The sequence below is a fragment of the Biomphalaria glabrata genome, chromosome 13, assembly GCF_947242115.1.
Source record: "Biomphalaria glabrata chromosome 13, xgBioGlab47.1, whole genome shotgun sequence".
Classification (NCBI taxonomy): Eukaryota; Metazoa; Mollusca; class Gastropoda; family Planorbidae; genus Biomphalaria; species Biomphalaria glabrata.
Window position 1 is genome coordinate 33,731,482 of NC_074723.1, and position 72,089 is coordinate 33,803,570.

The 72,089-nt window shown below is 36.7% G+C and overlaps 2 protein-coding genes, 1 long non-coding RNA gene and 1 pseudogene across 3 annotated transcripts in view; 2 read left to right on the forward strand and 2 right to left on the reverse strand.

Annotated features, from left to right (window-relative positions):
- The first annotated feature begins 14,534 nt into the window (after nt 1–14,534).
- On the forward strand, nt 14,535–22,623 carry LOC106057374 (ficolin-2-like). Its single transcript, XM_056007892.1, is given in 5 exon segments — nt 14,535–14,714; nt 16,163–16,242; nt 17,679–17,736; nt 21,567–21,719; nt 21,722–22,623. Coding segments are annotated over 4 exon segments (729 nt in total). The 5' UTR covers nt 14,535–14,714; nt 16,163–16,221; the 3' UTR covers nt 22,219–22,623.
- Nucleotides 22,624–27,967: 5,344 nt separating this feature from the next.
- On the forward strand, nt 27,968–36,454 carry LOC106057351 (ficolin-1-like; annotated as a pseudogene).
- Nucleotides 36,455–40,497: 4,043 nt separating this feature from the next.
- LOC106057352 (uncharacterized) lies at nt 40,498–53,500 on the reverse strand. The gene is made up of 3 exons (XR_008774298.1): nt 53,347–53,500; nt 52,591–52,737; nt 40,498–41,121 (listed from the first exon to the last, which is right to left on the reverse strand). It is a non-coding gene; the product is annotated as an uncharacterized LOC106057352 (long non-coding RNA).
- A 7,706-nt stretch (nt 53,501–61,206) lies between these two features.
- LOC106057353 (uncharacterized) overlaps nt 61,207–72,089 on the reverse strand; it is a 30,457-nt gene continuing 19,574 nt past the window's right edge. Inside the window, exons 7-10 of the mRNA XM_013214517.2 lie at nt 68,667–68,849; nt 64,342–64,488; nt 63,762–63,766; nt 61,207–61,269 (exon numbers count right to left, since the gene is read on the reverse strand). Coding sequence (XP_013069971.2) covers nt 61,207–61,269; nt 63,762–63,766; nt 64,342–64,488; nt 68,667–68,849 — 398 coding nt within the window. The remainder of the gene's footprint in view (nt 61,270–63,761; nt 63,767–64,341; nt 64,489–68,666; nt 68,850–72,089) is intronic.

A 72,089-nucleotide genomic window follows, 5' to 3' on the forward strand; every position in this document is an offset into this window, starting at 1 on the left:
AACCCCCAACAGATGATTTTGACCATAAAACTTCTCTTTTCGATATAACATCTAAGCGAAATAGTCACCTAATTACAAGATCGTAGTCAAGAGAAGTTACACATGTCTACCAGTGGCTGGGCTCCATTAATAAAGTGCAATGAAATTGAAAAACATTAAATGTGGCTCTAAAAAGATGGCTTAGAAGTATTTTAGGAGTCAGTTATAGAGATCGGGTCTAAGTCGATGAAATTCTATGCCGAAATGGGAGTCGACCCCTTAGTAAGGTTGTGACAGAGCGTCGCATGAGGTTTGCGGGACATATTCTCCGACAAAATGAATAACGCATAATTAGAGTTGCGATGACATCCTAGTAAAACTTGGCGCCACACTTTCATGGAGGTCCTCAGAGCAGGTTAAAAGAGGCTTCAGACATTGTCAGTGACAGATTTTTGTGGAAACAGCTTGCCAGCAAATGCGCTGAACGGCACAGGAGGGTCTAAGTCAGTAAGAATAGCACATCAGGTTTTTGAAAAAAAACTTTTTAATATCAAAATAATGCACTGTAGGTACCTCAGAATATGCATTTAATTGGCTTTCAATACCAGAAATAGTGCTTCGCGGCGGCGCGCTGGGGGAGCTCTCAGCACTCCCCTAGACCCTTTGCTGGCGAGGGCGAGGAATCTACGTTTTTTCCACTAACTCCAGGATAAACCTATTATAGGGCACAATAAACGTCTTCCTAAAGAATGAAAGGTCAGAATGTAATATAGATTAATTATGTACACACACACACATCCATCCATACAAACATATATATAAATATATAATTTTTATTTTTTTTCGGGGGGGGGGAGACAAAATCCCCCCTAAACCCCCCCCCCAATAAAAATCCTGGCTACGCCCATGATATATATATATATATATATATATATATATATATATATATATATATATATATATATATATATTGTTATAACCTTGCCACGCACACCGCCATCCAAGAGAGTAAAGAAAATACGCCATATTAGTGACAAAACCTTTTGAAAGAAAACTAATTTCATTGTTTAATTATATTGACTTAATATATAAAAGAAAGCCTTACAGTAAAGTTTAAAATCGCAGAAAAAAAAAGATCTAAAGCACTACAAATAGATCTAGAAAACAAAGAAACAAATATGCTGGAATGTTAAGGAACACTTAACCTCTGTAACTAGTGTACGGGTATAATTTTATCTACATGTTTGACTGACCATGCCAATGTGTTATCTTTTTTGTCTGACCGCTCAACACTATTGCATATTGGGTCAACGCTATCCAACACAATACACACTACACCAGGACTACATGTGTAGGCCCACTACGTCTATCTGACCAGGTTGTTAAAATCAGTCGAACACACAGTCTATTTATGTTTTTTTTTTTTTTTATAGCGAGGGTGTGGATGAGTTTGTTTTTTTTTTTCTTCTTTTATAGTTGGTTCTCCTAATGCTGTTCCATGCAACTGTAGATCTAAACTTAGATATTAATAATAGTCCTACAGACTACAATTAAATCTATGCTTCGGCACCACCGAAGGTTCAAACTATAAATAGGTATAACTGATATTCCCGCTGTTAATAAAATATCGTGTACCTCAAATATATTAATCCAAAACAATAAGTATTGACTTACAATGATTCAGATTACAACTATCAACAAATAGTTACTATCAGTATGAAGCCCTTGAAACCAGAACCGGTCCTTGGACTTTAAATTACAAGCCTGATGATTAGTTGTTGGCAGTGGCGTAGCAAGGTACCCGTGGGCCCGGTTTCAAGAATATGTTAATGGGCCATGATCACAGCTGACAGAATCATTTAAGACAATGTTTAAGTACTGTTGAACATCGAGAACATAATGCGCAGGCGGTTGCTTTTATTGAAACAATACCTGAAGGCTACTGTACTGTCCGTTCATATTTTTAAATAAAAAACATCATTGCCCTGGCATACTAAATAATTTTTTAAAAGATGGTGATATTTAATTACTTAAGAGTATTAGTTCAGTCAGTCCTGCAGACGTCTGTTTCTCACAAATATGATAACCTACAAATGAATCTCTAATTGCAATTTCTTTGGGCATTTCGTTATCAAAGATCACAAAACATTTTCAGAAAAAAAAAAGCAAATTAATACATTTTTTAATTCTGTTTGAGTGCTGCCGACCATGATAGAAAAAAAAATGGCACAGATTTTGATAAAATTGCATTGCTCAACAAGTCTATATTATCTCGTTTTGAATCTGTGGGTCGAGGTTAAAGGCTTGTGTTTTTGTTTTATTAAGAATTTATGTACTGCTAAGACTTTTTCGTTGTTACTTGTGTCACCTAAACGATATTCTTTGCGATGACCACTATATGAAAGTTTGTTTGCATTCTAAAGTTAAAACTAACATTCACTATGCGATTAATTACTTTCAGCCAGTAATTATCCACTTCTTCAATGTGTTCTTTGTTTGCATCAGTCTCAGTCTTTCAAGGTGTCTGTATGTTTGGCAAGCTTGTTGCTGAAGTTAAGTCATTAAGTCATTAGAATCTTTCTTCTTTCTTTGTTTTTCGTAATAATTCGGTTGGAAAACAAACAACATTGGTGCTGTGTCAGAGTATAAACTCGTGACCGTCTGAACGACTTTCCAGTGCACATACCAGACCACAAAGCAGCCATTCAAGTAAAAGACACTATTCCACGATAAATGTAATTATCGCTCTATAGTAAACATTTTTGTGTAAAACCCAGTCCCCACTTCAGTCACGATAAGTAGCTCAATACTCAGGTGCACCTCCAGGAACAGTCTTAGGTCCACTACTATTTTTAATTTATTAAATGATTTACCAAATTACATTAGTTCAGGAACAAAAGTCAGATTATTTGCATACGATTGAATACCCACCCAGTAAAATGTCAGTTGTTAAGAGTAACTAAAAAAAAAAAAACAATTATCATATTCATGGTAAACCAGTAACACAGACTAAAAATGCAAAATACCTAGGTGTTAAAATAAATGAAAAAAATGTCATGGAATCCACATATTGGTAAAACTATTAAAAAATCAAACAAAGCAATAGGGTTTATTAAAATATTTCTATAATTAAATAAGAACATAAAACTAAAATGTTATTTAACCTTGGTTAGCCCAATAATAGAATATGCATCCTCTGTTTGGGACCCCTCAACTCAAGAAAACATTAAAAAACTGTAACAGACACAAAATAGAGCAGTAAGATTAAAAACAAACGAATATTCGGTCATTAGTCATGGGACCAGGTTATATGAAACCCCATGCGCTATGCAGTGCAGTATTTAGAGTTGAAAAAGATATGGGGCCCCTGATATTGCATGTAACTACTAAATATTTTTTGAAGGCCTTAAGCTAGAGTTTATGTTGCATAGAGGTAAATCCGGTCCTAGGCACCATGGTTGTTACGCCATCGAGTGTGGGCCCCTAAATGGTCGTGGGCCCGGGTTCATTGAAACCCTTCGCGCCATGGATGCTACGCCACTGGTTGTTGATCTGAAATTCATAAATACATTTATCCACCCATTATACAAGCCAGATTGCACTTAACTTTTGAGAGATTTACATTAGTAACTATTAAAATATATACTGTTATAACCCTGCCATGCACACCGCCATCCAAGATAGTGCAGAAGGTTTGCACTATTAGGTTCTCACTATTAGTGACAAGACTAGGAAGGGTGTTGACATTAGAGAGAGAGAACGATTTCCGCCCAAAGTCTAGAATCGAAATGAAAATGCTGTGCTCAAGGCAGATGTCCTATGTGTTTGTCATGTCTCCATGTAAATAAACACATATGTTACCTTGATTTGCCCCCCTTCAGATATTTCATTGTTATCAGAAGTGGGATTATAAGCGATTCAACTAGAGGAGGTAGGACTCGATAACAATGACATCTTTGAAACAACTAGACCAACTCTTAGTTAAAGAGCTAAGACAGGAACTTCGTTACAGACGTCTAAAGCTTGGTGGTAGCAAGTGAACGATTGCAGCTCGTATCCGACAAGCCCTGATCGATGAAGATGAAGATCCGGTGACCTAACTATCCGAAATTGAGCCGGAGATTGTTGAGCTCATTGGCCAGATACAAGAAGATATTGATGCAATGCGTGAACAAATGAACAGGATGGGGAGGGAAGTAAGGTTGATGAAAGTGTATTTCACATGGAAGGACAAACAGATCAATTTGATAAAATGGTGTCTCAAGCGAAAGAAGGAGTTAGTGAAGGAGCAGTTGCCTGTAGACTCGTTAGTGAAGGAGACGTTGCCTGTAGACTCGTTGGTGAAGGAGACGTTGCCTGTAGACTCGTTGGTGAAGGAGCAGTTGCCTGTAGACTCGTTGGTGAAGGAGCAGTTGCCTGTAGACTCGTTGGTGAAGGAGCAGTTGCCTGTAGACTCGTTAGTGAAGGAGCAGTTGCCTGTAGACTCGTTGGTGAAGGAGCAGTTGCCTGTAGACTCGTTGGTGAAGGAGCAGTTGCCTGTAGACTCGTTAGTGAAGGAGACGTTGCCTGTAGACTCGTTGGTGAAGGAGCAGTTGCCTGTAGACTCGTTGGTGAAGGAGCCGTTGCCTGTAGACTCGTTGGTGAAGGAGCCGTTGCCTGTAGACTCGTTGGTGAAGGAGACGTTGCCCGTAGACTCGTTGGTGAAGGAGACGTTGCCTGTAGACTCGTTGGTGAAGGAGCCGTTGCCTGTAGACTCGTTAGTGAAGGAGCAGTTGCCTGTAGACTCGTTAGTGAAGGAGCAGTTGCCTGTAGACTCGTTGGTGAAGGAGCAGTTGCCTGTAGACTCGTTGGTGAAGGAGCAGTTGCCTGTAGACTCGTTGGTGAAGGAGCCGTTGCCTGTAGACTCGTTGGTGAAGGAGCCGTTGCCTGTAGACTCGTTGGTGAAGGAGCCGTTGCCTGTAGACTTGTTGGTGAAGGAGCAGTTGCCTGTAGACTCGTTGGTGAAGGAGCCGTTGCCTGTAGACTCGTTGGTGAAGGAGCAGTTGCCTGTAGACTCGTTAGTGAAGGAGCAGTTGCCTGACTCGTTGGTGAAGGAGCCGTTGCCTATAGACTCGTTGGTGAAGGAGCAGTTGCCTGTAGACTCGTTAGTTAAGGAGCAGTTGCCTGACTCGTTGGTGAAGGAGCCGTTGCCTGTAGACTCGTTAGTGAAGGAGCAGTTGCCTGTAGACTCGTTGGTGAAGGAGCCGTTGCCTGTAGACTCGTTAGTGAAGGAGCAGTTGCCTGTAGACTCGTTGGTGAAGGAGCAGTTGCCTGTAGACTCGTTGGTGAAGGAGCCGTTGCCTGTAGACTCGTTGGTGAAGGAGCAGTTGCCTGTAGACTCGTTAGTGAAGGAGCAGTTGCCTTTAGACTCGTTGGTGAAGGAGCAGTTGCCTGTAGACTCGTTAGTGAAGGAGCCGTTGCCTGAAGACTCGTTAGTGAAGGAGCAGTTGCCTGTAGACTCGTTAGTTAAGGAGCAGTTGCCTGTAGACTCGTTGGTGAAGGAGCAGTTGCCTGTAGACTCGTTGGTGAAGGAGCCGTTGCCTGTAGACTCGTTAGTGAAGGAGCAGTTGCCTGTAGACTCGTTAGTGAAGGAGCCGTTGCCTGTAGACTCGTTAGTGAAGGAGCAGTTGCCTGTAGACTCGTTAGTGAAGGAGAAGTTGCCTGTAGACTCGTTGGTGAAGGAACAGTTGCCTGTAGACTCGTTGGTGAAGGAGCAGTTGCCTGTAGACTCGTTGGTGAAGGAGCCGTTGCCTGTAGACTCGTTGGTGAAGGAGCCGTTGCCTGTAGACTCGTTGGTGAAGGAGAAGTTGCCTGTAGACTCGTTGGTGAAGGAGCAGTTGCCTGTAGACTCGTTGGTGAAGGAGCAGTTGCCTGTAGACTCGTTGGTGAAGGAGCAGTTGCCTGTAGACTCGTTGGTGAAGGAGCAGTTGCCTGTAGACTCGTTGGTGAAGGAGCAGTTGCCTGTAGACTCGTTGGTGAAGGAGCCGTTGCCTGTAGACTCGTTGGTGAAGGAGAAGTTGCCTGTAGACTCGTTGGTGAAGGAGAAGTTGCCTGTAGACTCGTTGGTGAAGGAGAAGTTGCCTGTAGACTCGTTGGTGAAGGAGAAGTTGCCTGTAGACTCGTTGGTGAAGGAGTTGTTGCCTGTAGACTCGTTGGTGAAGGAGAAGTTGCATGGTCAGCACTGTGGCTGCACAAACAGTGGGGACGGAGACGCTGGGGATTGGAGCGCCGTCTGTGTTGGTGTTGTGGGCAAGACTCGTGGTAGTGACTTTCAAAACGAGAAATGTGACGATTGCTGCGACGATCTTAACGGATGTACCAAATTGTAAGGAAATAAATAAAATTAGGAAACTGATGTCTGTTATGTGCTCGTAGCGTTGTTCTTGAAGTACCTGTTACCAGTACCTCAATGAGCCGAACAGATCAAGACAACAGTGGGTCTGCGTTCAAGCCAGTTGCTATAGACCTTAAATACCTCTGGCTATCTGCCGGTGCATACTAGGGAAATTCAAGGCTCGACAATTGCATCCAGAAGTTAAACATGAACTGTACGTGCGGCGCATCACACAGAGAAAACTACCAACAAAGTATGTGTACCTGCACTGCGGACTGCGGTAAACTATGTTATTGAATTATTGAGAAAGAGAGAGAGAAAGAAAGAGAGAGAAGTGAGATGAGAGAATATAAAAGAACATTGGTATAGATCATGGGCGTAGCCAGGATCTTTTTCGGGGGGGGGGGGGTTTGGCTACAAAATCTTTATTACATTCTGACCCTTCATTCTTTCGGAAGGCGATTAATGTGCCCTAGAATAGGTTCTTCCATGAGTTAGTGGAAAAATTGTAGATTCCCCGCCAATACTAGCAATGGGGTCTGGGGGAGCGCCAGGAGCTCCCCAGAGCGGGGCGAAGCCCCGCCGCCAAGCACTATTTCTGGTATTGAAAGCCAACAAAATGCATATTCTGAGGTATCTACAGTGCATTTTCCTGCTATTAAAAATTTCTATTTTAAAAACCTAATGTGCTATTCTTACTGACTTAGACCCTCAAGCGCCGTTCGGCGCATTTGCCGTCAAGCTGTTTCCATAAAAATCTGTCACTGGTAATGTCTGAAGCCTCTTCCCACCTGCCATGAGGACCTCCATGAATGAGTGGCGTCAAGTTATACTAGGATATCATTGCAACTCTTCTTATGCGTAATTCATTTTGTCGGAGAACATGTCCCGCAAACCTCATGCGTCGCTCTCTCACAATCTTACTAAAGGATCGACTACCAGTTCGGCATAGGATTTCCTTGATTTAGACCCGATCTCTATAACTGACTCCTAAAATCTGTCTTAGCCATCTTTGTTGAGCCACATTTAGTGTTTTTCAATTTCGGCAGATGACTATTCACTGCAGTTTATTAATGGAGCCCTGTCACTGGTAAAAATGTGTAACCTCTCTTGAATACGCTCTTGGAATTAAGTGACTGTAGTTTGCTTTAGATTTTATATCGAAAAGAGAAGTTTTATCGTCAAAATAATCTGTTGGGGGTTTTCCACCTCAAAACCATCTGGAGGGGTTTTTAACTTTTAAAAAAAGCCATCTGTAGAAGAGGGGTTTAAACTCAAAACCCCCGATTGGATTGGCTACGCTCAAATGATTTGAGTGTTTAATTTGCTTTTTTTTTTTTATATTGAAGAGGTATTTTTAACATCAAACCCCTCTGAATGGGGGTTTAAACCCCTTTTGGCAACACTCATAGCATTTTGAGTGCGTAATTTGCTTTTTTTCTTACACTGAAGATATATTTTTTAGCCTCAAACCCCCTTGGCGGGGGGTTTAAACTCAAAACTCCTTTGGCTACGCTCATAGATTTAAGAGTGAGTAATTTGCTTTTATTTATATTGAAGAGGTACTTTTTAGCTTCAAACTCCACTGGAAGGGAGTCTAAACTCAAAACCCCTTTGATTACACACATAACATTTTGAGTGTATAATTTGCTTTGTCTTTAATATTAAAAAGGTATTTTTTACCTTCGAACCCCGCTGAAGTGGGATTTAAACTCAAAACTGAGTCAAAACCCATTTAGCTACGCTCATAACATTTTGAGTGCGTAATTATTTTTTTTTTATGTAGAAGAGGGAGTTTATCGTAAATTGTAGAGGGGGTTTTAAAATCAAAATCTTTCTTAACTGTGCTCTTGGAATTAAGGGATTTTCGTTTACATTTTTTTTTGTTTTGTTGTATAGAAGAGGGGGAGTTAACTGCAAAAACCCCAGGTAGGGGTTTAAAACTCAAAACCCCTCTGGTAGGGGTTTTAAACTCGAACCCCCCCCCCTGGAAGGGGTTTTTAAAGCTCGAGCCCCCCTGGTAGGGGTTTTAAACTCAAAACCCCCTGGTAGGGGGTTTTAGACTCAAAACCCCTTTGGTTGTGCTGGGGCAAGTGATGGTTTAGTATTAAAATCTCACCTAAAATAAACAAAATCAAAGCAAAAAATCAATCACTAAATTCCGATTCCCCCCCCCATGGGGGGGGATTTCATTTCGGGGGGGGGGGGGGGGGGTTTTGAACCCCAAACCCCCCCCCCCTGGCTACGCCCATGGTATAGATTACTAAAATTGTATGCACTTCTTTGTGTTTGACTAAATAATAATGAAACTAAACTTACACTTTACAAATTCCTTTTGTTGTTTATTTGAGTGGCGAGCTCCTTTTGATACGAATTACTGAATAAGTCTCTCAGAACAACGGAAAGATTACTGCACTCTGGCTGGCAACGGGTGATTCTGGAAGGCTGAAGAGAAGGTATCTCAAACTTGTTCAAAACGGATCCTATTATAGTTGTGTATGTGTTTGTGGAGTAAGAGAATGTGTGTGAGCACAAAGCGTGTGTTTTAGAGAGCCATAAATGTGCGTGAAGACAGTAAGACTTCTTTTAATTTAACAGTTAATTAATTGCTTTTTGATCATTGAACTTTTATTTCTCATAAGGCAGACACCCAGCTTTTATCAATTTCCACCTGAGTTTCATGTGGGTAATAACAAAAGAGTCAGGAAGTACTTCTAATTGGTTCGATTTAAAAATTAAAAAATAAAAAACTTTCACTCAAATTCACAGGCGTCCAATTGTGGTCAGCTATTTGTTGTCGATTCACGTCTAAAGGTGTAAGAATCTATTATATTATGGAAGTGGGAACTTGAGTAATATTTGAAATAATGGATAGAATCACACACGTTTAATCGAAGCATATTCGCCGCCTAGATGACCAGTAATTAAGACTAAAAAGGGCTGAAACAAACGCTAATAACGCAATGCTAAGCACATCCATTTTGGTGAATTTAGACAAACAGGCACAGTCAATAAACAATTTGGATGTTTATAAATAAAAAAAAAATATTTATTTACGTATAATGAAAAAAGAAAGAGAGGAACCAAATTTACAGTGGGATTTGAAAACATATAGAACAAGAAAAAAAAATACAGTGGCAATGTTAAGAATGGCTTTAAAGTTTAGTCATCATTGGAGGCTGGCTGTCTAATTTTAGGGTGACGGTGAACTTAGCGTCAGCTGGGACTCGTTGAGCTGGGACTCGTTGAACTGTGACTCGTTGAGCTGGGACTCGATGAACTGTGACTAGTTGAGCTGTAATAAACTGTTGGACAAGCCCGGCTGTGATAGACTGTTGGACAAACCCGGCTGTGATAAACTGTTGGACAAGCCCGGCTGTGATAGACTGTTGGACAAGCCCGACTGTCATAAACTGTTGGACAAGCCCGGCTGTGATAGACTGTTGGACAAGCCCGGCTGTGATAAACTGTTGGACAAGCCCGGTTGTGATAGACTGTTGGACAAGCCCGGCTGTGATAGACTGTTGGACAAGCCCGGCTGTGATAGACTGTTGGACAAGCCCGGCTGTGATAAACTGTTGGACAAGCCCGGCTGTGATAGACTGTTGGACAAGCCCGGCTGTGATAAACTGTTGGACAAGCCCGGTTGTGATAGACTGTTGGACAAGCCCGGCTGTGATAGACTGTTGGACAAGCCCGGCTGTGATAAACTGTTGGACAAGCCCGGCTGTGATAGACTGTTGGACAAGCCCGGCTGTGATAGACTGTTGGACAAGCCCGGCAGTGATAAATTGTTGGAGAAGTCCGTCATAGAAGGCGAGTAAATTTTAACGACACAGTAACGATGAAGAATTCCTTCTGGGGAAGACAAATTTAAAATTAATCCTTTTAAATAATTTGAAAATGCATTTTTACTTTGAAGTATGAACATGGTGACAGATGGTTGACAAAATTAAATATTAAATAAGAGGGAAGTTATAATAGGATAATATTTTATATTGGAGAAATAAATCAATTTAAAGGAAATAACAAAATATTTTTTTTATATAAATTAAATTTTAAAATTGACAAGAGAAGTAATCGAATAAAACAAATCCCAGTTGCTTAGGTAAAGAATATACTTAACTACGTCCCTTGTTTAAGTTGTTCTTTGGCGGATACGGAGCTATCAAAATAATGTAGACACTATTTGGTCAAAGTGACTTGTACAAGTAAAGAGTGGACAATGTTTTGTTTGAAATAAGTATTCTACGTTTTGGATGTTCCTCCAGAGTTGAAGGCAATTTACTTCCAAGCCCAAACCTCCCGCAGGACGACGGGAGATGGTGGATCCAGAGGGTGGGGCGGACAAATTTTAGAGGAGAAATCACAAATTTTTAATTCGAATTCTTTACTTATGTTAATAAGCTTATATAACTTCTATAAGTGACAGGTTTTTTGTAAAAAAAAATGTAATTTCAAAAAAATAATACAAAAGAAAAAGTGCACGGTGATGGTGGGGCGATAACATCTATTCCCCCTACCAATTTCCTCACCCCCCACCAGGGCCGGTTCTAGCAATTGCGGGGCCCCTATGCGAAACTGATTGTGCGGGGCCTAGTCTGGGTGGGAATAAGGGTAATAAGTGAAAATTAAGATTTTGTATTAGAAAAAAATTCGACTTTGAATTTTATTTATTCTTTACTAAGAACAAAATTGCGATTAAATTTACTTTAATTTACGAACCTTGCAACCTATGGCGTATTTATATGCCAGTGACTATAAAAGTAAATAAAATAAGTAACTACCGATTAAGGTGGGATTCACGCTGGCCCCACTACTAATTTATATGAAAGCTGACAATGTCTTTTTTCTTTTATCGTGCGTAGAATTGACGTTTTCCGCAAAGAATGAAACCCACAAATGTCAATTTTGACTATTTTTCAGGAGATTTTTATTAGTTTTCATGAGATTTAAATGAATTCAGGAGATTTCCATGACTTTTTCGTATATATTCTACAATTTAATACTTAAACATAGAATTAGCGCGGGGCCTATGAAAGCGCGGGGCCCACTGCGACCGCATAGGTTGCAGTGACCTAAGACCGGCCCTGCCCCCACTCTAAACAGATACCAGAGGAGGATCTAAGTCAGTAACCATAGCACATAAGGTTTTTTAAATGAAACTTTTAATAGCAAGATAATGCAATGTAGATACTTCAAAATATGCATTAGAGCTCGCACCGCTCCGCCAGACCCCCTTGCGGTCAATGGCTGGAAGTCTTCATTTTTTTTTTTACTAACTCCTCGAAGAAGCTCTTGAAGGGTACAATAAACGTCTTCCAAGAGAATGAATGGTCAGAATATAATAAAGATTAATTATGTACACACTGTTGTGGCCTGTTGTATTGTAAATGTAGATACGTAGACTACTTGATGCAGAACTTCAACTTAGTATTAAATTACACTCACACTCTGGATTGCTGTTCCAGACCACAAACATATATTTAAATCCAATAGATAACTGAATAACGATTCTCTAACATTAAAATACATTTAATCCATACAGAAGGGGCACACTCCAGATGTCAAAAGTTCTAATAATTACAATGTCTTGCTAGCCATAAGAGTGAGTCATCTCCAACTGTCATATTATCCCATAATTCCCCACTTCCATCGAAAATAAAGTTCTATTTACAGTCGTGTAACTCAAATGAAATTCCCGATAAAACTACTCTCATTTTAAATCTATAAAATATTTCCTCCCCATCCCCTTATCAAAAAAAAAAATAATTGTCAGTCAATTTTTTTTTTCATTCCAGACTTTCCTACTGTCTGAGTCTTTACAATTTACATGGCCAAGGGGCAGACAATACAAACATATATCTTGTTCTGTGTGATGTCCCGATTACATACGTTTTCAGAGTAATACTTCATTAAAAGTCCATTGATATTACACTAAAATTTCATCATTATACTCACATTGTTAATAATCAAAAGTTCATAATTCAATAGAAAGTTCAACTCCAATACTGCATCCAAAAGAAAGTTCAGAATCAATACTGCATCCAATAGAAAGTTCAGAATCAATACTGCATCCAATAGAAAGTTCAGAATCAATACTGCATCCAATAGAAAGTTCAGAATCAATACTGCATCCAATAGATAGTTCAGAATCAATACTGCATCCAATAGAAAGTTCAGAATCAATACTGCATCCAATAGAAAGTTCAGAATCAATACTGCATCCAATAGATAGTTCAGAATCAATACTGCATCCAATAGAAAGTTCAGAATCAATACTGCATCCAATAGATAGTTCAGAATCAATACTGCATCCAATAGAAAGTTCAACTCCAATACTGCATCCAACAGAAAGTTCAGAATCAATACTGCATCCAATAGAAAGTTCAGAATCAATACTGCATCCAATAGAAAGTTCAGAATCAATACTGCATCCAATAGAAAGTATAACTTCAATACTGCATCCAATAGAAAGTTCAGAATCAATACTGCATCCAATAGAAAGTTCAGAATCAATACTGCATCCAATAGAAAGTATAACTTCAATACTGCATCCAATAGAAAGTTCAGAATCAATACTGCATCCAATAGAAAATTCAGCACCATCATAGTAGGGCAAATGATAAATGATTATCACTGCGTCTGGGTTATCATGCCGTCTTCAACACACAACACAATATACCTGTTGCTACAATTATGTACAAAGTAAACTGTTAAATATTTACATTTTAAATCAATAAGTATATCCTCTCTCCACTAGCCTTTTTCAAAATGACCTAACTTTTAACCGATGAGTGATGATGATGATAAAAAACATATTTTACTGAAGATGAACATACTTACTTTAGAAAATGATGTTTGATTTATCTCCCCTGATTCATAAAATAAACATTTACTGGGTTATCTCCCTTTGTATCAAAATAACAATACTTCTTATTCATGCCTTAAACTAGTACATGTATATATACATCAGGCATGTCAAACTCGTTAAGGTGTATGGGCCGCATGAAAAACTTACTATGGCCTGAGGGGCCGCAGCCAAAAATCAGTTGCAAATCAGCTTACTCGTTTTATGTAAATTAGAAACAATACAATAGAATACATTAATTAATGGCATACTTGTCCCTTAGCTAGCTAAATTTGTAGTACAATTTACTAATTAAAAAATTACTATGATTGCGCATTTTTTTTTGTCCTGATGCTTGACATTTTTCTGGGATACAAGTTTATCTCTCATTTGTAAAACTCTGAACCATAATCTTCAAATACAAAAACAAAATTTAATAAAATAGTCAGAAAGACACAAAGATAAAGGCATATTCCTCATGACATATGCTAGGACAAATTTGTACAAATACTCCTTCTTCCCTAGAGCTATTAGAGCATGGAATGGGTTGCCTGAGCTAGCCAGAAAAACCAGTGACTTGACAGAATTTAAGTCCTTGGTTAATATGCATGACTATATGCATGACGCGTAGGACGTGATCATCTTCTTTTTTTGACGTAACGTCTGTATTATATAAGTCAAGATAAGATAACTCTTTATCTCCGCACTTATTTTTTTCACAATCTAACAGAATTGTTTCATTTTTCACAATTCTGCATTCTACCTTATTATGAATAAACTTAAATAACATCTTGTTTGTAATCAGAAAACGTTTCTTTTTATAAAACACAAATTATAGTCTATAAAGCCAAAAATACATTTAATTTAATAGGGTCCAATTAATAATAATAATAATAATAATAATTTTATTTATAAAGCGCTGTTAACAAACAAAATGTAGGCTCAAGGCGCTGTGGAAACATTACAAACACACAAATACGAAAGCTGGAATGATAATTAATCTAAACAAGTTTTAAACAAGTAGGTCTTAATGTTCTTCTTAAAAGTGGTGTAGCATGTTGTCTTTCTGAGATCAATGGGGAGTGAGTTCCAAACCTTTGGTCCGTGCACTGAAGAAGCCCGCAGACCGTAGCCTTTGAGGGAGAAACGTGGTACTACTAAAAGCGTTGAGTCCATTGAGCGCAGGGCTCTCTGAGCTAATTAACGATGTAATCGTTAATTAGGAGAGAAAGAGTTAATATGATCACCGAGACACAAATGCTATTTAAGAAATGAATTAAAGGCGAATAGAAAAAATCACCGCACACCATCTTGACACAATCACTTGACCTAGTTTAGCATGTCTGTGTTCAATGTGTTTAAATGAATCCTTTAGTCGTATTTCTATCTGGATTTCTCGCCTGTACGTACAGTTTTGTACTTTTCTATGTTATTCTTGACGAAAATAGAAGAGATGGCAAACCTATGTCTGTTTCAAATTTGTTCTTATAGTTCTCTCATCAAATGAGTCAGGTAAAAAAAAATATGACTTTCAATAGTATTTTTAAACAACAATTAAATGTTGAGAAGAGTGCTGTTTGGCTAAAGTTTGTTTGTATTATGACTGTTTATAGTAATTGATGGGTAGATTCAAAGACTGGCCACGAAAAGATTAGCAGTTCAAATACCAAAGTAGGCTGCAATTCTGTATAGTATATTTTTACAACAAGCAAAACAAACATAAATAAAAATTATTTTACAACAAGCAAACCACACAAAAAAAAAATATTTTTTAAACTAAGCTTATATTAAGTGTATTAATTAGTTTAAATAAGTAGTGATGGGAACTAAACTAACTTAAAGTAGTTAAACTATTAGTTTACCATAAAACTAGTTTTCAACTAAAATAAAGTAGTTAAACCATTAGTTTACCATAAAACTAGTTTTCAACTAAAATAAAGTAGTTAAACCATTAGTTTACCATAAAACTAGTTTTCAACTAAAATAAAGTAGTTAAACCATTAGTTTACCATAAAACTAGTTTTCAACTAAAATAAAGTAACTAAACCATTAGTTTACCATGACTTTCAAAAGATAGTTAAACTAAACTAAAGAAAGTTAATTAGACTTTAACAAACTTTTTTTTTTGGGGGGAAAAGCGGTGTTGAACTAGGTCTATATAGATATAATCATCCGACTGTATGCCTACGGTTCGTTCTTATTCTTTTAATATTCTAGTAATATTAATCTATAATAAAATCAGTATTAAGGAATATGTTTCTTACATAAACGTTAATGCACAATAAAATAAAATGTCTAATAAATATGTGTGCTTGTATTTTTGCCTTGAATTAAAACCTTTAGAAAATAATGGTACGCTTTAGAAAAAAAAATTATATTAACTTATTATATAACGGAAAATCTTACTTATACTGGTAAAGTTTAAAATCTCATTAAATAACATAGATTTAGAATTTCAAATTTAGATCTAGTATCCAAAGAAATAGAAACGAAATCGTTGGAGTTTTTAAAACATTTGACATGTATAACTATTTTATAGTGTAAAATACATGTTTGACTATATTAGCTAACCATGCATTTGTGCTATTTTCTTGTCTGACCACTAAAAATACAACTAACACTATTGCATAACCGCTAAATGCGAAAATGGGAAAAAAAATGGGTGATCTTGTCATTATGGACTGCACACTCAGTACACTATAAGACCTACACGTGTACGTCTATCTGGCCAGGTTGTTAAAATCAGTCGGACACACTGTCTATTTACATAACATACATACATACATACATACATACACACATACCCCTTACTTTATGCTTTATATTATAAATGTAAAACATGTCTATGAAGTTATAAGTTTTAGACCAAAGCCAAAAAATAATATATTTTGAAACATGTGTGTAATTGGTTTCAAAAAAATGAATCGTCTTTTGTAGTTTATGCTTTACTATTACTTTAGAACCAAGTTCATCTGTCGCTGAGAATAGAAGGGAAAACAATGAATCGGTTCAACCTTTGATGTTGGCATGCTCGTTTCAAGTTAGTGAGAATTTTTAATTTTTTTGTGCGGCTCCAGAGAGGGGAAAATTTGCTATTAATTTTGTGTGATCTGTTTGTCTGTCCGTCCGTTCGTCTCCTTACGATCGCAGAAACTAGAAAGGATATTGAAAATCCGGTATCATAAAATTTTAGTTGTTACAACGTTCTGATGCAATGGCTACTTTTCATTATAATTTTTTTTATATGAAAAGCAAACCGTTTAGTTTTTAAAACTTAATTATGCAAACAGTTTTCTTTTAAAAATACGCCATTTTTACAATTATTTACCATTAGTAGTAAAAAAAGCACAGGAATCAATATTAGCAATGGAATAAATCTGTCGGTATATTTGAATTATCAATTCATTTTTTTTATATTATAAAAAAATAATAATATTTGTATTACTAAATAAAGGCTTTTCTGTTTTACAAGCTACTTACCTTAAATATTTTGTTACTGTATTTTTTAATGTTTTTAGTATTTGTATAAGTCAAATATAATTTAAAACAACAAGCAATGTTTCATATTAAACAGGTAAAGTTCATTGTAATCTTAAGGTATTTTAAAACTATAGTGAAAAATGTATTCTTTGAGGCCTTGAATTAGAGACTGTAACTTTTAAAAGCCATAAATTACATGATCAATCAAAAGCATTAGTTACTTTAGGTTCACATTAAGTTACATTTCTATCTACGGGTTTACCACGTGGACTACTAAATCAAAACAAAGCGTTAGTGTTACTGGTAATTGTAGAATAATTGGTGAAGACATTGATGAATAAGTAGCTTATTATAAGTTATTTCTATCTTCAACATTTCCAACTTCAACATTTAAAGGGTTTACTACAAGTATGTCTATAATTTATTCATGGGTTGAAATGGTCAAAATATATACGAGATTATAATCCTTAACCAGAAAATGAATTTTTCTTACTAGCGGATTCGGAAAAAAAAAGAGAAGGGGGGATTCGCCAAACTCTTAGACCAATCCTACACCTTTCAATATGGAAGAGGGTCTCTTTTTTTATTGCAAAATTATAAATTTTGTTGAGAAAATTATGAAATAAACTAAATATATTGTTAACTATTTTTATTTTTTAACCTTTTTTTAATTTATAAAAAAATGTTTTTTTAACCCGGAGAATGAACAGTAAGAAGGTTTATATTATTACGAGCCAACCCGCGGCGTAGCATACACCACTATTTAGTGAATAGATTACGTTTTCTCATCCCCATCCATTCTTTTATTTTTCTGAGCCGCGCTATCTGTCGCCTCGAAAGTTAAGTTAACTCTAGTCCGACTTGCAGAAATAAAAGAGTTATCTTTCCATGACTTTTTTTCATCGAGGGTTAGAGAATCAGCGTACGTGCATGGTGTCTCGCATGGTTTGGCGACGTAGATAATTATATATAGAGGAATAATATTATATATTACAGGTTTCAAATATTGACTCAAGAGAACAAGAAGAAGCTCAGTTAATGAGAACAAAGCACTGTAAGTGTTATCATTAATTAGAAGCAGAATTATAATCAAATATCTGCGATCTGTGCTTCGAAGTATCTACGTGTCCGTGTGGTTATCGATATTGGTTGTTTATTGAGATTGCAACTTCTCGCTACTTTTAATGACGTGGCACACAATTTACGGTCCACACCCATCTAAGTCTTTTCTTGCCTTGAACTCTAGTAGACATTTATGTGTATGTTTCTGTTGTGTTGTCTTTATATGAGAAAAGAGTCCTTGTAATCACAACCAATTTCCATAAGGATCAATAAATCAGTTGTATGTCTTATGAATATTTCTTCCTAATGCTGATACATTAGTTAATTAAGAAGCAACTATCCAAAGTTAAATTTTCCAGTCTTACAGTATCTCTCGTCTTCAACACCTTAGTTAAACATCTTTAATTGTTTTTTTCCCATTTCATACAAAATATTCATTTTAACCATTTTTGTACTAAAAGAAAAAAAAAATAGTTGTAACAATAACCAAAGACAACGATTTGATGAACTGAAAAAAACAACATTGACAAGAAGTGACTTCTAACAATGCGAATAAAGTAGATCTGTAAGCGTTATAGTAAGTTAACACTTAAAATGTGCACTTTTCAGCCTTGCATCTTCTGAGTCCAAGCCTCACTGTCAAGTGTTGGTTTTCAGAGATATTATCTCAACGTAAACATCCGCGAGCTCTTCTCGTTCTAAAGTAAAGTAACACACTGTCTCGAGGGACAATCTACTTCCTTTGCAACTTCTTGTGTGACTAAAGAGGCCAATCCTCGATACACAGCTGCGGTCTCAGCTTGGGCATATGTGATCACCAGGAGCCGATGCATTTTCACACTTCTTTCTACTTCTGTTGTGTATGTCGTCTGCCATTTGGGACTCTTCTTTCGTGCACGCTCGCCAAGTGGTCGCCCACTTTTACGATATACAGATTTAAGCAAAACGCGACCTGAAGCTCTTCAAAATCGAAACTAGCAGCTGGGAAAAGTGGCAGTGTTTGAATAATACCTTTAAAGTGGCAGTGTTTGAATAATACCTTTAAAGTGGTAGTGTTTGAACAATACCTTTAAAGTGGCAGTGTTTGAATAATACTTTTAACGTGGCAGTGTTTGAATAATACCTTTAAAGTGGCAGTGTTTGAATAATACCTTTAAAGTGGCAGTGTTTGAATAATACCTTTAAAGTGGCAGTGTTTGAATAATACCTTTAAAACTCTATTGCAGAAAGCGAATGCAACCAATGATGAGTGAGTTTCCATGAAAAATAAATACCCAAATTATATTCCTTATACTTCCCGATGGGAGATGAGCACATTTCTCATTCATTACGGACGCGAAGATGACTGTGAATGACTTCAATTACATAACTATTAATACAATACACTGGTCAGTGATGAATTGTTAGTTAGTTAAGTTAGTGTTCCTACAATGAAAATAAAATGAACAACGGCCCGTAAACAACGAACTTTTATCAGAGAACATCCCTTTTTTTTTTGTTTCCACTAACAGTTTATTTATTCACACAACGTTTAAAGGCTACGTTTAGACTAGTACGACAAGTGTAAAGCAAAAATCTATGTATTTATGTACCTATGTATGTACATCCTATGTATGTACCTATGTATGTACCTATGTATGTACCTATGTATGTACCTATGTATGTACCTATGTATGTACCTATGTATGTGCCTATGTATGTACCTATGTATGTACCTATGTATGTACCTATGTATGTGCCTATGTATGTACCTATGTATATGTGTTAGCAGCAAGTTTGCTTTTATCTATATGTCTATTTATCTATCTATCTATTTCGCTTATTCATCTGTCTAACTTACTCAGAGCGCTATGGTCCAATCTCTCTCGTGAACCAGTGAAGGTATTAGGGAAAGGGTTTGAATGCTTCCTTTGGCCGCTCAGTACCACAACTTTGTTTGAGTCAGGTGTCGAACTTGATCCTCCTTGACAGGTAGCCAAGCTAAAGAGGTTTAAACCTCTTGGCCACACGTCCCGCTAAATTGAGGTTTTAAGACTGGCTTCACTTCTTCACACTCCCAGTTGCAATGAACAATAACTTCGAAAAGCGGGTCTGCAAAGCATCCACGCAATCCTGATGCAGTCCCAGCTGCAATGGGCAGGATAATTCTGCAGAATGGAAGACCGCCGCACCCCTAAACGACTCATGTGTGGCCAATTAAGGGAAGAAAAGCGCTAACATGGTGGACAAAGAAAACACTATAGGGACACCCTCAAAGCTTCTTTGAAAGCCTTCAGCATTGACCCAGGCACCTGGGTGACATATGCACATGACAGAGCATCATGGCGTCTGGCTGAGAAAACTGGCGCACAAATTGCAGAGTACAAAAGAACAACGCTGGCTGAAGAAAAACGTCAGAGAAGAAAAGCAAGACCAATGACATCAGCTCCAGCTGGACTAACCTGCTCTGTGTGCAGCAGAACATTCCGGGCTCACATAGGTCTCACCAGCCACTTGACGAGGCACATACTTCAGTGCAAAGCTATCAGTCCGCTCGATGACAAAAGTGTTTATCATGTATTTATGTATTATAATACTCTAACAATATTTTTTTTTACATTGTCTTTCTTCATATTTGTTAAATAAATACCTCGTGAAATAAGCGTCATGTTTATTTTCTCGGGGGGGGGGGCTTAGTGGTAAAGCGCTTAACTTCCGAAACTAATGTCCTGTGTTTAAATCTCGAAGTAGACTTGCATTTCGAATTTCGGAATCTTTAGGGCGCCCCTGAGTCCACTCAGCTCGTTTTGGTACCTGACATTAGTCGGGGATAAGTACTGGCGGTTGGTCGTTGTACTGGCCAAATGACACCCTCTTTAACCGTAGGTCGCAGAAACACAGATGACCTTTACATCATCTGTCCTATAGACCGCAAAGTCTGAATAGGGAACTAATTTCGGATATCTTATTGGCAGCTAATAATAAAATAATTTTTTATAACGGTGAGAACATTGGTTTTACAATTGTACATTACAAATAAGTATACATAACAACAGCAAAGAATTTGTCTTTTTTTTTTTAAAGAAATTAAAGACCAAAATTATTTTGACGATAATGAAACATAATTGATGGCTGCCTGGTCGTGCAGTTTGCGCGCTGGACTGTCGTTCAGATTTATCGATGATGCCATGTTTAAACCCTGCCCGCTACGTTGCATCGTCGTTCTTCGGGAGGCTTAGCTTGGGAATTAAATTATCTTTAACTATGAAGAAACATCCGAAACATGTAAAACATTATACAAACATTTGTACAAACCTATATAACGGTTAACCTCGAGGTTCATCTATGTATACAATGAGCTAAGATTTCGTTTTTCTCATTTATAAACAAATTTTAAAGAAAATCGTTTAGAGCCGTTCTGGAAATAATTTTAAATATATTTATATACATACATACCATAATTACTCTGATTGAAGTAAGGGATATACATTTCTCAAATATTTATATCGGATTTCAACTTTTTTAACTCTTTCTTTCCTAACTGACGATACCAACGTTGATTCCACCAGAATGTGGTAAATAATTACGGAGAGAAAGAGTTAAAATACAAGTGTTTCATTTGTAAGTCACGTAATTTAGGAGTAGCCTACGATTATGAAGTAACGTCTGTATTATATAAGATAAGATAAGATAACATGTAAGACAATGTCATTCATTATCTTGTCTATTCTCGTGTTATATGATTTAATGTTATTGCATTTTATTTAAATAACAATAAAATTTGAAAAAAAAATGTTTGAGCGCCTTTAACCTTTCCAATTTTTTTTTTTTTAAATCACACAGTAAACAGAAAGCTCCAAGTCTCTTGCAAGTGTCTACCAAAACCGACGTCCTGTCGCGATGTCGTCAGTTCAGAAGACCGCGTTGTGGTGACGTTAGCTTCCGGGCTAGAGGTCATGTGTGACACGAAGACAGCTGGTGGTGGGTGGATCATTTTTAGAGAAGATTTGACGGTAGTGTCAATTTCTATAGAGCCTGGAAGGAGTATCGTGACGGCTTTGGAGATTACAACATTGGAGAGTTTTACCTGGGAAATAGAAACATTTTTGATTTAACATCGAAACGACGACATGAACTAAGAGTCGACTTAGAATTTAAAGGATATAAATATTTTGCCCAATATTCTACATTTCAACTATCGAATGAAAATGTCAATTACCGACTTCACGTTTCCTCGTTTTCTGGAAATGCCACCAATGGTTTTCGGGAACAAAACGGTCTGGGCTTTAGCACTTATGATAGAGACAATGATCGTAATAATGCTAGTTGTGCAGTCAAATACCATGGGGCCTGGTGGTATAATAATTGTCACCTATCGAATCTGAATGGTCTTTGGGGAACCAAGGAGTTTGGTAAAGGTCTGGAGTGGTTTAATCTTACCGGCGAATACGACAGTGTTTCTTTCTCTGAAATGAAAATAAGAGAAGTCGTTTGAGAATTGACACATACATACATTTACAGATAGAGAAGATAGATATATAGATAGATAGAGAGATAGAGAGAGAGAGAGAGAGAGAGAGAGAGAGATGAATTGACCGGTATAAATTCCTGATGTGCATAGCTTCTCCTGAGTCTAAATCGGAGCTGACTATACATCGACTAACAAATTAATTTCGGAGAGGCCATAATATTTAAAAAAAAAAATCTGTAGCTGTCTTGCTTTTTAGATTTGTTAGTATTTTACATACCATTTTCTTATAAAATGTTTTTTTTTTTCAAATAAACAAATGTTATAATAGTATATATCTTTAAAATATGATATTTTTAATGTTTGAAAAATTCCGATTATTAGAATTTAGAAATGCGAGCTAATGCTAGAAACTTAAGCATTATGTATATATTTTTTTATGACATATCTGAAAACTTATAATTTTCATTTTTAATATACGATAATTGTAATTTTACAACATTAAAAACTGCTAATTTGATATTCTTATTTTGATGAATATATGTATGTAATGTGTATATATGTTTATATGTATGTTCGTATCTTATACTCTGAAGCGATCAATTATTATCATTATATATTTTTATGACATGACTAGGAATTAGGTATTTGTTTCGGGAACAAGGGGAAAGTTTTACTTAGTTACAAATGACGTGACAGATCTTTAAAAAACAAGAACGCTCTATTCGACGCTATCAACAAGACGCTTTTTATAAGAACAATTAGGACAGAATTTGAAGAAGTATACAGACGGCTAGTCGTAGAGGACATTCGACGGTTCCCTTATGGAGTATTAAAGTGTTTGTTAGCTCAACACCAGCGTCTACTTCCTTTTATCTATTGTTGGCCTTTCGTCGGTGTTGCTGTTCCAGCATTGAGTTCGGCAGGAACTCAAGTTTATTTTATTGCATTAGTTGCATTCAACACCGCGGAAGCGCACAACAACTGGCGGCCCCACCTAAGCTGGCATCATCATTCAGAAGTGTAGAAGCCCTTTGTTAGGAGGAGGCAGAAGTTCAGGTCATCGGCCTAGGCTGCAGCTAGACCCTGATTGTACAACCACGTCGGCGAAGTAAAGCCAGTGAGTCGTGGGGGCATCGTATTGAAGCCTATAGCTCTATATCGAGAAGGCTACAGTTTTGAGGAAGGGAAGAAAACCATGATGTCGAAGCCGTACTGAAGAGATATCGCCTGCCCGGCATATTGAGAACGAACGTTGAAGGTCACCTATGCAAGGCCAAGATCGACCGTTGAGGTCACGCCAAAGAACTATGTCATAGAAATTATCCTAATACCTGCGGCACTCAATTACAATAGTGTTATACTTCTCTACGGATATGTTGAATCTGTGCTACATGCTAGATTGCCAGATAGCGGTTTTTCCATCATTGGACTCTGACTTTGTCGCTGTATCTGCTGTTGGTCCGTTCCAGTTTCACCTTGAACAGACGACCACCTGGAACCACGGTGCCTGCGTCGGAACCAGCAGCCGGAACCAGACGCTACGCCACAAAAGAACCGAAGCCAGACGACAGATCACCGAGAACCAGTACCAAACGCCGTACCACTGAAGAACAGGAGCCTATGAAGACCAGTACGAAAAGACTCTTATAGTTTTCTGTATAATTTCCAGAGGTATATGTATATAAATGAGAACAAAATTATCGACTCATTGGCCACAAGGGAAAAACGTTGAGATCGACCGTTATATCGGTTTGAAAATATTTCGTTATCGAAAAATGTATTATGCCTGGAATGTTTTATGAATGAAAATGTTACATGTGACGTCGGAGGGAAAACATCTGACACCACTTACGTCACTGGCTTACTGCAGTACACTAAAACGTTTCTTTGCAAACATGAACAAATTTGAATACATCAACAGACCTAATTAAACATTTTATTGTAGCCTTTTCAGCAAAAAAAAAATCTACCAACACGGCTCTCTACAATCAAAGTGAAAACAATGTATAAAACACAGAAATATAATGATACTGTTATAAACTTGGTGGTGGCACAGATGGGGGTAGTGGTGTGAGTGTAGTCAGCCGACGCAAATCGCCCCAGGCCAGCGCTAGACGAGCGGTCAACCGTGACGAGCTACGACGGTCAGCCGAGTCGAGTGTCAACAGGACAGTTCGGGAAAGATCGCCGTCGTGAACAAGAGCTCAGGAGCGTCACGAGAGTTGTAGTCATCTGACCACCTAGAAACGTCGAGCGGCGTTCTGTCCGGTTCGAGAAGGCCAGTAGGGACCCTATATAAGAGCGGAGGTGACGCAGTCAAGACGGTCGAGAAAAGGGGCTCATTACAGCAAGGTTCACGAGAGACGGTTCACGGCAGGGGTTCAGAGCCCGGTTCACTACAGTCCGGTCGACTACAGCACAGTTCAGCGGTGTGGTTCTGTAGGGAGCATTACGACGGTTCAGTGCGGAGTACTGTCAAGTACAGTTGAGACGGCTGGCGTCTTGATCTTGGTCTGCGATCGAGTCCGACACAACGAGCCTAGTGTGTGAAGTCAGTCCTGAACTGTTGAACCCAGTGCAAGCCCGGAACGAGACGGAGAGGCCAGTGCAAGAGTTGATACTGCGGAACGGTGTTATCGGAGAGATATTTGTACAGTGTACGTGTTGCCAATTGTACAGTATTGGCTGTTATTTATTCAACTATTAAAGTGTTACGTTGCTTTGGAGCCCTGAGTTGTCAAGTTCTTTAAGTTGGTGGTGTATGGTGCAGTTTGCAGAGAGCCTGGATAGTGAGATTCGTAACAATACATTAGCAAATTCATTTTTTTTCCTCCCATAGTTCCGCAATTCATTCATCTACATATGCATTTCTTAAAGTCTGAGCATTATTAAAGTATAAAATAAAATCGATGAATAATTACGATTTTCAATTTAGTGCTCGTAATTTTTTAGTAGTAACTAGTGAGTATCTTTTTCAAAGTGTAACTATGATTCACAGAGCGCTATGGTCAAACGAATTTTCCAAACGTTGTCGCCTCTTTTGGTTTTACAATAAGCCTCGGAAAAAAATATATATCATGTTCCAGAACTAACCCTTTAAAATCTACTCAGTCCCAAAGATTACAGTGAATGGAGACCCCCCTCCCCCCCTTTAACGCCGTAGATAGATCATGTCACCTTTCTGGGAAGCATAGCTCATTGATTTTAAGGGAGGTTGACCACTGTCTGGTTAGGGCCAGTCCCACGTGGGGCTCGAGCTTCCGGCCACACATGAAAGGAGGAATTCATGCAGAGGTTCGGAAGAACGTGCAACATGCCAAGACGGGTGTGAATGAATGAATCACTTAGTCGACGGGGGCCTCCTGACAGAGAGATCGGTGAAGAGCCAATTTCTCATCCTGTCCACGAGATAAAAGCCTTTCTCGGGTCAAATGGTTCATGAAAGGGGCGTGGTTGCCTGGATACATTTGGACATCTGAATCTGGTTAGAGCCAGTAGTACTTTTTGACTCCTCCAAGCGAGCCTGCATACAAAATTATTTTTTACCAAGTAGTGGTTCTCTCAGTCCCTATATATGGATCTGAGACATGGTACTATACAGTATGCAACTAAGACGCTTTCTCCAAAGCTGTTTGCACTCCATCATGGACAGACAGCGGCAAGACGGCACTAAAAACAGCGATATTCTTGCGAACACCGGTATGAATTTCTTTAAGTCCGACAGTCACGCTGGGCAGGGCACGTAAGCTGTATGGAGGACGAACTTATACCAAGAGCAATCTTTTCATGAGCTGAGAGTTGGTCGGCGTAACAAACATGGCCCATCGAAACGCTTCTTTAGAAAAAAATGCGCTATTTTACTTTGTTACAAAGTGCATGTTATACCTTATAACCTAGAGCCTTCCTTAATATACTAATAGATATATTAAATTTCTAACCATATACATTTGAGAAGTTACACTGCAAAGACCTTCATTCAATGGCCAATGGTTTTACGCAAAAATAGATTCAACGTTAAACGACGCGTCGTGAGCTGCGGTTTTTCTACACTGTAAGGGCACTAAAGAGACTTTCTGTTTTAATCACCATGTACAATGTCATTTAGAACTAAAAGAGAACACCAAAGCAACGGTGACCGGTCATTTCATCCCCGGTCACTTCGTCCCCGGTCACTTCATCCCTGGCTATTTCATCACCGGTCACTTCGTCCCGGTCACTTCATCCCCGGTCACTTCATCCCTGGTCACCTTATCCCTGGTCATTTCATCCCCGGTCACTTCATCCCCGTCACTTCATCCCCGGTCATTTCATACCCTGGTCACTTCATCCCCTGGTCACTTCATCCCCGTCATTTCATCCCCAATTAAATATTGTATATATAAATATGATTATGTAGAATGCTTTTGACATTTTATGACTCTTCCACTTTGTATTCTTAATGAGAAATCTTATATTATAATGTAAATATGGGTGTGTACTTAGCTATAGCGCTTCTATTGGATGTGGGGGTTGTAATATCATAATATTATCCGGATCGAAGGCCAAGGTTTGGTGGAAGTAGTAAAAAATCATTTGAGAGATAGAAGTGCGATTAGAATAATTATGACCGTGCCGCAGATAACTTATCATCAAAGGCCAAGGTGTGGTGCAAGTAGAGGACCGAGGATGAAGTGACCGGGGATGAAATGACCAGGGATGAAATGACCGGCGATGAAATGACCGGCGATGAAATGACCGGGAACCCAAAGCAACACTACGGATTGTTAGTCTGTACCCGATCACTTATTATCGTTGTTCTGAAAATGTGTCATAATGAGGTCGACTCTACGTTAACAAGTAATTCTACCGAGCGAGGCTTGGATAGCTGGTATATATATATATACATAGCGGGATATACATATATGTTTTTAATACCTCGCAATACCATGATGACCACTTTCATCAGCCTTGTGGCTGAGGACTTTGCACTGCATTAATTTTTTTGCCTCCGCATGTGATCGGTAAGACCTAAGTGAGTCCGAGCTGGTTACCTGCACACTGAGCAGGTGATTCCAGTTTGTTCTCTACCTTTTTTTTTCGTTCTAAGACAGGTATTCCGTCCTTTGAATGAAAGTATTGATCCTGGCAGAAACAGTAATTGTGGTGGGTATTTAAAAGAAGCCTTGTGGTAAAGGTCTCGTTGTTTAGCCAGTCTAAATGGTCTGAGGAAGATGAGATGAACAGGGTATTGTTTGGTGGAGAATAACTCAAGCTGGAAATGTAACCTTGGCTTAAATACAAAGAAAAGTTATAAGAAATATATTTAGAAAAAAAGAACAACAACTAACACTCAAAATTATATTTTTTAAAAATTAAATATATATATATATACCTTAAACACCAGCTTAGGCGCCAACTTGCTTTAAATAACATTAAAGAGAGCTCGTCATTTGCATCGAAACTATCAAAATATCGCATTTTTAATATATTATCTAAATTTTTGCGATGTAAACGGAATTGACGAACGGAAGGACAGACAGACTACACACATTTTTTCCCCCTTTTGAGAGGCGCTAAAAAAATAACACTTACTGAGACAAGGATGCAATTTTAGATCAGCAAGAGGCGAATACAACAGGACACAAACGCACATGCCGAGAATTAATAAAATGAAAGCACTTGACAAACTTAACATGTCAATCTGCATAGTTTATCAATAAATAATTTCCCAGAGTAGACTAACTTAACTAATTAGACTTTGTTTCTTGCCTGTGCTAAGAGTTTTAAGCTCTTGTATGCCAAACAAAAAATGACGACTTTACCTCGGTGTTTTAATATATTTCTTGTGATTCTACTGGTGAATTTTGCAGGTAAATAAATTGAACTTTGAAATGAGAAATGTTTTGACGAAGTCCCAGTTTGAGGTTGAGTAGATGTCTTCACGTCTGTGAGATATATCGGTATGGTTAATTCAGTGATAGCCTCTGTAGTGTATGTAGGTAGTTTCAATACCAATAGGGACAGAAAGTAGTGTGTTTTCAAAGGATTTTGTAAAGGCGGTTAATTACTATGGTAATTTTAATACATTATAGAAACATTTTAAAAAGTACGACTAAAATAATGCTTCTTAAAAAATAATTTACAAATCTATACATATTTGCTAATAAAATTATCCGTTTAAAGATGTGTGGTCATGATAGAAACAGCTTAGACCCTTGAGATGAACTCCTATTGAAAAAACAAAACAAAGCAGGAAGAACTACTTCTCCCGTAGTGCTTTGGCAAGACACTGGGGCATGCGGTGTAATGCCTCGTGGCTACCATACAAGTCGAGTGACTCGACATCGTGCTTGTCTCCCTTGCCATCAATGTGGCTTGAATTGTGTTTGGTAAGCGCCTCAATACAGCCCACAAACTTTTTTTCCCAGATACCTTCTACACCAGCGGTTCTCAACCTTTTAAGCTCGGCGACCCCTTTTTACAATCCCTCACTTTGCCTCGACCCCCCACCCCCACCCTCACACACACGTACAGCAATAGAAGAATAGACAAAACAATCCAATATTTTCGATGGTCTTAGGCGACCCCTAGCAAATCGTCAATCGACCCCCCCAAAGGGGTCGCGAGCCACAGGTTGAGAACCCCTGTTCTACCCCATAAAGTCCACAAAGACATTAGACCATAGTGTACTGAACGTCCTGTAGACTGCATGTAGCCCTATGTACAACCTTTCGTCTTTGTTTTTTAAATAAAAATGTTGATGGTTTTTTTTTTTGTGTTATTCTTATTTCAATCTAGCCTAATATGAGGCGCGGCTTTCGTGTTTACCTAATATGTAAAAGACTTTGCTCTTTAATAGAGATACATTTAGGTATTTTCTTTTTTTTTTTATTCCCCATTGTGTGAGGGTAGGGGACATTAAACATACACTACGGCAGTGGTTCTCAACGTATTAGGCTCGGCGACCCCTTTTTACAACCCCCCACTCTGCCGCGACCCTCCCCCTCTCCGTATACACACACAGCAATAGAAGAATGGACAATGATAATTCATTTTTTCGATGGTCTTAGGCGACTCCTGGCAAATCGTCAATCGACCCCCCAAAGGGGTTGCGACCCACAGGTTGAGAACCCCTGCACCACGGCCTTCACCATGATCTAGGGAACATTTATACAATGTCATATCAAGATTGGACAAACGGTTTTGATTAGTATACAGGGCATACATACATACATACATACATACATGCATAAATACATACATACATACATACATACTGTTAGGCACTTAGTTTATAGTATTAGTTATTTAGCGACGCACCATAGAAGACGTATATTGAAAGGGACTAGTGACACTTGGGATATTTTGGGTTAGAGACTGGAAAATCTGTTAGCAATAGAATTCTCTTGGGTAAAGACGTGTTTTATTTGACAGAGACTCTGACTGTGGCCTTTTATTGGATTAAACTTATTATTCATTGTTCATCAGTGTTGACCACATCTTTTCACTTGTTAAAATAGATTTGTGTTATCTTTGTGCTGTTGTTTAACTACATTGAATACACCCGAACAAGAAACCCAAAACGCTTGATGAGTAATGGATTGAAATCTAACAAACATCTACAGTTGACTTCAGTACAGAATGAAACATCCATCACAATACATATATACATACATACATACGCCTTACATTCTACTTTCTATATTGGATATGTATGCCATTGTAAAATTAAAAGGCTTATTTTGTTGTTGTTTTTTTTTTGTTAAGAATATTAGGTTTTAATATCATTCTAGGTTTAAGACCATCCATCGCTAAATATGAAAAAGAAATCAATGAATTGATTCAACCTCTGATGTTGGCATGCTCTTTTCAAGTCAGTTATTTTCAAGTCTTATTTTTTTTTATTTAATTAAGCTTAGTCCTTATCAAAAATTTATCTTACAAGATATTAGGAAAATAACAACAAGACTTAGGATGAATAATATTTGTATTCTTCTTTGTCCTTGAAAGAAAAGAAAATCAATTTAAAAAAAAAAAAAACAAAGATTACAAAGAGAATTTGTGTTATCACACAAACTCAGAGGCGGCCCCCATCAAATTCCCCAATGGACGAGAAAAATATTCAAGCCTTGTCTTGTTTTGATTGTTTAAAGAAATTGTATAAAATTGACGTTATTTTTCACATAAAAGCAAAAGGTGCAACACGTCGTCTTTGATAACATTCTTCAAACTGTTCTTGAATAAGTAGAGTAGTGTTAAATGATCACCTAAGATCAGCATGTAAACCTCCCTATAAAGTGTCGCACCTAGTGCGGTAGCCCAGGGTGTCACCCTGCCCATCAACTTTCTTGAAATATGTTACATTTAACACTAGTGCTAGCTAGTTCTTTTTGTTGAACCAATACAGTGAGCTGAGATTACCTACTTTTATTGATTTTTACGCAGATGTAAAATACCAATGTTTATTACATTTATTCAAATATTATTGCAAATTTTACAATAATATTTAATTAAAATTACAAACGGAATTAACATTATATGAACAGGTTTCTATTGTTATACTTTAAGACAGAAATGGAATAACGTTGTGCTGTATTCATTTACACTTAAACTAACATCTAGATGTGTCTAGGCATATTTGGGCATATATCTAGAGATTTTATAATGATCTTTTTCCATGCCTCTTAATAAAATGTTTAGTAAGTAAGTTCCCCTTTCGGAACCTAGCTGATGTATAAGGCAGATTATGAAAAGTTCATGTGTTTATGTGGCCGACGATTAACTAAGATGTCATGTGACCAGCATAATGACCAACCATTTTTACTTTTGCCCAGCTAAATAAAATCCCAGACGTCACCATGCTTTGAACCCAACACCCCTGGTTCCGAAGTCGAGCGAAAAACACTCAACCACCGCGTCTCAAATCCAATGTTTAAACTACCTAAAATGTATTTATTTAAGAATTTAAAAAAAAGCAAAAGCAAAGAAAAAGTTATCACCAGGCTTTGAACCCAACACCCCTGGTTCCGAAGTCGAGCGACAAACCACTCGACCACCGCGTCTCAAATCCAATGTTTAAACTGCCTTAAATGTATTTATTTAAGAATTTTATAAAAAGCAAAAACAAAGAAAAAGTTATCACCAGGTAGTTTTCTCCAGACCTCTAAACCCAGTTTTGAAATACAGCATTCAGATTTTTTTTCTACATCAAGCTTAACAATTATAACTGGATTTTTAAAAATGCGATTAACTCGGAAAAACTTACAAAGACATCACTGATGACTGCATTAATACGGTTATTTATGTCATTATAAAAACAAATAAGGTTTTCATTTTAAATTAGACGCGCGGTTGCTGAGTATTTAGGCGCCTGGCTTCTAAACCTGGGGTCCTTGTTTTGAATCTTGGTGAAGACTGGGATTTTGCATTTCGGGATTTTTAGAGGGCCCCTGAGTCTAATAGGTACCTGTCATTAGTTGGGGAAAGTAGAGGCGGTTGGTCGTTGTGCTGGCCACATAACACCCTTCTCGTTAACCGTTGTCCAACGAAACAGATGACCTTAACATCATCTGCCCTATAGACCGCATGGTCTGAAAAAGGAACTTTATCTTTTATTTATATTACAATGTTGCAACTATAAACTAGGCTTTCATGTGGATATTTATGTCTAATTACATTACAGACTTCAAACGTTGACCCTGATCTAGGACCTGGAGCTCAATTAACGTCTATAACGCACGGTAACAATTCCATTATTTATTGTACCTAACAAAACATGAATCAATAAATAAAAATACTAAATTAGTCAATTATTATTAGATCTAGTAATTAATTATTCTGTTTGAAATCAAATACGAAAAATATATTGTACACTATTGGTAGATATAGTTTTAAGGACGGAGTTCTACCCCATTTTCTTTTATAATTTTGTTTTTATTTTCTTATTAAATAAATCAACTTTCCCCCCACTTTACTTGATATGGCCCTTGATCGTTCGTGTTGCAGGCGCTCCGGACTGTTGTCTCGATAGTACCTGGTTAGAGCTCTTCTTGTTGCAATGCCCTGCTGAAATTTGAACAGATTGTCACGAGTTATATTAGCTTCTACATTAATTTAAAAAAAAAATGATACATGTAAAAGAAACCATATAACACTCTCCATCAATTACAGCCACTTTTGGGTCATGAGTCTAGTTACCCTTTAGAATGATCTTTTCTCAGGCTTTGTAATGATACTCCTTAACACTTTGCACAATGCAATAGAATTCTCCAAAACATACGCCCTTCCTCTCTGAGAACCCAAACGTTTTTTTTCCTTTACTGACGCTCTCTAACTACTATCAAGTGACTGCCTCACTTCAGGTTATTATTATTATAGCTTTTATATAGTGCTACTTTCATGCTTATGGCATGCTCAGAGCGCTTTGGTCCAATCTAATTTGTGGACCAGTGGGGGGGGGGAGGGGGTTTCTAGGAGTTGGTTTTCCGTGCTGCCTTTAGGCGCTCAGTAAACGCAACTCTGACTGAGTTGGGTCTCGAACCTCGAGCCCCCTTTCTAGGTAGACAAGCGCACTTAGCCTCTCGACCAGGCTGTTATCCTTGTTAAACCATGAGTTGTGAATAACTTTCACAACATTATATGGGGTATCTACTCTATGGCTCCAACCTTAAGATAGTGACAATATATGTATATATATATATACACTAGACAGATATTACCCGCTGCCCGCGGTTACTTTAGCATTACATTTAAATCATTTCTTCGTTAAAGGAAAAATAATTCACATTTGGGCTATTACCAAAATTGTCTTTATTAACACAAGGAATTTAACAAGGGTTTATAAACATTGATGCATATAGTTCTAATAAAATTTATGTAAAGAGGATTAAAGCCGCATTTTTTGTGCGTTTCGTCTGTCAGTCTGTCCGTCCGTCATTTTAATAATAAAAAAAAATAAAAGCTATTGAAAATTTCATTAACCTTTAGATTTTCTTATCAGTCAAAGCAAGACTAAGATACTTGTCCAAAAAACAAACACTGCACCTCAAGTAAGCATTAATGGCAAGCCACTAGAAATTGTTGATCACTTTTGTTACCTTGGCTCCATCATATCCAACAACACTCTACTGGATAAAGACATAAACAACAAGATAGCCAAGGCAATGGCCACCATGTCACGGTTGCAGAAAAGAGTCTGGGACAACATATTGCTGACTAGCAGTACTAAAGCCCTAGTCTACAGGACATGTGTGTTGAGGACCTTGCTATACGGAAGTGAAACATGGTCAACCTACTCATGGCAGGAAAAAAAAAGCTGAATGTCTTCCACCTCCGATGGCTAAGGCGGATCTTTAAAATAAGGTGGCAACATAAGATAACCAATGAGGAAGTGCTGTAAAAAGAGCAGGGTGCCAGGTGATTATATATGCCCAACCTGCAATCGCAGCTGTGTATCAAGGATTGGGCTCTTTAGTCACACAAGAAGTTGCAAAGGGAAAAGATCTCTCAAGACGTAAAATGCTACAGAGAGAGAGAGTCATTAGCGTACAAATATAGATCTAAATCTATCTCAACCTCTTAAAAAACGATATTTTGCTGGTCGATTAATTATCTAAAAAGCAGATCTGAATGTCTATCGGCTTTTTGTATGGAAACTACTATCTACTGTAGATGGCTCGTAAACTTAATTTGACAGTGATTTTGTACTTAGCAAAGTATGAATAAAATGCAAAGAAGAATTTATTTTCTAATAGAAAATCTTAATTTTCGCTTATTATCCTTATCACAACCCAGAATAGGCCCCGCGCAATCCGTTTCGCATAGTGCCCCGCAATCAGTAGAACCGGCCCTGTCAATAATCGTTTTAGTTCATTACTTTTTTTTTCTTTTTTTAAATCCTGTCGTTGATATATTTATAAAAACAATGCCATCTGACATAAATTTGTTTGAAGATGACAATACGGAACAATTTGATATCGATAATTAAACTATAGTGAAGTAAAAATATTTAATATCAGTCAATTATACGATTTCAAACAATCATTTGATATAACTTATTTGTTATGATACATTATCCGGAACAATTTTAAAGTGAAATATAAGTCAGTATAGAGAGAGATGTTCATGTAGCATTTACATGCTATTTACTTTAAACAACCGGAACAACATATTATTAATCATGTGTTTTTGCAACGTTTAAGCATGAAAATAAAATGTAATATAAGTTAAAAGAGCAAACAAACATTCGTTGGCATTCATTTAATTTTCACACACAAAAAAGGTAAAACGCCTATATGGCACACATTTTTGTGATCTAATATATATTGTCGCACAATCGCTCGATAAGTTGTATAAAGAAGATAGAGTGTGAATTTTAATTTGTTTTTTAGCGGCCCCCGAAAGGGGAAAAGCCGCTATTAGTTTTGTGTGAAATGTCTGTCCGTCTGTCCGTCAGTCCCGTTTAGATCTCGTAAACTAGAAATGATAGTGAAAATCCGACATCACAATATTTTTGACCATTCAAAGTTCTGATGCAACGGCTATTTTTTTTTCTGAAATAGAAAAATCTAATTTTTTAAATCACTTATGCAAGCAGTTTTTAAAGAGAAAAAGCTAATTAGTATGTATTATAAGTTAGACCTAATTTAAAACAAATAGTAACCTTGTAAACTGCATTTTCTTAAACTCACTACTATGCTGCACTGGAGAGGCACGGTAGCTGAGCGGTAAAGCGTTTGGCTTCCGAACGGGGGGCACCGGGTTCGAATCCTGGTGAAGACTGGGATTTTCAACTTCGGAAACCTTGGGCGCCTCTGAGACCACCCAGCTCTAATGGGTACCTGACATTAGTTGGGGAAAAGTAAAGGCGGTTGGTCGTTGTGCTGGCTACATGACACCCTCGTTAATCGTAGGCCACAAAAACAGATGAACTTTACATCATCTGCCCTATAGACCACAAGGTCTGAAAGGGGAACTAGTTAGGCCAGGTTCACATCTATCCTTGCATTCACTTGCACCTATCCTTTGATCTGCTGGACCGTTGGGGCAATATTCAAGATCTGTCAACCTTCTTTCTCCATTCTTATCTCTCATTTGTCTTTGATATAATTTAATTCGGATGTTCTTTCTGAAAATATTGAAGCCTGCATGGGTGGAACACTTCGGCGGCCGATTTTAAGTTTGTGTTTCCACCCTTGTAACCTTGTTTATTCTTATTTTTCTGTTGTTTATTTTTTTTTTTTAACTTTAGTGGACAAAAAGTTACAAATCTCTTGCAAGTGTCTACCAAAGCCGACGTCCTGTCGCGATGTCGTCAGTACACAAGACCGCATTGTGGTGACTTTAGCTTCCGGTTTAGAGGTCATGTGTGATACGAAGACAGACGGCGGTGGATGGATCATCTTTCAGAGAAGAATCCACGGAGATGTTGATTTCTACAAAAACTGGCAGGAGTATCGTGACGGCTTTGGAGATTACAACATTGGTGAATTTTATCTGGGCAATGAGAACATTTTCAATTTAACATCTAGCAGAAAATACGAACTAAGATTTGATTTGGAATATGAAAATAAGAAATATTTCGCTCACTACTCAGACTTTAAATTGTTAGATGAAAATAACAATTACAAGCTCATAATAGGAAGCTACTCAGGCACCGCTGGCGACAGCATGAAGCGACATGTTAATAAGTTTTTTTACTACCTTTGATAAAGACAATGATGATTCGCAAAATGATAACTGTGCGATAATAAGACGTGGTGCCTGGTGGTACCAAGACTGTGCTGATGTCAACCTTAACGGTAATTGGGGGTGGGGGGAACCTAATGGAGCTTTTTGGGACACTATTACTGTCTGGGAGAGTGTCTCCTTTAGTGAGATAAAAATAAGAGAAATTGACTAAGAGAAGAATGAAATGTAAACATAGAGATTAGATTAACGCTTTCCCTCCTAATTGATGATATCATCATTGATTTGAACTCAATTATTTAAATTCATGTTTGATTGTATAAATTGTATCAACTATTCTTGTGTTATATAAAAAGAGCATGCATTCTTCTTTATTTCTAGACCAAATTAAACATTTTCTGATTACAGACGAAAAAGTTATTGAAGCAAAAATTAAAAAAAAAAAAAAAATTCGTAGGAAAGAGAAAAATAAGACGGAGAGAAAGAGTTAATACAAGTTTTAAATAGACACTTATTCAAACAATCAATTCGTATTAAAGTATCGAGACAACTAATGTGTGTGTGTGCGCGCGCGTGTGTGTGTGTGTGTGCGCGCGCGTGTGTGTGTGTGTGTGTGTGTGCAAAAATTTGACAAGTATCTTTGCGTATTTATGAAGTTCACTTTTGGAATGTAAATAAATGCTATATTTTAAAATTATCCATTTTAGCTTATTATGATTTTTGCTTACTGTTTGCATATTCATATTTTATGATATCTAAAGTATTTCTTTCAAAATGACTAAAATGTATTTTTTTCAGCGCTATTTTGTCGGTGCTATGTTAATGGGGTACCGTAACTCACATATATCAAGTATTAACAATTATCTTGTAATTGCTATTGCAGCTAGCTATTGTAATAAACACTAAAAGGCCTTTTTTTTTTTTAATTTATTAATGCAAACAAATTTTGGTGCAAAGAAATTGGAAACAAACATTAAAAAGCCTGATGTTTTTGTTGTTCTTTTTTAATTGAAGAAAACAATGTCCAGTGTGTTACAAACATTAAAAAGCCTGTTTCTGTTGTAGTTTTTGTTTTTTTTTCAAATTATAAATACAAACACATTTTGATTTAAAAAAAAACGTTTCCAGTACGAAATAAACATTAAAAGCCCTGATTGTTTGCTTTTTAATTTATTATTGCAAACGGTGACCGGTCATTTCATCATGAATACATTAAATATTGCTCATTTCATGATTTTTAAAATTACAATTACAGATAAAAATGATCAGATGATGAAAATATCAGGGGATGAAGTGACCAGGGGATGAAATGACCGGGGATGAAGTGACCGGGGATGAAGTGACCGGGGATGAAATGACCGGGAACCTTGCAAACAAATTTTGGTGTAAACTGGTCAAAATGTCTTATGATTGAAACTGAAAAAAACTCTAAGGCCTACATGGTTGTTAACCCAACTTTTGGCGCACATTAATGGATGTAGCCGGAAGGTTGGGGTTCAAGGGTTGAACCATGACCAATAGTTATAGTAGGCCTAACCAATGATCTTCCACATAAAACCCCCTGGGTGGTTTATACCAATAATTTGATGCTGCATCGTGACCTGTGATGTGGCAACGAGCAATTGGTCTAAACTGCTCACAGGTTGCAGCATCGCAGGTCAGTGTACAGACCTACTATAACAACCCCCCTCCCCTAATACACACAAAAAAATGTGTACAGTTTTAGTTTTATATTACTTAAGATTTATGGATATTTTTTTTTTTAAACAGTCATCCATGGCCATCCTTAGATAATTGGAGGTCCTAAGAAAAGTGAATTTGAAAGGCCCCAAATGTAAGTTTTAAAATAAAACTATGCAAATTATTTTTTTTGCAATGCACAATAGTAAAAAAAAAATTTCCTCACAACTAACAAAGATTATTATTATTGTTATGATTTAAAACCTAGTGACACCAACAATAACATTTGACACAAGTTTCACTATTTCATCTCTAAAAAAAAAAAAAAACAGTTTTGAGTCCTGTGCGAGGCCCCAACCAATCAAAATCTCTAGATGGTATTGAAAGCCAACAAAAGGCATATTCTGAGGTATATACAAAGCATTTTCCTGCTATTAAAAAGTTTTATTTCAAAAACCTAATCTGCTTTTCTTACTAGTTAGACCTTCCCGCGCCGTTCGGCGCTTTTGCCGTCAAATTGTTTCCACAAAAATCTGTCACTGGTAATATCTGAAGCCTCTTCCCACCTGCTCTGAGGACCTCCATGAATGTGTGGCGCCAAGTTGTACATAATAGTATGTCATCGCAACTCTAATTATGCGTAATTCATTTTTCGGAGAACAGGTCCCGCAAACCTCATCCAACGCTCTGTCACAATCTTACTAAGGGGTCGACTCCCAGTTCGGCATAGGATTTTCTTGAATTAGACCCGATCTCTATAACAGACTCCTAAACACTTAGCCACATTTAGTGTTTTTCAATTTCGCATATGACTATTCACTGCACTTTATTAATGGAGCCCTGCCACTGGTAGAAATGAGTAACCTCTCTTGAATAGGATCTTGGAATTAGGTGACTGTAGTTTGCTTTAGATTTTATATCGAAAAGGGAAGTTTTATCGTCAAAATCATCTGTTGGGGGTTTAAACTAAAAAATCTCTGGAGTTTTTTTTAATTTTATTCAAAACCCCATTTAACTACGGTCATAGAATTTTTTAACTGTAGTTTGCTTTAGAAAAATATTGAAGATGGAGGTTTTCCATCTCAAAAAGCTTCAAACCCTACTGAAGAAGGGATGGGGTAAAAACTCAAAACCCCTTCAAAATTTTGAGTTGTAATTTGCTTTTTTTACATTGAATAGGGCGTTTATCATAAATTTTGGAGGGGGTTTTAAAATCAAAATCTTCTTTAATTGTGCTTTCGGAATTTGGGGATTATCGTTTAAATTTTTTTTTGGGTTTTGTTTTATGGATAAGGAGGATTTAACTGCTAAACCCTTGGTAGAGGTTTTTAAACTCAAAACCCCCCTGGTAGGGGGTTTTAACTCAAAACCCCGCTGGTAGGGGGTTTTAAAATCAAACTCAAAACCCCCTGGTAGGGGTTTTAAACTCAAAACAACCTAGTAAGGGGTTTTAAATTTAAAGAAACTTTGGCTGTGCTGGGGCAAGTGATGTTTAGTATTAAAATCTCACTTAAAATAACAAAATCAACGCAAAAATCAGTCACTAAATTCCGATTCCCTCCCCCCCCCCCGCAGGGGGGATTTCATTTGGTGGGGGGTTGAACCCTAAAAACCCCCTAGCTACGCCCATGGAATGAACTATAAATCAACCTTTTTTAAACGAAACGGTCACTGTAAGTTGTAACAATTAGTAAAAACTTGATCATTTTAATCCATATCCTACTATGTACACTGGCAGTGTACGTTTTTCAAAAACTGTTTTTCCTTTTGTTATCGTTTAAGAACAAGTTTGTCTGCCACATGCTGTTTGACTTTTACAATTGCGTTTTTATTATTTTATTGCGCTTGAAAGTGACAACATTGTCAAAAATTGAAAAAAAAAAAGAAACTAATTTGGAAAATGTAAGTAATAACACATTTATATAAATATTTTCAAATAAGATTAATTGATTTAGAAACATAAAGTATTCTAGTATTATAATTAATTAATAGATTTAACTTTTATAGCATGGTCTTTTCAAATTTTAATTTTTTGTAACGTACACTCCCAGTGTACATGGCAGGATATGCCACTGTAGGAATCAATTACTGATATATGAATGTAAATAGTTCATTTAGAACATAGATTTGTTTGTTTTAACCAATATTATCATATATTATTGCTATACACCACACATGCCCTTATGGTTGCAAATTATAGAACTAATTATGATGATTATAAGGTTATTATTTGAAAACATAAACAATAATATATAAACAATAATATAATAATTCCTTTTATATATTTTCTTTTGTTTTGTTTTACTTCATACAGTTCTCCTAGGCTCTAGTATTTTAACTGACTGCTTAGAAAAATATTTGTCCCATTAGCAAATTATAATCCTATTGATGTATGGTTATGTGTAAAAAAAATTATAATAATAATTATAGATACGGTATTTATAATATTTTTTGAGGGTCTCGAATAAATATTAACAGTTCACAATGTCATCATTAAGAATCAAGATGAGAACCTGATATCTAATTGTAAATAAGTGAATTAGACAAAAGCAAGATTGAGTTTCAATGACATTAGAATCTTATAATTTGTTATTAGGTCCTTGTGTTATATTATAACATAATATGTTTACCTCTATGACACCGTTATTTATTATCTATACTTATTTTTACAATTTAGTTACAATTTAGTATAGCTAATTAGCAGAGCTAATATCACAAAGGAATTGAGTCTATAGACTTTATCAAAGCTAACAAACTTGAAAATGCCAAAATTATGACAGCCACCCAATGAAAAGAATTAGAAAAAATGGCATTTATGATTATTACATAACTGATACGCATATGAATATAGGAATATACGAGCATAAAAAGATAAAAAGTATGTTTGGTTCAACCGCACTTCAAATATTAAAATCTTTGCTTATGGACATGATCTTTGAATATCTCACTTTTGTTTTATTATTTGTTGTTGTAAAAAATATATCTGGATAGTACTGGTTAGTACCAAATAATGTTGTACATTTGATGCCTATTTTTTTTACTATATTGTTATAATTTGTTAGTAAAAAAAGCATTAAAATATACTTTTTTGGCATTAAAATGCTTAATTTGTGTGTTTTTTAATGTTATTAACTAATCTGTTTTCACTTAAAGATTGTAAAAAAAAAAAATATTTTTTTATATAATGTTCCTCACGTGGTCACTTCCTGTTAAGTAGACTGCCAGAGTACATCTCACAGAATCGTTACTACTTGGAATTTAAAAAAAAAATCTTTTTGTAGTGTCTTAGTTTGGCCAATAGAAATCGATATTTCATAGAAAATTTATATTTAATTTACTTTAAGTTTTGGGGGTTAATGGGATATTCTAGATCGATCTATTTCTAGTATACATTTTGTTATTGTTGTATTATAAATAAAAAAAAAGTAAAGCAAAAAAAAAAATTCAAATATTCCACAATGAGAAAGGTTGCAGAACTGTCATGTAATGAGCAATAGTTACAGCACATATATGGCTGTGTCTGGCAGATAGTTATGCTAGTACACAGCTCTGGATTTAAGTCTGGTTCTTCTGGTACACACTCTGTTGAATGTAAATAAATTATAATTGTATATTTCTATGTATAGGCTACTGGCTACTCTGTACTGTAGTTGGTATAACATTTCGACTACTCTACACTAGACTCCATGAATTTAGAGATTTGTCAATGACTCTATGTCTATAAGAGTCAGGCAACAAAACCGGTACATGTAAAAATCACTTTTTTTTTTTTTCTAAAATAAAATTAAAATTTCTTTTAAGACCAAACTATGGTGGTAAACTTTGTCAAAAGCCTTGGAAAAATCTAGTAAGATAGCATCAATTTGCTCACTATTATCTAAGCCTTTTGAAAAATCATCAATTAGTCCTATTAGTTGTGTTTCACATGATCTATATGTCCTAAAGCCATGTTGGTATGGTGTGAGGACATTATGTTTGTCTAAGTGGCTTGGGATGTTGCTACATTTTACGTGTTCTGCTTTTGTGATTTCAAGTCTTGTGGTGGGGGGGGCGGGTAGATTTCTCAACGCCTAAAATTTTTCGGGGTCTGGTCTTAACTGCCCTTGAGAAATTTCGTAGCCTAGGAGACACACTTTTTTTTTTGGGCGCAATAGCACTTTTATCATCGTTGAAAGAGATGCCATACTTCTTAGCGGCGTTGAGAAATGTCTGTAGATTCTGGTCGTGGCTATTGGAGTCACGTCCACAGATGGTAACATTATCCATATAAGTGAACGTATCCTGAAGCAATTCCTCCTCAATTATTGTGTTAATTGTTCTTTGAAAGGCAGCAACTCCATTTGTCACTCCAAAAGGAATGCGACAAAACTGATAAAGCTTTCCGCAAGCCTCGAACGCCGTGTACTGCTTTTCATCTTCCCTGATAGGAATCTGATGATAAGCGCTTTTGACGTCAAACTTACTGTAACGCTTCTCTCTCTCTCTCTCCTAATCAGGCGTTCTGTAAACACTGCTAAACACACAACACATCAAGAACCTGACAACAAGAGTTTCGAAATAATCTGGTACTTTAATAAATGGATAACAGCCTATACTAGTGTCACAACATTTAGATGGTATGATGTGTTGTGATGCCGGGGATTTTACTTGAATTCAATAGTTAACAAAAAATGAAGATCTAGAATCACCAATGACGAATCTTTTGATAAAACAAAACTCTGGAACTTTATTAAATACAACGTAAGTACAGTTTATGTACAAATTACAAATCAATGAGCATGAACCATATTACAAAGGCTTTTCAAACAGAGCTTTTAGAAAACGTGTCTATCTACAAGAACCTTATTTTATCGACTGACTTTTCTTTCTTACTACCGCCAATTCTCTGGCGCTAACTCTTTTCAAAAATGTCTTTGTTTAAATTCAAATCAACCGATATATTTCAAACATACTAATTACGTCCCTTGGGTAAATCCTGACTTGAATGACAAGTGTCTAAATTTGAGGATTAAATCCCGAGACTCATGTCGAGGGCTTATATTACTTTCAAAAGTGAAATGTACAAACAATTCTATAATGTAATCTGTGACATATTACCCCCCTCTCCATTTAGCATTTGTATGGTAATAGAAATGCTCATATGTATTGAAATTATTTAAATATACACAAAATACCATACATGAAATTATAGAAAAATGGTTGAGGTAACATATGACAAAATAAAGTCAACTTGGAGATAAAAAATATGTAAATGCAGTGAATAAAATTATTGATGACTTTGAATACCTGTCTCACTATTCAAGTGGTTATGAAAATGAGACAATATCAAAAGTTGTACAAAGCATAATACTTGGATAAATTAAATCTTGAATTGAATAGGTTATGAAGCTTCATGATGATATTAAAATATGACATAACTCATTTGTGAAAATGTGTACATGGAAAAAAATATATTGCATATGAAAAATTGACATAGAAAAAAAATAATTGTGATAGTACATGACAATCTTCTGAGAAAATAATACTCAATGTGATATAAATCTCAATATGTGTGAAGCAATGAAAAATTCCAATTGTCTGTCATGTATCTGTACTATTATAGTAGGATATATGCAAAAATATTCGACCTGAAATAAAATGCTCATGATTTAAAAATTAAAATGTCTGATGCATGTCATATGCAAAGATGCTGAAACAATAAACAAAGTATCTTGAATGAGTGACTTTCCTCAGTGGGTTGCTTGGTGCTGAAATAAATACAACATCTGATATAGAACTCCTGTGGAAAAAAATATGTGGAAGAAAAATATATATACAATTATGTTAAGAATTAAATACATCTGGAAAGTGTGTCAGCGAAGACATTCTCACGTCCAGGAATTGTCTTGACCTCAAATTGGTAGTCTGTAAGTTGTAGACTCCAACGAGTTAAACGACTGTTCGCTAACTTCTTTGAGTTTAGAAATGCTAGTGGTGCATGATCAGTTAGGAGTGTGAAATGTGCACCTAGTAGATATCTGGAGAACTTGGCAATGGCCCATACAATGGCTAGACATTCCCGTTCGATGGTTGAGTATCTGGTTTCAGCTGGTGACAACTTCCTGCTGATGAAAAATACTGGGTGCAACGTCTCTTGGCATTTCTGTGAAGTGTCTTGGTAACTCTGCATTAGGCATGCTCCTATGGCTGAAGATGAAGCATCTGTGGCGAGGTAAAATTGCTTCTCTGGATTTGGAAGTTTGAGAATAGTGTCTCTTGAAAATTCAGTTTTAATGTTCTCAACCGTGGTATGTAACTCTGTAGACCATGGAATCTTCGTTGGTTGTCCTTTCTTAGTGAGTTCGGTCAATGGAGCTATGAGTGCTGTGTAACCTGGTATGAAATGTCTGTAGAAATTACACAGACCCAAAATACTTCTCACTTGCTTTTTACTGGTGGGGACTTTGATGTCTAGTATGCGTTGAATAATGTTCTCTTGTGGTCTCAGCGAATTGTAGCTGACTTTATAACCCAGGAAGGATATTTCTGACATGGCTAGTTCTACCTTACTAGGCTTTATGGTAAAACCATGTTGTTTCAGTATGCTGAAAACTTCTTGTAGTCCTTTGATATGTTCGTTCCATGTCTTATGGAATATGCAAATGTCATCTATATATGACACTGTGTCAGAGCGGTTGCCTAGTATGCTGTGAATGGCTCTATTAAAGGTACTGCTGGCGTTGACTAGACCAAATGGCATGAAGTTGAAATGGAATAGTCCATAAGCTGTGGTGAATGCCGTAAACTGTTTGCATTCTTGTCTGACTGGTATTTGATAATAACCTCTGGACAGGTCTATTTTGGTGAAGAACTTTGCCTCTGAAAATTTAGTCATAAGATCTTCAGGATTTGGCATAGGATATGAGTCGAGTTGGGTTATTTTGTTCAACTGTCTGAAGTCGACACACATTCTTGGAATTGTCGTTTGCTTTCGTTTGACAAGAACTATTGATGCAGCATATGGAGAGTTGGAATGTTCAATGATTCCTTGCTCTAATAGTTGATTAATTTCTTGTTTAAGAAAGTCTCTGTAGTGTACTGGTAATGGATAAGGTCTTGCTTTAGTAGGCTTGGAATCAGTAAGTATTATATTGTGTTCCGCAATTGACGTTTTGCCTGGAACATCTGTGAATATTTCTGAATTTTCTTTGAGAATGGTAGTCAGTTCTTTCTGCTTTTGCGGTGTCATTGAATTGAGTTTGATGTCTTGCCAAAATTCAGTTTGTTTGGTAGTTGTTTGTGGCATATTGATGTCGTCAAATTCAGACGTGTCATTTTCATCTTCTTCTGGTATGACTGCAAGACATGATATGGCTCTTTCATTTTGTTCTGGGCTTGTGGAACCTTCAGTTATTGTGTTATATTTTTGTAACATGTTGACGTGATAGATTTTCTTTTTGTTGTGTATGTCTATCTCATAATCAACATCTGTTATCTTTCTGAGTATGGGGAATGGACCTTGCCATTTGATGAATAGTCTGTTGCTTTTGTCTGGTAGTAACAGACATACTTGATCTCCTGGTTCAAATTGTTTCAGTGTTCTGTTTCCATTGACTCTCATTCTGGTATTGGAGTTTGCTATGGCTGTGGCTTCATTTGCTTTTTCACATGCAGATATGACTATGTTTCTGGTATCTTGCACATGTTGAAACGCTGTCTTGGTTTCTGATGAGATTGAGTTTTGGCGAATAATAGCTTCTTTGAGGATTGCCATTGGTCCTCGTGGGTTGGCGCCATAAACCATCTCGAAAGGTGAGAATCCTGTGGTTTCTTGAGGACTTTCTCTGTATGCAAACAGAGCTGCTGGTAGCAATAAGTCCCAATTCTGTGGATTGTCGTGTGCTATTTTTGAAATGCACCTCTTCAAAGTACCGTTGAATCGTTCGCAAAGCCCGTTGCTTTGGGGATGATAGGGCGTTGTGAATTTCATCTTGATGTGGTACATGTTCATGAAGTCTTTGGTAATGTCAGCTGTGAACTGTGTGCCTCTGTCAGAGAGGATAACTTCTGGGAAACCAATTCTGGAAAATATCTCTGATAAAGCTCTGGTTATGTCAAGCGCTGTAATGTTGACTAGAGGTACTGCTTCTGTCCATCTTGTACATGTGTCAATCAATGTCAGGACATATCGATGGTTTCTTGCTGAAGCTACTGGCATAGGACCAATCAAATCAACTGAGATTTTTTGGAATGGCTTGTCTGTCAATTCCATATCTTGAATTGGTGCCTGTGATTTGTTGTTCTTAGGTCCTTTGACTTGGCAAATATGACATGACTTCACGTATTTCTTGACGTCTTTAATGATACTTGGCCAATAAAATTCTTTGAGGATTCTGGCTTTAGTTTTGACTACACCCATATGGCTGGCGTGTGGAATGTTATGTCCTGTTGCCAGTATTTCTTTCCTGTATTTCTGTGGCACTATTATTTGCTGAATGGTATTGTCTTTATGCATGGCATTCTTCACCAGGAGGCCATCTTGAAAATATGGTTTATTTGGTAGATTCAGCTGTTTGTTTGCTTGAGCCTTCTGATAAAGTATTCGCAATGTTGGATCTCGTTTCTGTTCTTCTTTGAAGTCATCATGTGTGAAATATGACTTGTCTTGATGGACTTCAGTTTGACTAGTTAGAGTTCTTGTATCATTGTTAGAGACTCTGGGCATGTCGTCTTGTTCTTCAAAGCTCAACAATGGACATTCGGGAATTGGAGGTGGACTTATGACCGGTAGGGATGGGCTTGATGTAACTGGGGGTGTCCATGTTGAATGTTCTTGATTGTTGCTGGCTACTGGACTAGTAACTGGTTCTGTTGCATTCTGCATATCTTGAGTAATTGAGGTAGCCATGTGATTATTTTGGCTAACTTGTTCAGGTGCCAAATGTTCTTGTTGTCTGGACATGGATCTTGTCATTACTGCTAAACATTTTTGACCTTGCACTATGGCATTTGTCCATTCAGTAAGTTCTTGAGGAGTGCATTCTTTAACTCCTTCTATGTTTCCAATGATTAGGTCCACTGGTAGATTGGGTGTTACTAATGCTTTTGTTTGACCACTGAAGAATGGTGTAGTAACATAAATGATGGCTTCAGGTAATTTGCTGACAGTTCCGTTGAATGCGGTGGCTTGGACGTGGTTGCCTGTGAAACGGTTTGCGTGTACGAAGCGTTCATGTACTAATGTGGACGTGCTTCCGGTGTCACGAAGAACTTCCACCTTCTTGTCTCCTACGAAGCCTGGATAAAATTTGAGACCATTGGACTTTGCAATGACTGTCATAGTTGAGTGCTCATTGTAATAGCTTCTGTTATATGAGCTTCTGTTTGGCATATATTGTGGTCTGGAGTCCTGTGAATGACTTCTGTAGCGAGGTTTGTTGTTATCTGGTTTATTATTTCTAGGTGCTTTGTTGAGATTGTATTGCTCTCTATTGCTGTATCTTTGAGTTGGTGATGTGGGTCTATCAAAATTTTGATTTTTGGAGACTGCCTGTTTTTTCCAACATTCATGAGTTTGGTGACCCTTTTTATGGCAATATGAACATTCTGTGGTTCTGCTGCGGCATTGAGACGTGAAATGCCCTAGTTTATGACATTTGTTGCATTTGACTTTGTCATCTGACTTATATCTTGCATTTTTGTCTTGAGCAAAGCAGACAAAATTTTCTTCAACAGATGGTTTGACTGACTTGTTTGGATAGGCTGCTCTATATTGTCTGATGATCTTGGTTAGTGTCTGGATATCAGTAGGATTTCTCTCTATAATGTAGGATTGAATATCTTCTGAGTGAGCATGGGTGATGTTGTCGATAATAATATGTTGACGAAGAGCTTAGTAACTTTCTTCTATTTTTGCCATGGATACCCATCTATCAAACCACATTGACATATTAGCTACAAAAATTTGAGGATCATCATTTTGCTGTGGCCTTTCATTATAGAATTTCTTTCTATAGTTGGCTGAAGTTGCTCCGTATTGGCGCAGTAGAGCTTCCTTGATATCAGAGTAAGTGCTGCGTTCATTGATGGACAGTTGTGAGCAAATGTTGACAGCTTTGCCAGTCAAGAGGGTAAGAAGTGAGCTCGACCAATGTGCTTCAGGTAGACCGGATGTTGTAGCTATTTCTTCAAATCTTATGAGATACGAGTCCATATTGTCAATGTTTTCGTTGAAAGCCGATATTTTGTTCATTAATCTGTATTTGTCAAACATATTTGATTGACCTTGAATTGGAATGCTTTCTTTATTTTCTTTATTTTGTTTTTCGAATTCCATTTTTTCTTTTTCATGTTGCCTTTGTTTCTCGGCGTCTTGCAATTTTTTTTCTTCTAATTGCATGCGTTTTTCAGAATCTTGCCTTTGTTTTTCAGCTTCTTGCCTTTGTTTTTCAGATTCTTGCCTTTGTTTTTCAGATTCTTGCCTTTGTTTTTCAGATTCTTGCCTTTGTTTTTCAGCTTCTTGCCTTTGTTTTTCAGCTTCTTGCTCTTGATATTCTTTCTCTTCTTGTTTCTCTGCCCACTGGTCTGGCTTTGAAATTTGCTTTTCTTTGGCAAATTCTATTAATTCGAAGAATCGTTGTGTTCTAGAACTGGAAGCCATATTTAATTTTTTTGTTAGTTTCTTGTATTGGAGCAAAATGTTCGATATCTGGATTTTGGCTTTATCTCAGATATAATAATAATATAGATCTAGATCTAGTGACAAAGTTCTTGAAGCCTCAATTTGCTAATAAATTCTTGACAGTAGACTTGTAGTTACTGGAGTCGTATGATTGAATATATAGATCTATTGAGCCGATGTACTTTTTACTGGTTTAACAGTTGGTTAAATCTGGTCTTCTGTTTACTTTGTGCTGCTCAAATGATTATTTACTGGTCTTCTTTATAATGCCAGTTATTTTATTTACTGGTCTTTTTATAATGCCAGTTATTTGATTTACTGGTCTTTTATATTGCCAGTTATTTGCTTTACTGGTCTTTTAATAATGCCAGTTATTATGTATATTGGTCTTATTCCTTTTGCCAATTACATATAATAATAGTTTTCGTGAGTTAGACGTAACTCTAACGAAAATCTTTATAAAAGAATTATCGATAACCAACTGACCTGTTAAACACAGAAATTCTGTCCTCCGTTAAATAAGAATGAAGTTCCTTTGAAGAGTTTAGAAATTGGTCCCAGATCTTGAATAAATTTCGTTAAAAGTTGTCCATGAACTTTTAATAGTCGGAGAGTGCCAATTATGTCACAACATTTAGATGGTATGATGTGTTGTGATGCCGGGGATTTTACTTGAATTCAATAGTTAACAAAAAATGAAGATCTAGAATCACCAATGACGAATCTTTTGATAAAACAAAACTCTGGAACTTTATTAAATACAACGTAAGTACAGTTTATGTACAAATTACAAATCAATGAGCATGAACCATATTACAAAGGCTTTTCAAACAGAGCTTTTAGAAAACGTGTCTATCTACAAGAACCTTATTTTATCGACTGACTTTTCTTTCTTACTACCGCCAATTCTCTGGCGCTAACTCTTTTCAAAAATGTCTTTGTTTAAATTCAAATCAACCAATATATTTCAAACATACTAATTACGTCCCTTGGGTAAATCCTGACTTGAATGACAAGTGTCTAAATTTGAGGATTAAATCCCGAGACTCATGTCGAGGGCTTATATTACTTTCAAAAGTGAAATGTACAAACAATTCTATAATGTAATCTGTGACACTAGACTATTGGCAACACAACAACAACTAAAATGTTACATTGTACATCACCGTACCAATTCTACTGTCCTTATTTCTTCCCAGACTGGTACATAATACTGTTACAAATGAACAGTGACAAGTAGAGGTCAACGTGTGACCCCAGCGAGATGACACAGCAGCCAGTGTTCTTTGGAATCTACGCGTACAAACAAAGACAAGGATGTGACGTTTCCTCACGTGTTGTTCCATATGATACTAGCAGTGTTTTAGCAATTTTGGAGGAGCGATTAGGGACTCTATATAAGCCAGAGAGTTAATGTGAAAGTCAGTCGTGAGTGAGCCGTTACAGTCGATACAGACGATGTAAGACGTGTGCGGCTCTAGTGGAAGAGAAATGTGTACGACTCGATGCAAGTTAACTAGGGTAGTGTTAACTGGAGTGGACTACTGTCGTTAAAGTCTATACAGCGAACTACAGTGGACTTGAGCCGTTACAGTCGATACAGTCGATGTAAGACGTGTGCGGCTCTGATTCGGTAGATTTGAGTACGACTTGGTTCAGCTTTGGGAGACCTGGAGCGACACTGGGAAGTGTGTCGTTGGTCTGTTCTGTGGAATACGGCTCGATGCAAGTTGAGAAGAGATGAATTGCAATGAAGTGAAGAGATGAATTGCAACGAAGTGAAGAGATGAATTGCAATGAAGTTAAGAGATGAATTGCAACGAAGTGAAGAGATGAATTGCAACGAAGTGAAGAGATGAATTGCAATGAAGTTAAGAGATGAATTGCAACGAAGTAAAAAGATGAATTGCAACGAAGTATAGCTAACTGTAAACTGACAGATATTGTACAGTCTTCTACGCTACATGTTACAGTAGCAAATTGTTAGGGTTAATAGTCAATAAAGCTATATGAAGCTGAAAGTTTAGTCGTCAAGTTCTTTACAGTGTTGTTATTTGTGTGCCTACTAGTACATTTAGCCAGAAGATTCAGAAATACGTAACAATACTTTAGGACTCCACCAGAACCGACTTCATGATAGACAAACAGTCCCGGTCTTCTCCGTGTCCTGCCTTGAACTGCCCTGCCGTACACACTCTGTCTCTGGCCCACGCAGGCTTATGATCAGATGACCCTAACAGTGGTCATATTTGCGTGCAAACTTTATGCCAGTACTGTCCCTTGCCCTTCGATATAGCACGCTAAACTGTATTTCTGGCCTGTGTCACAGATGTCAGTTGATGCAATAGTTTTATATCAGTACTGCACATTGAGTATTTAGATATGTTCTGTACCAGTTCATCCACTTTTGACACGGGGTACGCGTCGAGGGAAGTGAATCGATTGATAGTTTGACTATAGTCGATAACCATTCTCTTTTTTTTTTTTCCCTTTCATTCGTTGTTACAATTATTTGGGCTCGCCTTGGGGACGTGGAGGGCTCAATAATTTTGTCAGATAATAGTCTCTTGATTTCAGTTTAAATGAATTTGGAGTAAAGCATAGAATATTTTCTAGATTTAGTGGTTATGGGGTGACAGTTAGGAGCACAAATACTCCTTCTTCCCTAGTGCTATTAGAGCATGGAATGGGTTGCCTGAGCTAGCCAGGAAAACCAGTGTCTTGGCAGAATTTAAGTCATTGGTTAATATGCATGACTAAATGCATGACGCGTAGGACGTAATCATCTTCTTTTTTGAAGTAACGTCTGTATTATATAAGATAAGATAAGATTCACGAAGAGGTGTGGGGCTTTGTCTCGTGCTGCTTTCCAGCGTACAGACCTAAAGAGTGCTCCGATTTCCCTCAAATGGGATTATTAGTTTTTGGTGCTGGCTGATATGAAATCTAGTCCTAATATTACATCAGATACCAGTCCATCCAGTAGTGAGAGCTTTACACTTTCGTATCGATTATCTTTGTACTTTATTTTAGCAAAATATGGCCATGAGTGGTGCGAGAGAAATGTGTAGAGGTCATGTAGATTCTGTTTCTGGACGTTTCTAATTTCCATTTGTTCCTTTTAGCAATTAAAAAAGATATATAGCTTTCACTGCTCCCCGTATCTACGAGAGCATTCAAGGGTACTCCATTGACAAGTAATGAAATAGTTGATTTAGTAAGGCTTGACGCTGATCTTGAAGCCCAGGAAGATCCAACGGTAGTAGTCCATGACGTCTCATCACCTGCTTTTACGATGGCTGAGGTTATATCTTTGGAGGTCTCTCTGGTCGATTTACAGACTTTCTGGAAATGACCCCTCTTACTGCGAACGTTGTATGTAGCGTCACGGGCTGGACATCTAAAGCGTTTGTGTGGGCTGTTTAAAACAAAAAAAAAGCATCTTTTACTAGTCGCCGCACTCACCTCGTGTTCTAATTTTGTCGTTGGTGAAAGTTTCTCCACCTCGGCGATGGCTCCACAGGGAGTTTCAGAGTGGATGTTATACGCCATGGCATGGTTATGGGCATATTCGAGTTGTCTTGCCTCTTCATAGGCGCACTGTAGAGTTAGAGTAGATTTCTCTGAGAGTCGCAGCCTTATACTGTTTGAAGCCAGTCCGGTAATGAAAGCGTCTCTTATGAAGGTGTCTCTGCGGTGACAACTTTGAAGTCACAGTCTTTGGCCATACCTTTAAGGTTTAGTAGGAAAGAGTCAACGGTTTGTCCGTTCTCTTGTTGGCTAAGAGTTATCATGTGCCTTGCAAAAAATTTGGCTTTTAGGCTTTACGTAGACATTTTGTAGAACTTTGATTGATTCTTCGAACGTTGTACACTCACTTATGTACTGAAATAGGCTCCAAAAAAGTTCAATAATTTCTTTTTGTCAATCTCGCAATGAGAGACTGAGGAGATGAAATTTTCAAATGTTCTAAGCCAGTGCAGCCACTTCTCGGCAGCCGATTGGCGAGCAAGGCTCTATGTTTAGCTCCATTGGCTTAAATAGGCGCTCCATTTGTATTACTATTTTACATACAGAGTTGAGGCTTTATTAAACTAGAACGACACATGAACTGACGAAAGAGACTTGGACAGTAGCACACTAACACAAACATAAACAAATAGTAACTATTTCACCACACGTGGTTTATTAATGAAGTGAAAAAAATGTCATTGTTGCCAAGAGAGGAGCTTTTAGTTACATTCGGTCTTTTTCTATAACACACTTGTTGGACTTTTGAATAGACGTTTACACTTTACAACTTTGCAGAAACGAAAAATAATGAATGCAATATATATATATAACAAATTGCTTAAACGTCAAGTTTAATAATGTACAAACAAATATTCTACCTTTGGGGGAAGTTAATTGTGTGGTGCTTGTAGTTCTATAAATGTAATGTAACGAGCAATAGTGACAGCACAGTGTTGGCCGTGTCTGGCAGATAATAATGTTAGTACATACTTCTGGTCTAATGTCTACATCTCCTGGTTCACATGCTGAGAAGAAAAAAAAAAAAAGACATGGGCGTAGCCAGGATTTTTTTTTCAGGGGGGGGGGGTGGTTGGGATTTTCTCTCTCCCACCCGCCTGTATATATATATATACAGGAAGTCCTCGGGTAACGACGGTCTCGACTTACGTCGTTTTATGGTTACGACTCTGTTTACGACGGCTCAGTCCGACTTACGTGCAGTGGCGGATGAATACATTTATACATAAGTGTAGTCCAGTACCGTACACTGTACCCTTACAAGAGGAAAACTAGTCTCCTGCATGCCATAGGAGCCTTCATTATGGCTGCCAAACTCATCTGACAATAAAGAAAAGGATGCAGCAAAAGAAAAGGAAGGCCATCACCATGGAGGTGAAAGTGGAAATTATAGGGCAAGCTGATAAGGGGGTAAAACACAGACGAGCATTCCGTTACGTAATATTTGCTATAGGACTCTTTTTGAAACATGAAGAATTTTAAATTTAAAGTTTAGAACTATGTAGATACTGAACGAAAGTGAATGCCACGTAGTACAATATTTATTTAACGGCAAAATTTAATACGAAATTTCTTATCTTTGTGTAATGTAGATATAATAGAAACACATATCTTACCTTTGGATGACGTGGGTGTAATGAACGGTGTTGTTGGCGCGGTTCTTGCAGTAGATTGGAATAAATACGAGCAATAGTTGCAACAATGCAATGGCTGTGTCCAACAGATACTAGGAGTGAGACATAGTTTAGGTCTCGCGTCTGGGGCGCCTGGTTCACATTCTGTAGAGATTAAAAAACATTCAAGACATCTAGAGTATGTCTCTTGACTACTCTTTGATGTGCTGCTTGTACTATAACGGTATATAAGTTTAGATTTGTGTCTAAGTAGAAAATATTTTTTTTATTTATCAACAAGAACAATCATGGAAAAATGGGGGGGGGGGTTTGAAGTAAAAGAAAAGTACTGTCTGTATAATAACCTTACGTATATTTCTTCCCTTTAATACAAAGCCATTATAGATAAGCATAACACGTAAACCAATAAGATTAGATAACATTACAAATAAAGACATAAAGGCAATATTCGATACACTATAATACATTATGATACACATTCTAGTAGGCTAGACAAAATGGCTTTATGATTTGTATACTTATATGGTACGCAATGATCCATATTCTCTAATAAATATTTGTTTGAAACACAATAAAAAGCATCACAATTCTACTCAATCTTAAATGCTTTATTGGTCAATAATATACTTTAATATATAGGCAATGTTATCGAATTCAAAGATTTTGAATATTTGTCTGTAGTCCACAAAAGTCTACTTTAGTATTACGTTTATCGTCTGCGCAGGTATTCGGCAAGGACCTTTCTTTAAGTCTCAAATGTGTTATTTGTTACAAAATCATGAAAAGACTTGTTATTGTATTAACTTAGATTTTATTTAAAATACCATGTTGTATATTTTTAAGGATCATTCGTGCCAACTCTGACCCATTGGTTATTAGGGCAATGGATTTGTAGAAGAGTTCACTAAATTCTTGAGTTCTGTTGGAATATAGTAAAATATATCTTTCTTCTTATGTAAGTCTTTGCTTACGACATATTTCTGCAAACAACATATTTCTCTATACAGCTGGCTGAGTCAACCTTGTCTGGTAATAATGCTCTTTGTGAAAACTGTTACTATGATACTTAATGCATATTAATGTTACATGTTTTAAAGAACTACTTCATAAAACAACAGATCCCTATATGAAAAATAATCTCTATAGCAACGGATGGTGAGCTTGCAAACCTTAAAAAAGTTTCTTATGTGTTTAGTGATTTATGCTTTACGTATTAACTGTTAGGCTATATAATGGGTTTAAATTTGAGTTTTGTTAATAAATTTATTTTAAAAAAAAATCAACTTAAAGTATAGTTTTAAATTACTTGTTCAGTTCTCGTTGCTTATGCCGATGACATCGCCTTATTGGGTAACAAACCTCTGGCATTGCTAGAGCCTTTACACAACTAGAAGAAGCATCTCGACCAGCAGGACTTGAGGTTAATGACAATAAAACTAAACACATCGCAATGACAAGAGATAATCAGAGGGACAATATATCAAAATGAAAGACAACGAATTTGAAAATGTCCAAACTTTTAAATATGTAGGAAGTACTATTGATTTAAAAATGACCTACTAAAAGAAATAAAGGAAAGAATAACAGGAGGCAACAGAACATTTTATAGCAGCCAGTATTTACTTATAAGCAAAACAATATCAAGGAAAACCAAGAAAATAATATACAAAACCATAAAAAGACGAGCAGCAAAGTATGCAAGTGTGACCTGGACACTAAAACATCTGAAAATTTTACTAAATACTTGGGAACGAAAAATTATTAAGAAAATATATGGTGCCATACAGGATGAAACAGGGTGGCGAACACGCACTAACCATGAGATGTATCTATTGTTTGAAGACCCACCAATAGTGACCGAAATAAAAAAAGAACAGACTACGTTGGACAGGTCACCTTGAAAGAATGTCAGACAACAGAGGAGCAAAAATCGTATACTAGCAAATACCAAAAGGCAGGCGACTCAAAGGTAGACCGCAAATGCGATGTATTGATGATGTAAAAGCAGATCTGCAACAGCTTGGGTTTAGGGCGTTGAGACGGAAGGCCCAGGAGAGATCTGAATAGAAGGACGTGTTGAAGTAGGCCAGAGCCCTCCATTGGCTGTAGCGCCACTGGAATGGATGGATGTTCACTTCTCTTGTCACAGGTTAGAAATTATTTTAAACAAAATGTGTAATTTGAAATTGATGAATTTTCAAAAATTCAATGTAACTTTGGCAGGGTGTGACAAGAGGAACAATAAGGGTAGCGATCTTTTTTTCAATAAGAGTTAGTCCCCATTTATACATTATTTAAGTCCCTTTTAACTGTATATAATCACCACTCTCTCTTGAGTCTTAGAGCCGACCAGTGTATTTTGATCTAAATCTAATACTTGTGTTGTTGTGCTCTGAGTGTGTTACTCAAGAGGAGTGTGCCACTGTTACGGGAAGACTGTTTTCATAACGAACTAAGTAGACTTTATTTATACGATATTAATTAGTTGGTGTATGTAAATATTACATGTCTACTTAGTCTCTTATCCTCTCATGTATGTTTTTTTGTTGTGTGTAAAAGACATCTGTTTTGATACGAGACTGTAGTGTGCCTCATAGATGACGTCATTTGATTGTTATGACATGTATGACATGTATTATATTATTGTAAACCATCGTTTTAGTTTTTGAGATGAGACACTATTGTGCCTCTGTGATGCTGGTTCTTTGATTATTTTGAACTGAACCTGTTCTACTAGTTTGATTTGTTTAATTATTTCATTTTCTTTTGTTAGCCTTTATTTCAGTTTTTATTTTACAAGATCTTTTCTTTTGTGTCTAAATAAAACCTTTTTTTTGTTGTTGTTGCAACAGAAATTTCAGTATCACTACTTGTCTGTTTGAACTTGGCTTGGCTTGGCTACCTAGAATGGGGGTCGAGGTTCGACTCCCGACTCGGGCAGAGTTGTGTTTACTGAGCGCCTAAAGGCAGCACGGAAAACCAACTCCTAGATACCCCTCCCTCCCACTGGTCCACAAATGAGATTGGACCAAAAGCGCTCTGACCATGCTATAAGCATGAAAGTAGCGCTATATAAAAGCTATAATAATAATTAATAAGAGCTGCCTCCATTGTTGTTGCATTATGTGCCAACCCGTCACATATTTAACAATGTAGATAAAGAATAAAAGTGAATTCCACATAGTACAATATTTGTTTAACGTCAAATTTTAATACACATTTCTTATGTTTGTGTAAAGTAGATATAATACAAACGCATCTCATACCTTTGGGTAAAGTGGGTGTAATGAATGGCGTCGTTGGCTTGGTTCTTGTAGTAGATGGGAAATATGGCGTGGTTCTTCTAGTAGATGGGAAATAATACGAGCAAAAGTTGCAGCAGTACAATGGCTTTAACCGGCAGACAGTAGGGCCTAGACAATATTTAGGTCTCGCGTCTGGGGCGCCTGGTTCACATCCTGTAGAGATTAAAAAACATTCAAGACATGTAGAGTATGTCTCTTGACTACTCTTTGATGTGCTGCTTGTATTATAAGGGTATATAAGTTTAGATTTGTGTCTAAGTAGAAAACATTTTGGGTATTTATCAGCAAGAACAATCATGGAAAAATGGGGGGGGGGTTGAAGTAAAAGAAAGTACTGTCTGTATAATAAACTTACTTATATTTCTTCCCTTTAATACAAAGCCATTATAGATAAGCATAACACGTAAACCAATAAGATTAGATAACATTATAAATAAAGACATAAAGGCAATATTCGATACATTATAATACATTATGATACACATTCTAGTAGGCTAGACAAAATGGATTTATGATTTTTGTACTTATACGGTACGCAATGATCCATATTCTCTAATAAATATTCGTTTGAAACAATAACAAACATCCTTTGATGCACACTCTTGAATACACACTTCTACTCAATCTTAAATGCTTTATTTGTCAATGCTTTAGTATTCAATAATAAACTTGAATATATAGGCGATGTGATCGAATTCAAAGATTTTGAATATTTGTCTGTAGTCCACAAAAGTCAACTTTAGTATTACGTTTATCGTCTGCGCAGGTATTCAGCAAGGACCTTTCTTTATGTCTTAAATGTGTTATTTGTTACGAAATCATGAAAAGACTTGTTAATGTATAAACTTTGATTTTAGTTAAAATACCATTTTATATTTTTACTAAAATCTACTAAATTTATTTCATTTCATCTCAAGTTAAATTTGTCAATGTTGTAATAAAGTTTATGTTTAGTTTGGTCCTAAACGATGTTTCTCCAGTTATTTTAAGTTTTATAAGTTACAATATAATGCGCCTACAGCGCTATAGTTGTATAGCAGCAGTTCGGTGATACAAAGCAATGCTATTCATCAGCGTAGATACAAAACTTTTTTTTTTTCACTTTAGGGTTCTGGAGTCGTCTGGTGTACCCAATACAGTTTACGACAGTGAAGCTTATCTTGCATCATTCAATGGCTAACTTCATCTCAAAGTCAGCATAGAAACACAAACACACTCCATATCAATTGTATTCCCGAGTATTGATGTATCGTCTGCAAAGCTCATATCCGGTTTGCTTCATGCTATGGGATACCAAATAAGGCCTTCATCATAATTCTTCGTGACATAGTTGATGGCTCACAGAAAGAGAAATGGGATACGATACATCATTGTATTACACTCGCCTTCTTGATTTTGAGAAGAAACATCGTTATGTTTTTGTCTGTTATAATACAACTTCTTGAACAGCTGTACGGATTTCGAAGAATTGGAAACGTATCGGCAGGATATCATATTCTCTAGTTAATTTCAAGAGTGATTCGCTTTAAAAAAAAACTAAAAACATATACTCAGCATTTTTTAGTATTGCAGTCTTTGTGGGATACTTTTTCGCAACATGAAGATATGTTAAGTGCATAGTGATGGGAACTAAACAAATTTTTTTTAGTTAAACTAAAACTAAGTTTGAACTAAAAAAAAGTAATTAAACTTTTAGTTAATCACAAATTGAAAAAATTAGTTAAACTAAACTAAGAAACTTTAGTTAAACTTTTACTAACTATTTTGACCTTTTTTTAAAGACGAAACAGCCAAACATAAAAAAATATAAACAACAACCAATCTCTTTAGCAAAATGTAATAAACATTTATTTGTGCACATGAAAAAAGATTTAAATGTCTTTATGGGATAGATGTTGATCTTATAGAATCACTAGAATGATACTATTATAGAAAGAAATTAGAAGTAATTGTCCAAGTTCTAAAATAAGTTATCTTTTTAGAAGTAATGATAAAACTGCATGTTGACTCGCTAACTAATTCTAGATTCTAGAATATTCTGGATCTAATATCTTCTACAAACGAAATGATCAGAAATATAATCTGGATCTAGAATTAGATCTAGCTACTAGACCTAGATCAAATAATTAATATTTTAATCTAAAAATAATTTAAGAAATACTAGTTACTACTACTACTACTAGATCTAAAGAGTCTAGTAGATATCTTAGTAACTCTAGATCTATCTAGAGATTTTAGTTGTTTTTTTTTTATAATTATGATTATAACTAAATATGGGTATTTAGATCTATATACTCTAGTATATATAATACTAGATCTAATAGATCTAGATAGTAGATGTAAGTATAATTATAATAGAAGTAGATGTAGATCTAGTCTAGATTTAGTTAATTTAGTATTAGATCTAGTATAGTGACGACTATTATTAGTAGGCCTATTATAGACATTAATATTATAGATCTATCATCTTTGCATCTTAGGTCTTAATATAGCCCTAGGCCTAATAAGTAATCTAGATATATCTAGATCTAATCTAGACTCTAATTCTAGAATAGTAGAATCTCTAAACTAATAGATTCTATATTATTGATTTATAATTTTAAATTTACATTTAGATCTAAGACTAAGTGTCACTAAGACTACTAAGAGTTAGATTTAGGGTTAGGTATTATGTCTATAGATCTAATAGTAGTAACAGACTAATAGTAATACTTATAGACTAGACGTCACTAGACTCTAACTTTAGATCTAAATCTATCTCGTAAAAAGATTTAAAATAAAAAGAGTCGACATTTCTTTTAGATCTATAGTAAAGCATAATTCTTTGCCTGCAGCTATACAGGAACACACTGATGTTTAATAAAAAACAGCAAAATGTAGATCTATAGAAGCTATTAAGGAATTATCAGGATTTATCAAGCAGCGAAACTTGCTAGAAATATAATGAACACGTTTATTTTTCTGGCCTTCAAATACCTTGAATTGGCGGGAATAGCGACCATTATAGGGTAAAGGTCAAAAGGCTTTCTAGTGACCTGTCCACCCTCTAGTTTATTCTCCTCTCTATTATTCATTATATATATTCTCCAAATTACATAGATCTAAATATTTATTGGTATGTATGTTAAAAAAGTTTGTAAAATTTGTAATTAAACTTTTTAGTTTGTAACTAAAAAAAAATAATTAAACTAGGATTTTAACTAAACTTTTTTTTTTAATTAAACTTTGGCCTTAACTATTTTTTTTTAGTTAAACTAAAAGTTAGCAACTTTTAAGTTAACTTTTGCCCATCACTATTTAAAGTGCACGACCTGTTTTTTTTTGGAAGTATTTAAGCTTTTCTCTAAGCCTTTTCTCTATCTCCTGTTATAGTTCTCTTTTAAAACAAAACATGACTGAACGTTTTACTTGAAACTGAGATGAGAGTGGATGACTCTTCAATTGTTGAAGTGTCTTTCAAGCTGATGCTTTTGAATAGTTTGATGATCATTTCATTTTGCCAGTTTTCAGGGACTTTGGATGTTTGCCAGCAAAGAGATTGGCCATACTCTTTTGCTTTTCATTCTTCAGTGTTCACACTTTTTTAGTTTCTTTAAATTATTTACTTGAACTACGGAGGAGCAAACAGACTCACACACACACACACACAGTCTCACTGTCTCTCTCTGTCTGTGTCTCTCTCATTCTCCCTCTGACTGTCTATCTCTTTGTTTCACTCTGTCTCTCTCACTCTCTCGATGGCAAATGCTAAACAGAGTTTGATTTAATGGTGCACATTATTCAACTAAATAAAAACATTGACTCTAGAACGTACTGCATGAACGGGAGAGCGTTTTGTAAGTTTCATTGTTTTCTATAAGGTATTTGAGAAATGAATAGAAGCTTCAAGCTTAGAACGTAGCAGTTAGGGTGTGTGTCATGTATCAGTTTTAATACCCATGTAATATTTGGTGACTAGTAGTCACTGAACTAGTCCGTGCTAACTGCACGAGATTTTTCTTCTGGTCGGATACTGACCACGAGGTGGACACCTCAGTTGACCATGGACTCTTATAGATAGAGGAGCGTTATTATCTCCTCAGGTATAGTATATGAGCACTGAGTAATTATTATGTAGTATGCTGTTTTTTTCATTGGATACATTTTGTGATGGCTGAAGTTGCCAATATCTTTTGTGGTCTATATTTTATATGTAATAAAATTCATGTCTGCTACAAGAGCGTTTATAAATAAATCTGAATATTGAGGTCGGAGAGTTCAGTATGTTAGTGTGCTCACGCACTTGTGAATCTAGTGCGTGTGAGAAAGTATTTAGTTAACAAGTCGGAGAACATTATAGCAGTACCAGAAGAGGTATCTACAACGCACAGAGACATTCGCGTCATCACGCCTGCAACAAGAACCAGGCCGTGACAGTGTGTTGAAAACATAATATTACTACAAATAAATGTCCTACTTGTGGGTAGAGTGGTTGTTTTTGACGTGGTTCTTGTACTCAAGAAGCCGTGACAATAGTTACAACATAGTGTCGGCTGTTCTAAACAGACAAGAAAACTTCTACACGCTCTTGGCATAAAGTCTTTGTCTCCTGGGTTACAAGCTGTAGAGGAATTTAATAAAAATACATTATATGAGTAAGTCTCAGCAAGACATCTAGAATATATAGAATCTAGAATATAGTGATAAGCGGCGTGTATAATACCAGTATATAAGTTAAGATTTGTGTCTAAGTAGAAAATACAATACATTTTTAGCTATCGATAAGAAGAACCAGAAAAATTGAGGAAGAGGGGTAAGGTAAAGACAAAACAGAACAGTCTGTATAATAACTACACAAATATATGTTTATATGAATTATTTTTCTATACTAAAAGATATCAGGCCAAACTAAATTCCAAATATTCAAAACTTAGTTAACCCAAAATTTAGTTGAACAAATGATGAACTTAACTAAATTTGAGCAACATTCCCAAAGGTGCTTCAACCAGTGGAATATTTCGTCCAGCAACACATAGTCGCTTCACAAAGCCCCAAAAAGAGGCAAAGAAAAGAGGCCTAAGGCCCAAGGTCGAGAGGCCAAGTGCGCTTGAACTTGAAGTTGCTAGACAAAATGGCTTTTATGCTATAGTTATGTGAAACACAAGCGTGGTCGAGAGGCCAAGTGAGCTTGAACTTGAAGTTGCTAGACAAAATGGCTTTTATGCTATAGTTATGTGAAACACAAGCGTGGTCGAGAGGCCAAGTGAGCTTGAACTTGAAGTTGCTAGACAAAATGGCTTTTATGCTATAGTTATGTGAAACACAAGCGTGGTCGAGAGGCCAAGTGAGCTTGAACTTGAAGTTGCTAGACAAAATGGCTTTTATGCTATAGTTATGTGAAACACAAGCGTGGTCGAGAGGCCAAGTGCGCTTGAACTTGGCTTGGCTTGGCTAATTAGAAGGGGGCTCGAGGTTCAACACCCCACTCGGGCAGAGTTGTGTTTACTGAGCGCCTAAAGGCAGCACGGAAAACCAACTCCTAGATACCCCCTCCACACCCACTGGTCCACAAATGAGATTTGACCAAACCGCTCTGAGCATGATATAAGCATGAAAGTAGCGCTATATAAAAGCTATAAATATATATATATATATATAAACATTTGTTTGCACCGCCCTGCAGAAAATCCCGCTGGCGCCAATGATCACACCCGTCTTGATTTTGAAAAAAAACTCCGAAGTCCGTTGCAACACAACGATTGAATTGATGTACAGATAATATAATTGGAAAAATGTTTGCAGGATGCAATATTGTCATTTTTAGTATTCCAGCCTTTACTCAAGAATCTTTCACACGATGAAGATTTGGTAAGTGCATGATCTCCCTTATTGTAAGCCTAAATTCTCTTCTCTGAGCGTTTTGTCTGTTGTAAATTTTGAGTAGCTCTTTATAAGGAACTGAGAGGAGAGCAAGGCCTCTCCAATTGTTGCAAGTCTTTCAAGGTGACCTTTTTTAAATAGGTTTTTTTTTTTTAATGTCATTTCGCCAGTCTTTAGAGACTTATGGAGTTTGCCAGCAAAGAGTTTGGCCGTTCTCTCTTGTTCTTCTCTCTCGTGGTTCTATCAGTATCTATTCAGTCAACACAACCATACATACGCCTTTATTCATCGTTACTTTAGCACACACACACACAGACACACTCACACACTCCAAAACAAATGATAAACTTAGTTCGATTAAAAATGATGCAAATAATTCTAGCTAATCACATCAGTCTTAGCACTCTGTGACAGGCTGGGGGTGTGACGTGTGTCTGGCTTGTTTAATGTCTAGGGGATGATTATTTTTGAAGCTATCACACACCAACCCATCAGCATAGAAATCGGGAGCAGGCAGGCAACGAAACAAGCAATGGAAGAAAGATACAAAGTTAAAAATTGAAGAATATTTATTTACATAAATATTTACATAGAAGAATAAAAAGGGGGAGGGTTGGCATATATCTCTAATTAATGCTGTAATAAAATTGAGTGACTCAGACAGCGAACTTTTGACTTGTCACACACTCCCCCCAAAAAAAACAACAACAAGGTTACAAAGACAGTTTGTAAGAAAAAACAAACTCAAAATCGGCCCCTAAAGTGGTCCAACCAGGCAGGTAAAAAAGCAGGTTTCTATATTTTAAGCAAGTATATCAGAATAAGATTCTATCAAAGGCAGTTGAAAGAGAAGAATGGAGAAAGAAGGTTGACAGATCTTCTGTGGTGCCCAAACTATCCAGCAGGCAATGGGATAGGCCAAAGTGAAAAGGATGTTGGATTTCAACTTTGCCTAACTGATGTCATATAATGATTATCTAATTGTTTAGTAAAGGGTCAATCTCTTATTCAAAGCCTCAAGGAAAAGAAATCCCTACAAAAATATTTTTAAATCCTGGAGTAATGTGTTTCATTGCTATACTGCAGCATTATGGTGCACATAAAATATGTAAAAGAACTTCTTTTTGTTGTTTTAAATAATGTTACACTTATATGCATACTAAATAATATTTGTTCTCTTAAAAAGGCAAACATGTCTTTTGTTAATGTACTAGTCAGTATGACAGAACTTACATAACCTAGCAAAGCAATTGTAAATTTTTAAATGATTTTTGTTTTACAAAAAATCTTACACCGTTTTACATTAATGTGTTTAAAAAATGATAAATAGTCATCTCTTCTAATAAATAGCTTCCTTTTTTTTTTTTTTTTTTTTTTTTTAATAGCTGAAAAAATGGTGTATTTTAATGAAAACACTGCTTGCATAATTTATTTTTTAAATTAAATTTGTCGCTTTCAGAGAACAAAGTAGCCGTTGCATCAGAACTTTGAAGGGTCTAAGATATCATAATGTCGGATTTTCAAAATCTTTTCTAGTTTATGAGATTTAAATGGTACGGACGGACAGACAGACAACACACAAAACTAATAGCTTCTATTACCCTTTCGGGGGCCGCTAAAAAACAACCTTAAAACTTATGATACGAACTATTTCTAGCTTCTCCGCATGACTCTAGCAGGTATGGCGTAAACAGAGGTATGTTTTGTTACCTATACGACTTATTTGTTTGGGAAATGAATAGAAGTAAACAGTTTTAGAACTTAGCAGACCCGGTGTGTTCAGACTTTATATTACTACAAATAAATGTCCTACTTTCAGGTACAATAGTTCTATTTGACGTGGTTGTTGTAGAAATGAAATTTATTAAGCAAAAGCTACAACATTGTGATGGTTGTATCCGGCAGACACTAATGCTAGTACACAGCTCTGGCCTCAAGTCTCTATCTCCTGGTTTACATTCTGTATAGAAATTAAAAAAAAAAAAATGACATATGTTGACTACTCTGGACTACTCTGTAAATGAGTAAATTTTAATATTTCTTTTTGAAAGCCAGGGTATGGGCCTGGTTATCTTACAAGTTTGATGTTTTACGGTTATCAACCTTTTTTTTTGTTCTGCGACCCCCTAATGTAATGCCCAACCAGGCGGCGACCCCAACCGTTCATTTCTGTGCTAATAACTAAATTAAAAAAAGGTTTATTATTCAGACGTGCACTATATACATACTTAAGTGACACTTTGACAAATGTGGTGAATTATGGATAACAATCTTTGAGACAGTAAAATACATTGTTACAGAAATAGTGTTTCGTGAGTATTTACAAACACGCCATTGATATTGTGAAAGTTGAGCTTGATTTCGTTCCACCAGACCAGGAATTCAATAGTACAACGAATGTCATCTTCTGCATCAAGTTTGCTTCTGAATTTGGACTTAATAACTAAAAGCTGAAAAAAACTTGGCTCTGAAAGATTTATTTTTGGAGATGGAAGAAGGATGCCATTCTATTGCTTTTGGACCAGCTTTATAAGCATCTCGATATACCCAAAACATATGCACGAGTCCTCTTCGTAGATTTCTCCTCGGCTTTCAATACCATACAGCCACATCCAATGATAAACAAACTGAGTAACTTAAATGTAAGCCTTTAATTGCAAGCATGGGTTCTAAACTTTTTAACCCAACGGCCCCAGTATGTTAAAGTCAACAACACCAAATCGTCAACTCGAGTACTATGTACGGGTGCTCCACAAGGTTGTGTACTTTCTCCTGTGCTATACACTCTTTACACTAATGACATAAGAAGCATCTATGACTCAGTTAAACTCATTAAATTCCCAGATGATACTGCCATAGTCGGTCTTATTTCAGGAGACGAAACTCAGTATCGAAGCTCGATAGAAGAGTTTACAAACTGGTGCACCGACAACTTTCTAGAACTGAATGTAACAAAAACTAAAGAACTTATGATAGATTTTAGAAAGAAAAAACAAACTATACGTGAACTGCAAATAAACACTACATCTAAAGAACAAAAAAAGGCATATAAATATCTAGGCGTTATCATCAACAATAAGCTTTCATGGGAAGACCACCTTGGAACTCTGACAAAGAAAACAGCCCAGAGACTCTTTTTTCTATACAAACTCAACAGTTTTAAATTAAACAAGAAGATCCTTGAGACATTTTACGCCGCGACTGTACAAAATCTGCTAACATACGGAATAGGTTGTTGGCAAGGCAACGCCTCATCTAAACTGTTGCAACGTCTAGAAAACATCATTAAAAAAAAAAATAAAAAATTACACTCACAACATTACCACATTTAAAGGAACTTTTTGAACAAACGTGCCTAAGAAAAATCGAAAAAATCTTGGAAGACAACGGCCACCCGCTCCATCAGAACTACGCCAGGTCGTCGCGACGTGGGCGACTGCTGTCAATCAAAACAAGAACGGAGCGGTACAAAAACTCGTTCGTACCTCACTCGGTCAGACTCTATCACCGCCACTCATTGATCAGGGAACAGAAAAAGCACCAAGATACATGTGTGTAGTCGCTGAATGAACTCTTTATGTTGTCTGTTGTATTTATGTGTATTTTTCTGTTGTGTTGTCTTTATATGAGAAACGAGTCCTTGTAATCACAACAAATTTCCGTAAGGATCAATAAAGCAGTCTTAGTCTTAGTCTTAGTCTTAAGGTGCAACACAATCTTGAACAGCACGAGATATAAAAACTTTTATTAGCAAGTTCAGCACAATTGAATGGAAAAAAAATGATGAATAGAGTTTGAGCTTTGAGTTTAGGCACATCGGCACAATTTAGGCCATGTCGTGCCCTTAATCCTTTAAATAATCACTTTCCCTTTATATAACAAGGGGTAAATTCAAATTTCCTCAGTGGAAACTGTTAAAGGGACTACGATGAATTTTGTTTCTCTTTAGCGAAACTCGACCCTGGCAGCGCCAGAGAATGACTACTCGTTCATTTCTAACATAATAATAATAATAACATTCCTAGGAACATCTTCGTTGCCTGTCAGAGGGCGATACTGCTGCTGACCTGCCACATCAACAGAAAATTCCTCAGTGGAAACTGTTAAAGGGACTACGATGAATTTTGTTTCTCTTTAGCGAAACTCGACCCTGGCAGCGCCAGAGAATGACTACTCGTTCATTTCTAACATAATAATAATAATAATAATAATCTTTATTATCCGTAAGGAATAACAATACAATCTTCCTAGAATCGACGCAAGCAGAGTGGTTACCGAGTTGGCACGAGAAGCCTGAGAAGGCTTGAGCCACGAGTTGGCATTAAGGTCGTAACCCCATCGTTTATTTTTATAGATGCTTTTTTTTTTGTTAGTTTAGATCTATTGTAAGTTTAGTTACACGACAGATCCAAACTAATCGATACAAGTACATTTAATATAACCAATTTTTTTTGGTTTATTTCTTACATTTGTACATTCCACCATGTTATAATTAAACTTCCCAAAAAATTTTTTGTTAGTAATCAGAAAACATACAATAATAGAAGGATGCTTGTTTTTTTTTTTTTGTTGTTATTTTTTATAGAAACCAAAAATTGGTTTAATTTAATGAGGTCATATCAACGATAGTATCTTTAATTTAGGAGAGAAGAATTAAAATATTATATGTTTTTGTTGTTTGTACGAAGAAAAGGTAAACGTGACAACGTGGACAGTCAAACAGTTTGTCTACGTGTTCTGTTTGTGTTACATGTGCACACGAGACGCGCGTGCGCAGTGCACTTTGTATGGCATCAAACAGTTTCGTGACACTATTGTATTTCCTTGTGAACAGGTCACGGGTGTTAGGTGCAGAGATGACGTCAGATTATTTGTGTACAGAGATGATTTAGAAGGCATCCGTTATTTTTTTACTAAGCTTACATCAATTTACTCACCCTGTCTGTCTGTCTGTCTGTCTGGTAAAGTACACGTTATTTCTAACTCGGATCAAGTTGAAACTTTGCACAAATATTCACTGGCATAGACGAGGCATGAACTAATTAATTAGTCAATTAATTAAACTTCTACATCATTGAGAGATATAGCTATAAGTGCAGAGTATTTCCCCCTGGCCTCTTAGATTAGCTTTTTTTTTTTTCTAAAGGATCTAAATACATAATTCTCTTGTTTTGTAAAATGTTGGTAAAATGTTTTACATGTTTCGGATGTTCCTTCAGAGTTGAAGATAATTACTTCCTAGTCCAAACCTCCCGCAGGACGACGGGGGATGGGAGCGGGCAGGGTTTGAACCCGGGACCATCGATAAATCTGAACGACAGTCCAGCGTGCAAACCGCACGACCAAGCAGCCATCTTTATGGCCCAATCATTCGGTACACAACGATGAAAGGGTACTAGAAAGATAATTATTTTATTTCTGCACGTCGGACTAGAGTTACCCCATGTAACTTTCGCAGTGACAGTGAGCGAAGCCAAGAAAAAAGAGGGGGAGCGTAAGCAACGCCTCGGGTCGGCTTGTTATTTTATATTTTGCTTGTTTAAAAGTATTCTCCGACTATCAGCCATTACGCCCTTAACAAATACATACATAACAAAACATACATACACCATATATACATATACACCATATATTCATAACATATACATACAAAACATACAACTACATAGAACTTTAGGAAGCCATGGACATATATGAACATACAATTTCATTAAAAAAATGTTTTCGTTGAGATCTAGAGCCCAAAGCTGCCTGGTCGTGCGGTTTGCGCGCTGGACTGTCGTTCGGATTTATCGACGGTCGAGAGTTCAAACCCTGCCCGCTCCCATCCCCCGTCGTCCTGCGGGAGGTTTGGACTAGGAAGTAAATTATCTTCAACTCTGAAGGAACATCCGAAACATGTAAAACAAACAAACAAACAAAGCTCCGTGACGTAGAACAAACATTTGGCTTAAGTGGAGGGGGGGGGGCACAAACTTAAAGGAAAGTTGAGTCACTTTATCCTTGCTATAAAACGCTTACTGGAGAAATAAAGTCAATCATTTTAATAGCAAAAAAAAAAGTGCATAGAAAAGCCTTATAATACTACATGTTCAAAAAGTAATAGGCGCCACATTAAATGTTCACAGAGTTCTCTACCTTCAATTGGAGTAAATAACACAGGTCGTTTCACTGTTGTGGCAAGTCTCTTAGATGTGGTTCTTCTGGTGCTGGTGGTTGGGATGTAGGGTATGCCATACTTACATGTACCACAGCAATCCACTTTATGACTTAAGCAGTGACCAGTCTTACATTTACGACGTCTGTCTCCATACTCACAGCCTGTTTTGATATAATTCCAAATAGAATGAGTACCAGGTGACCGAGCCTCTCTCAATATAGAATGAGTACCAGGTGACCGAGCCTCGCTCAATATAGAATGATTACTGTCGTTGCGTAGGTTATGGTATTATAGCACCAATGTTTATCAAGTGCACAATTTTGAACGCACTTTCTTTATTGTCTTGCTTGTAAGCTTATGGAGTGGTTGTATTATTTTGCTGGTTTAACTTGTTTTAGGATTCTTCTGTGTTCCCCTGTTTAGGGTGAGTATTTTAGGCATGACTGCATTTCGCAGGTGTTTCGATTCCATAGTATATTAGACTAGATCTTTTAGTTTGTCTGTATTTATGTCTCTACAGGGAGTTACTTAAGGGATTGAAAGTCTACACTGGTAACTAGAGACAGAAGAGCGTGTGTTGTAATTGTGCATATTATTGTGTTACGTTGTGGAACAGCAAGGTGGAGAATGATTAGTTAACTAATTAATTAAATTATAACAGTTGTTACTTCAAGGATATTACTTTATCATTATGTCATCATAAAGTCCCATTAAACACTTATATTGTTACTATCTAGTTAATTGTTTATTGCAAGCACTAAGGCTTTTAACGCAACCCTGACAGTTGATCGCTCTGAATCCGGCTGTGACTACCAGTCACAGAACCATAAATTCAAGCACTATAAGTTTTCATTTACATCATTATGTAGCAGCAGGGTCTACAATTCAATAATTGGACAATGTAAATAGTTTTTACGATTTAAGTAAATATTAATAGTAATAATTTACCTACACAAAGCAAGAGAAAAAATAAATTCACCCCACTTACGCTGCCTTCGAAGGATCTTAAAAATAACAGGGAAAGGAAAGGGTGTGCAATACTGAGATCCTCGCCAGAACGGGCCTCTAGATCTTTACACTTCTCAGGCAACGCCGCTTTCGCTAGCTTGGACATGTCCGCCGCTTGGACGACAATTGCATCCCGAAAATCATTCTGTACGGGCAACTCGCGTTTGGTTCAAGGAAAACGGGTCGCCCCCATCTCCGTTACGTGGATCTTATAAAACGGGATTTAAAATCAGTGAATATTGATACTGACCATTAGGATAACATGGCCCTACACCGCACTAGTTGGAGAGAGACGGTGACCAAGAAAGCTATGGGCAGCGAGAAAACATGGGCCTTAGTTCTTGAAGAAAAGCGTGCCTAACGGAAAATAGCGAACTCCTCTACCACCAAAGCGAAAGCCACTGTCACGTACACTGTATCTATATTTAGCCAAGGTCTGCCGACTAGATCAGCCAGCTCGGGAATTTCCATCACGCAGCAAACCTTCTGTTTTGAAATAAATGTGATTGGTTAGGAATATTAATTATTGTACATTGAGCTGCATTTATTGGTTGGCCATGCGACGGAGAGATGTTAGTCACGTGGTAACGCTCTAGAGCCCGGGAAGATTCTAGATTGCCGCCAGTCTCGTGAGGAATGTGCTAGGATTCAGATGTATATTTTTCAGTCTCATGTTGGAACTCAAAGAAAGATGACATGATCATATTATAGTGTAGATCGTTTAATTTAGTAGAAATATACATATTCTGTTTTAATCAAGTAAATTATTTGTGATTTTTTTTTTCCAAGTTTGAAATTAAAGTATTTGTTTTTGACGAGGAGAAGTTTCTTCATTGATTGTATTGATAACATACTTAGATCGTCCTATCGACTAGCAACTTCTAATTGATCCTCTTATCAACTGGCAACTTCTAGATGATCATCTTATCTACTAGCAACTTCTAAACGATCATCTTAACAACTGACGATTTCTAAATCCTCGGCGACCACGATCATTGATTGTGCTGTTTAGATCAAGATAACCTTCAACGTGACATCTATCTTAGCACCATTGATAGATCGTGACAGCCACCTTGACCTGCAATATATGTGGACGGAAGTGTCTCTCCAAAATAGGGCTTTACAGTCACATGAAAATGTTCGAGATGAACCATTGTCGTTCTACGACTGAAGGAGCCCAATATGAAATAATAACGAATGTATATATATATATATATATATATATATATATATATTCGTCAAATTTAATTTATACTTAAATTTTTTTAAAGCTTCTAATTACTCTTCTAAAACCTTGAAACATATTTTTGACTTCCTTATTTAAAATAAATCTTTGAATTATATACGAGCATTGTAATTTCGGTTCTATAAAATAAAGACACTAGTTACACATATGTAGATGTATTTATTAATGAAAAAAAAACATGCAAATAAAATTTGAAGATGTCTGTTTGGTTACTGTGTTTTGCAGAGCTTCTGCGTTAATTAATAATTATTTTTAAATATTTTATTTGCGTAGAGGTGTGTAGATTGCTTTTAATTGGTGAAAAGGCTAAAAGTGTCTACACTAATGGCAGTGTCTTCAATTACGAAGATTAAGGATGAGTGCAGTGTTTCACATCACGACGCAAACCCACTGGTGGTCTATTTAAGTTTTCTTCTGTCGTCTGCTTGTCTTCGATAGTGGCTTTTCTTTGAGCCTTTGTGAGACCTCTCCAAGTGTCTCTTGTAGAGGCCAACTGATGCCAGCTATATTTCTCTGCGCCAGTGAGGGCCAAATGGCACCTGAGTTGATCTTGACAGCGTTTTGTGGGGACAACTCTGTTACGCCGTCCTCCTCTAAGCTGGATTTGGCATGCGGTCGTTTCTCATGCGGGATAAAAGTCTGAACCAGAGCATATGTCAAAGAGTAATTAGTTCTTCTATAAAATAAGACGATGCGCAAATTTTTTATTAAAAGTTCCCCTTTTTAGACCTTGTGGTCTATAGGGCAGTTGATGTAAAGGTCATCTGTTTCTGTGGCCTACGGTAAACGAGGGTGTCATGTGGCCAGCACAACGACCAACCGCCTTTACTTTTCCCCAACTAATGTCAGGTACCCATTTAGAGCTGGGTGGACTCAGAGGCGCCCAAAGATCCCGAAATGAAAATCCTAGTCTTCACCGGGATTCGAACCGGGGACCTTCGGTTTGGGAGTCAAGCGCTATACCGCTCAGGCTCAATGATTCAAACTTGTAATGATTGCAATGAAATGTTTTAGTGTACTGCTGTACGCTTAGTGACATAATAAGGAGGTATTAATAAATATTAAGATAGTGAAAATTCTGAAAACCTATACAACTGCCGACATTTAGATTTTCCATGGGGCTAAAAAGATAACAATATTTTTTTTA